This window comes from Peromyscus maniculatus, chromosome 6 (assembly GCF_049852395.1).
Source record: "Peromyscus maniculatus bairdii isolate BWxNUB_F1_BW_parent chromosome 6, HU_Pman_BW_mat_3.1, whole genome shotgun sequence".
In the NCBI taxonomy this organism is placed as follows: domain Eukaryota; kingdom Metazoa; phylum Chordata; class Mammalia; order Rodentia; family Cricetidae; genus Peromyscus; species Peromyscus maniculatus.
In genome coordinates this window covers 43,314,942-43,387,030 of record NC_134857.1, presented here as the reverse complement: position 1 = coordinate 43,387,030, position 72,089 = coordinate 43,314,942, and positions in this window count along the sequence as shown.

Below are 72,089 nucleotides of genomic sequence, written 5' to 3'. Positions count from 1 at the left end.
ATTCATTCTACTTCTCCTTTAATCCAGGGTTTTTAAAAGTGATCTGTTGTGGGTATCAATAAAAAAGAGGTTTGTTATGAGAGAAAATTCAAAATAAGATCCTTATTGTACACAGTAAACTTAGATTTTACCAGAAAATACATTAATTCATTCAACAAATATTTAATGAATAGAGTAATGCATAAAAAATTACATAGCTTATAGATGTTTATAGGAGAAAATGCAGGCATGACCTGGCTGTCTGCCTACCTGGCACACTGTGCTGCTAAGTAAGAATCACGGCATATCATGCTCCTGTGTGTCCCCAGAAGTCAGAACACTGAATTCTGAAGTAGTATGAGTAGCCTGTAGCCGGCCTGCTGATGAGTCTGTACTCCCCATGTCTCCTTTCACATGCTTCTTCCGCATAGCGACCCTGGTGGTGTGAAGGCTCACTGTCCAATCCCAGGCAATGTACTAACCAGTTGATAGGCTTCCTCTGTATAAGTATTGCTTCGCATGCAATGAAGCAGACTCTGTTCCCTGAAACCGACCCCGGAGTGGTTCATCTCCATGCCTTCTCAGCATTGTGGTCTTCTCAGGGGATGGCCTGGTAATGACTGCAACGGCAACATTGAACTCTAGCATATCATAATTAAAATTTCACTGAAATATTAATGTCAGGCCTTCCAGTTAAAATGGCATATTAGAAGTCATACCATTAGAGCTTGGTGAAAGAAAACAGTCAAAGTAATATGTAATGAGCTCTTTCTTTACCAGAGACAAGCTCTATAAATGACCTTATTAAGCAGCGGGAGGTCTCCACAGGGAAGCAGGAAAGAGTGCTGGCCTAGAATCTTCTAAAGCAGGTACAGTATGTGCCGTATCTAGCTGCACAGGGGAGAGCAACATGCTGTTACGAACACCGGACCTGAATGGTCAGGAGAGGGCAAGGGAGAGTAGGGGTCTGTAGGACCCCCCAGAAAGTGGTAACAACATCCCTCCTCAACAGAAGCATGAGGATTCATGAGGCTGCAGAGAACTACAGCTGCCACTTGCCCTTCCTCCACACAGCACCACACAGAAGCTGACAGAGCCAGGGGGTCTGAGGATTCCTCTTTTAAACTAGGGCAGCTGTACCAGATATTTGCTACAAAAGTATTATGTTTATTTTATATTTCCTATTTTAATGTCCTCTCTCTCATCTATCATCTATCTATATTTTGCTATTCTTTGTATATTCCTCAGTCGGGCTTTAAGATATTTCTGTTTTTCTCTACAAAATATCATTTCTTAACAAATACTCAAATAATACTGCTGTACTGACTTACATATACACATGAGAAAAAAAAAATGTACCTAGACATAGATCCTGCCTTTTTGATCCTAGAGGTCATGAACTTAATGTAATTCCAGAATGTAAAACTCAAAGTGTTTTTAGAGTCAATGCAAAAGAAAATCTATTTGGGTTTAGGAAGCTCTGTTAAGGCTCAACATTGGAAACACAAGCCATGAAAGAAATAGTTGATATAACAAATATCACTAAAATTAAGTTCAGAAGGAGTGGTGCACATTGTGGTCTCGGGGAGAGTGAAGTGGGCAGATCCCATGACTGGAGCCCAGGAGTTCTGAGCTGTAATGCCTATGCTGGAAGGGTCCCTGCACCGAAGCATCATTGGTGGATGGAACCTGTAATTACCCATTACAGCCTATCCTGGCCAACGTAATGAGGCCTTGTCACTTCTGTTTCAGCTCTGTGAAAGATACTGCCAAGAGAGTAAGTCAAACCAAGACAAGCATGTGAGAAAATACTTGCAAAGGGACATCTAATGAGATGGTTCTATGCAACATGCAAAGGACTAACCCTCAATACTAAGAAAGCCAACAAGCCAATTAAAATGTTTAAAATATGTGAGTAGATAGCTCACCAAAATAGATGGGTGGTTGCCAAATAAGCACATGAAAACATGTCCAGATCTTTGAGTCCAAGCATCACTTCATCCCTGCCAGAATGGATAGAGCATGAAACACACACACACACACACACACACACACACACACACACACACACACACAAATTAATACTGTTTCATAATTTAAAAAGCTGAGATGCTGAGTGATGGAAAGATATAGAAGATCCTCGGATGAAATTAATAAGTGAAACACACCACTAGAAAATGCTACATAGTATGAGAGCCCTAGTTGTATAACATTCCAAAACCAGAAAAACATCAGTGCTTATGGGTGCTTAAAAATATGGGGGAGATAAAAACTCCAAGTGCAGAGGATTTTTATCACAGTAAATCTATTTCATACAATGCTGTGCTGGTAAGATATATGTCATTGCAGATATTTTCCGATGCACTACACTAACAGAGAGCGAACTCTAATGTACACTAGAGACGTGGAGTGATAATGATGCTTCAACCATTGCGGGCTCATCAAATATAACAAGCATCCTATTTTTGAGCACGATGTTGATTGTGGATGACATTGTATGTGGGCTGAAAAGACATATGGAAACTCACTGCTTCAGGCTCAGTGTGGTTGTGAACATCAAATCACCCTGAAATACTGCTTTAAAAATTCAACAGTAGTTAACCTTAGCATTATTTCTGTGGATTCTCTTTCAGTGTTATGAATATCTCTCATATTAGCTACTTTCTGTTGCTGTGATAAAACATGATAGCCAAGGCAATTTACAGAAGAAACACTTACTTTTTTTTTTTTTTTTTTTTGGCTTATTATTCCAGGGAGATAAGAATCCATTGTGACAGGGAAGCAGAGCAGCATGAGGCCGGCATGGGACAGGAACAGGTGGCAGAGAGAATCAATCATATCTTCAGTCACAAGCAGGAAGAAGAGAGGGAGAACAGGAAGTGGAGCAAGGCCCTGATATCTCAAAGCCCTCTCCTGGTGACACACTTTTCTCAACAGAGCAGCACCTCTTGACTCTCCCAAACAGTGCTGCCAACTGCGAACCAAGTGTTCAAATACAGGCCACACCACTTCCTTTTGTTTCCAATGTATTTCCAAGGGGTAAAGCTGTAAAATGATAAAAACTCATGAGGGATAAAAAGAATGAGGGATGGAACACTAATAGGTGAGGGAATTAAATTTGGAGGAGAGGAGTTAGCTGCCTTAACAGAAAAAGAAAGTTAAATTTTGAAGCTCAGCACTTATACAAGAAGCGAATGGACTTTAGCAAAGTAGGAACTAGCAATTTGGAAACTAGATGTGAAAAAACTGGGGAGAATGGAGGGTTGATTGAAAGTTATGGTAAAGCAGGAGAACCCCAGGTTTGGAACTTTGTATCTCCACCCCATTCTATGCATCTAGAAAACATGCTTCCCCAGGCTCTCCTCAAACCCTAATCCTGGAGTATTTCTGGGTGAAATGGAGACTGTTGTGGTGTCAGGTCTCACATCGTGAAGGCGAGTTATAAGCTATAAAATGAACCTATGGAGCCTCTTGCCAGCACCCCAAAGGCCACATTAGACCTTCATCCGTTTTTCAGACCTCAATACCTTTTGCAAGTGGATGCTTAAGTGATTTTTCTCTACTGGTCCAAGAAAACCCTACCTCCAACTCAACTCTTAGACCCAGAAAATTTCCAGGTAGCTTCTATTGTTCCTCAGTTTCAAATGTGAGTGTATAGTCAGGGCTATGCATTGCTCAATGAAAGCTTTATTCTGAAAGAAATGGTAAGCAGGGTGAATACAGTGAATCAACACAAATGATTGCTAAAAAATAAAAGAAAAAGAACAAAGACAATGAAGGAAAAGTATCAGTGTAAAGTAAAATTGTGGTAGCATTATTGAGTAAAGGAAGATAGAAAGCTTACCACAGGAAATACAGGGAATGTCTTTGCTGTGCACATATAAGGACCTGAGTTAAAATCCCTAGCATCTATGTAAATGCAGGACGTTGTGGCACCTAGCTCTAGTGCTGGGGGTAGGCAGAGACAGATTTCAAAGCTCAATGCCCATGCAACCTAGCTAATTTGTGATCTCTGGGTTCCATGAAGTTATTTCTTAAGAAACTAGGTAGAAGAAATAGAGAACATACCTGACTTGTTTGACCTCTGGCTTTCATGCACACATGCATACACACACAAAAACACACATGCACAACACTTATATACAGATTTTATTTTTTTTAAAGAAATATAGCACCATGGAAAGAATAAAGATATCTTAGATATTCTAGATAAATGCACTCATAAAAAAAAAATCTGTCATTCTTTAGAATTATTATTCAAAGCATACCATCCAGACAAACACAAAATGACCTAGCTATGGAATGTGAAAGAGAAGACTAGAAAATTAATGTCTGTCCTGGTCCAGCAAGTGTCACGTGTTCAGGTTGGAGACAACAGAACAAAGGAGGGGAGGACCTGGAAATGATGGCAGCCTAGCACTAAAGAGTGTATGGAATGATCAGCACCAGGTAAAAAAAAAAACCTCATGTCCTAACCAAAGTTCTGAAAACAGGATATGAAGAAGAGTCCTTAAGAATCTCCAGCAGTGGGAAAACACCACTCACGCAGGGAAAATACAATTAAATGTCATTGACCTTAACAATAGCAACACTGATTAGAGAAAATGGCTTGGCACTTACAACACCATCTCCCCCGAAACTATGACTCATCCAAGGGGGGAAATGAACATGTTTCAGAAATGCAATGTCTTAAAACAATTCTCCCGGAATATTTTTTTCTAGATGCTACTGAAGATGTAGTAAAATAAAAGATTAAACCATGACAAAGGAAGAGAGAGTTTATGTCTCAAGAGAATGTGTGGTGGTATTGTGTTCCCCAAAATATTGTGCACCCTAATAAGCTTATCTGGGGTCAGAGAACAGGGCAGCCACTAGATACAGAGGCTAGAAAATGGTGGCACTCACGTCTTTAATCCTAGCATTCCAGAGGCAGAGATCCACCTAGATCTCTGTGAGTTTAAGGCCACACAGGAAACAGCTAGGCATGGTGACTCACACCTTTAATCCCAGGAAGTGAGCCTTTAATCCCAGGAAGTGATGGCAGAAAGCAAAAAGGTACATAAGGCATGAGGACCAGGAACTAGAGCCTGGTTAAGCTTTTAGGCTTTTAGCAGCAGTTCAGCTGAGATCCATTTGGATGAGAACTCAGAGGCTTCCAGTCTGAGGAAACAGGATCAGCTGAGGAACTGGCGAGGTGAGGAAGCTGTGGCTTGTTCTGCTTCTCTGATCTTCCAGCATTCATCCCAATACCTGGCTTCGGGTTTGATTTTATTAATAAGAACTTTTAAGATTAGTGCTATAAGAATGCAGAATAGAGTCCCAGGATTTTAAGTGTGTCTTCAACACAGAGAGATATCAGTTAATTTGCATCAAGAAGGCTAAGGAATGCAGAAGATCATCTAGAAGAAAGTCATTGGAACTACTTCATCGTTGAGTGAACATTTGGAAGAATTTCTGCATTTGGGTCTCAGCTTAGAGAAGTTACGGAAACAACTTAGCAGTAATTACCAGCAGGTATTACTTGATAATAACACTTGGCCAAGGAAGGATTTCACACACACAGGGGAGCTATAAGACCTTGTGGGTAATCACAGTGCAGCCATCTTAATGTAGGTACACTCTTTAAAAAATAAAAAGCAGTTGAAGATACGTTTTTTTCAGAAGATATCCCTGTTAGTAAATGATGGGTACATAAAAAGTTAGGCACATGTTTTAAAGTTGGTCCAGAAAGATGGTTGAGTAGGTAAAGATGTCTGCTGCCAAGCCTGATGGCCCTCCTGGTCTCCAGTGCCAGACTGGGACTGCTGAGGCACAGTCTCTGGACCTAACTACTACTGGCCTCTCTGCTTTTTGTGTTTGAGACAGCTATTGTTGAACTATTTCTGCCATATTGCTGAAGCTAATTCATTAAATCCCTCAAATACATATTTAATTACATATACACATATATTTTTCTAGAATTTGACTTATAAACCAAGTATTTGATAAATGTGAGAAACAGTGCATATTTTCCTCATTTTTATGAAAACAATAGAATATATCTAAGTAATAAGATAAGAGAAAGAGGTCACTTATGCATATGGAGGCAAAACCTAACCAGATTTGGTTTTTCTTTGTTGTTTTTGTTTTTTAGATTATAAAATGCTTTTGAGTTGAGAGGGGATTCTGAACTATATTCAGTCCCATCATCCCTGGCAGAGTGATTGTACATCAGTAAAATTTCTCTTATGCCTTTGCCAAGGGCCAGCACTTCTACAATCACTTAAATTCCTCTTTTAGATTTATTTAATTTCTGTGTGTGGTTGTTTTGCCTGTGTGTGTGTGTGTGTGTGTGTGTGTGTGTGTGTGTGTGTGTGTGTGTGTGATTCTATTACAGGAAATCCACAGAGTCTGCTTAAAGGATAAAGAAATTTATTAGGAAGGAAGACTCACTACAAGAGATTTATTGTAGGGTCCTAGAAGGCCAAGGTACAGTCCCATGCTGTTCTTCCACCTGAGTCTGTCCCAGCATCCAAGCCCGCAAGAGAGAGAAGAGAGCTGCTTACCTGCAATCTCAGATTTTAAGGGTAGCTCTGAGGCCACGCCCCAGGGGCAGGTACTTCAAAGTCATAGGTAGGTAGGACAGTTACCTGCTACATCTCTTGGGGCCGTGCTTCAAGGTCATAGATAGAACAGATGTCCACTACAGCATTCCTGTGCCTTCAGAGATCAGAAGAGGGTGTTGGATCCTCTCAAACTGCAGGTACAGATGGTTGTCAGCTATCATGTGGGTGCTGGGAACCAAATCTGGATCCTCCAGAAAAGCAGCAATTCCTTTTCAGCTACTGAGCCATCTCCAGCCCCAAGAACTTTTGACTGACCACTGATGTGCATTGAGCCTGTGCTCATCCAGTTCCTCTCTTCTTCAGATAATGGCTCCATGCAAATTACTCGACTCATTAGAAATTACATAAGATTCATACACGGTTTCATTTTTACAGTGTTTTGAGACATGATCTCACTATGTACCCTACCAGGTCTGATTGGCTATGTAGCCTAGCTCCAACCTGCCCCAATCTCCCTGTCTTGGCCTCCCAAGTGTTGGTGTTACAGGCATGTGGCATTGTGCCTATAGTCACATTTTGACAGGGAAGCAAATTGTCACATTGTTAATCTGTAGTTAAGAAGAACACCTTTTCCAAAAGAAAGTTGAATTATAATTTTGGGGGAGATAAAGGTATTGCCACTTGCTAATACCAGCTACCAGATACATTCTGCAAAGCAGTTATTGTATCAGAAAATTAAATTATCTGGGAAAATTTTGAGTTGACTGTGAGCAACTGGTTTATATAATACTCATTTTCAAGCAAACTTAAGACAATCATATTTGTATCTTAGACATTTCTGCCATTGCATTCCTACTGTTTCCACTTAGACTACTCATCTCTTGAAAATAATATGGAAATAATTCCCAAGGAGACTGACTGCCCTACAAAAAGAAGCCAATGTAATCTGTGAACTGTCTTTTCTGTCTCTAGGCTAATGTGGAATGAACGCAATACCTTTGCATTTGCTTCACTATAATAACCTTACAGATACCAAAGCCTGCACCACACTGGGGACTTAATTCTTTAATGCAATATCAGTTGGTCTTATAGAAGGCAGTTGATGTATGCTGGTGCTAAGTGACAGTGGAACTGGGTGCAAGGGTGGAGGTGGAGATGGGTAGGCTTATCTCTCTGCACTGGCATTTAAAGATAGTGATAACTGTCATATTATGTTTGTGTTACCATGACAATGCCTGAGAGAGACAACTTAAGGGACAATGGAATTCTTTTGATTCATGGAAAAGGGATGGTGAAGAAGCTCAGTGCCTACTGGCAGAGACCATTGCCATCACTATGGGCCAGAAAACAAAGAGAAAGACAGGAAGTGGGGGAACCTGACCACAGAGGATCTCACCCCAATGACTTACTGCGTTCCTCCAGCTAAGTATCACTTCCCAAATTCCCATAGCCTTCCAAAATAGTGCAACCAATAAGAACCAAGTGTTTAAATAGTAAACCTGTGAGGGATATTTCATATTAAAACAATAACAATGCAATTACACACACACACACACACACACACACACACACACACACACACACACACACACACATCTTCCAAAATACTGTTTAATATCAGAAAAAGACCAGCTAAAGCAATAGTTTAAGAAAAAAAAATAGCGTAGGAAGGAATAATGAATCGATAGGCATCGGTTGGTGGGAATCTCAAACAGAATATGATAATAGGACAACCCCTATGTAAACAGGGCTGGAATTTTGCTACTCTCTTCAAATTCGATTTCCCAGGACTTTTGACAAATGTGCATTCTCACTGCAACTTGGACTAGGCAATGCAAACCCTGACTGTAGACTATGGGATACTGTGGTTAGCTTAGAGCTGGTCTCCTTTACCCATGTCCCTCATCTGTGTTAGGTTTTTTGTTTTTTCCTTATTTTGTGTTTATTAGCTTTTAGTTTTACTGTGGCTCCTTTAAAAGACTTAACACAAACTTGGTGATTGAAAGGACAATCATTAATTTAATTCACTTGAAGTTTTGGAAGTCTGAAGTATGATGTTAGTTTTCTGTGGCTGTAGTCTAGGTGTCCACACTCTCTGTAAAGATTTAGTGGAGAGTCTATTTGCTTGTCCCTTTGGTTTCCATGGCTACCTTTCATGGTACCTGGCCAGCTGTGTGTAACTCTTCAGTTTACTAGCGCCACAGCTTCCTGATATTACAAAGTTTCTCCAAGCAAGGAGCCCAGTTCTACATTGAAGGTCTAGCAGAATGTGGCAGAATATTCTGTCATACCAAAATCTCTAGCCATATTTGAAAAAAAAAAATCTCCATATAACTGGCACTCACAGGTACTGGGGATTCGAATCTGCATATCTTGAGGGGATTACTGTTTAGTCTACCACACTTCATCCAATTGTAAAACTGAGGAAAAGGAGGTGCAAACAACATTTACAGCTACTGATGTGTTTGTCTTCTGTAGCCATATATCTAATTGATTTTAACTTTGATGACCAAATGATTCTATTTTATAGAATGTAGCAGGATATATGGAAGATGGAGACTCAATTTTGACTTGAGCTTGACCTGGCATAAAGCCATCAATTCTAAAGACAGTGTGGATGTCACATATCTCTTTGAATTATGATAGCAGTGTTCCTTGACTTCAAGTTAGAATTTGGCTTAGTACATCTCTTACAAAAGCAAATCAAATAAGGGTTTTATCCACGTATAAAAAATATGGCTGAAAAATAGGTGAATTGAAATTGAGCAATTTTTTTGTTCTGTCTCGTGTGTGTGTGTGTGTGTGTGTGTGTGTGTGTGAGAGAGAGAGAGAGAGAGAGAGAGAGAGAGAAAGAGAGAGAGAGAGAGAGAGAGAGAGAGAAAAGGAGAGAGAGAGAGGAGAGAGAGAGAGAGAGAGAGAGAGAGAGAGAGAGAGAGAGAGAGAGAGAGAGAGAGAGAGAGAGATTGTAATGGCTTGAAGTCTCATTACTAAAATGCAGTCATGTCCCATAGGAAAGTGGCACAGGTTTGGAATCATCGCTGTCTCTCTTTGTGCACCTGTGAACTCTGATTGCTCTGCTCCACCAGACCAAATGTACTAAATCTTGAGGGGGCAGAACTATACTGTGGATGGAAATTGAATAAAAAGATTTTGGGGTTAAATCTCAACTGGAACTAGAATCTGCTATGAGATTTAACACAATTTTCCTATGCACAAAACCCCAAATGCTAGTGTTTTATCATTATATTCATTCCATCACTTGGAAATTTAATGAATATTTAATTTTAGTCAGGTACTTTGAAGAAACTGACATTTTAATTGCTAGTATTTCCTGTGTGCATCTCCAAGAAAGCCTGTAATCTGCTTTTTGTAGTTTTTATATGGTAAAAGAGGTTACATTTAAAACTAACAGATTTTCTAACATAATACATGTAAATGTGTTGAGATAAATATAGGTGTAATTTTTACTAACTGAATTTACTTGGACATTTAAAATGAAATTTGATAATTTTCTGGGAATAGAATAAAGTCATATTGTTGGACATCACTAAAGAGTTTAAGACTAAGGAAATAGATGATAAAGTCTACCTTACTATATGGCCGGTGAATTCATCACATTATGAAAGATATTTGTATGGGTATCACTTTGAAGACTTCCACATCTTATAATATTTTTTATATATGTATGGGTGTGGTGTGCGTGTTTGCATGTGTGGGAATACATATGTGTATTGGGGAGTGTGGAACATGAGTGTCAAGATTGACATGACTGTCTTTCTGGATCACTCTCTACCTCATATACTGAAGCAGGGTCTCTTGCTGAGAGGTTTCCCTGTTTAGGCTCATCTACTAGTCAGTCTGCTGGAAGAATCGCCTGTCTCTACCTTCTCTGTGTCAGTATTATAGGCAGGAATCCCCTTATCCAGTAAGGCATCACCAGCCTGTTTTAAATCTTACATTTGTAAATATCTATTGGTGTTGAGTTCATTCAGAGACATGAGGAAATTAGGTGAAAACAACACCACAATGAGGCTATACAATGAGCGATGGCTTTGTTATCTTTGAAAAAATAGTTCAATCTGTGCACTCTGGCTTAGCATATATAATAATCATTGTATGATTAAGTTTATACTAGAAGCCGGGCGGTGGTGGCGCACGCCTTTAATCCCAGCACTCGGGAGGCAGAGCCAGGCGGATCTCTGTGAGTTCGAGGCCAGCCTGGGCTACCAAGTGAGCTCCAGGAAAGGCGCAAAGCTACACAGAGAAACCCTGTCTCGAAAAACCAAAAAAAAAAAAAGTTTATACTAGATCATGTTTTAAAAGTGATATTTCAAATTCATTTCTGATGATCTTTGCTTCTCTTTTCAAATTTTTATGCTATAAAAAAAACAGAGTGAGCCGGGCGTGGTGGCACACGCCTTTAATCCCAGCACTCGGGAGGCAGAGCCAGGCGGATCTCTGTGAGTTCGAGGCCAGCCTGGGCTACCAAGTGAGCTCCAGGAAAGGCGCAAAGCTACACAGAGAAACCCTGTCTCGAAAAAAACCAAAAAAAAAAAAAAAAAAAAAAAAACAGAGTGAAATGCAAATATTGCTAATCAAAATAATTTCAATTATCAAATAAATATTGAAATGCTTACCTTTTGTGAGACTAACATGTCAGAACAAAACCTCAAAAGGACAATGAGAGAAATCTGGGCTTAATATTTCAATCTCAATTTTTTTAGCCTTTCATGAAAAACTTGTGGAGAGGCCAATTTTTGTTAATAATCCTAAATTATACTAAAGTTAGTTGAATTTCTGAACCCAAAGCTTACAATAAGGTAACAAGGCATTCAGGGAACTGTGCATTGTAACCTCCAATAACATCTCTTCTAATACTGCATAACATGCCCTGAACCTTTAATGACTGAAAATGGGACTCTTTGAAATAACAGCTACTTCTAATTTAAACCTAAAAATGGAAACTTGCTGGCATTTTACCATAAGTACCATGTTCTGAATGACATAAAGAAAAAGAAGCTCCCATTAAATAATTAGTCCCTGATTGAAGTTGGTTGAAACATACATAAGGTAATACTTATTTTAGAAGCATAATTTTCTACTTAATAATTTGTTATTCCAGAGGTCTGTAATTATTTGAATGATTTTATTTTAAAAAGGCATTTCTATGGGAAAACAGAAACTTCGACAGAGGTGAATTCTTTTCATTGGTAGGGGTGATATTTTTGCTTTCCAAAAGGGAAGAAACACAGGTCTGATAAGCCCTTCATCTTCCTCAAGTGTCCTATTTATTAACAGCATGTGGGTTGGGACAGAGTCTGTTTTTCATCTTTAGTTTCTCCATGTTTATGGCCTAAGGAAGGTGAATTAGAAATCTTATTTGGTTAATTTTGGCCCATTAAATTTTTTAAAAGTCTCAACAACAGCTAAGCCACACAATTAGATATCGATTTTTCCTGACCCCAACCAGCGGTAAATATCTGACAGGCCAAAGTTCTTCCCGAAGACACCAATATTCTTCCTCTAAGTCCCTCTGTGGTTATATATCTCTTAGAACTAAGGAGGAAAAAGAGATGCTGGAGCAAAATGCAAAATGGTAAGAGGGATATGCACTTTGCCAGAGAAAATGTTACATCCAACAAATAGCTTCTTGTTTAACTGCTGGGTCAGGAAATCTGTCTTAGTCATATCCATTATGTCATCCACTACACAGCTGCGACCCCACCTCCAGAGATGAATGAACCCTGCATATGAATAAATGAATATTGCCATACCCTCCCCAGAAAAAAGAAAAAAAGGAAAAGAAGGACTTAATTAAAACAAAACACATTGGCAAATGCTTTGAAAAGTCTCTATTAATTCAATATAAATTAATCTGTATTACTCACAAAGCAACTATTCTATTATATTCTATGATTTCTGTTTAATAATTAAAATTCAAATCCTATCATGTCTTAACAGTTTTGATTCCCGGCCTTTGGTCAAACACAATCATGCATAGGATGCAGGGTCTAAGAAGACAGGTGAGATTCTCTTCAACTTGAAGAGAACTTAGCAACAACTAACTAATTCAGGCTGTGATCATTTATTTAGTAAAATTAGTTAAATTCCAATGTATATGAGGACTGGGAGGATTACTTTAGAAAGTATCTTAGCTAGGGTTTCTGTTGTTGTGGTAAACATCATGACCAAGAACAACCTAGGGAGGAAAGGATTTATTTCAACTAACACTTCTAAGTAGCAGTCTGTCATGGAGAGGAAGTCAGGGCGGGAACCTGGATGCAAGCACTGGAGCAGAGCACACAGAGGATGCGTACTGCTTACTAGCTTGCTCTCCAAGGTTTACACAACTTAGGACCACCAGCAGTGCATACACTTTGGCTTGTCGGCTCATGGTGGCTCCACCCACACCACAGGATGGCTATGGTACTTGGGTACTTGTTGGTCGATCCCATGATACTGGCATTTCCAATAGGCTGGGGTCTCTACTGCAAATGGGCTGCACCTTCAACAACAGGCTCTCTTCAAGTGCTCTTACCCTGCCACATGGCACAAAGTCTCAACATCTCTCCATAACCCCGTCAGTCCTGGGGATTCTACAACTACTGAGGCTGCATCTTCCTCAATGGCCTCTCCTGGTCTCTCACAGTGCTAAGCCTTGGCTGCTCTCTAGGACACCTTCATCCCTTCAAAACCAGCACTGCCTGGCAAACTCTTGCACAGTATGAATTTCTTCTGCCAGTAACAGGTACAGCCTTGGCACACTCTGAACCACAGATTCTGTGCTCTGACCCTGAGGAAATTTGCCCAGGAGATCTCATCTAAATGAAGCTGGCCTCTTCTGAATCACCATTAATTTCTCGGCTCCACTTAACCAGCCCTGACTGTCACAGCAAAGCAAAGATTTTGCTTTTGTGGTTATGTTCTCTTATTAATTGCAGCTGATTCTTCAGCCCCACCTGACCAGAACCCCATACAAAATACCTCACAAATGGCAGCCTGGGTCTTTGCTTCCTTCTGAAACTTCACAAGCCAGGGCCTTTGTACTAAAATACTCGCCTTTTCCTCCCTGTTTCTGGTTGGCTTCTCCCCAGCATTCCAGTTAAAATGAAAGTTTTGTTCTTTTATAAGACAGGTTGATTGTTCTTTATTTGTGGTTTAAATAACAATCAATGATATTTTAATCTTCTTTTTTAGAGTGTGTAAAAAAAAACCCTCAAAGTAAATAAGTAAAAAGGAAAATAAAAATATTGTTGATTGTTATTTAAACATGTATATATGAGCAATATTAAATGAACTCAGAAGATTATATTTATATACATATTAATACATATGTATATTTAAAATGATAAAGAAAGAGGCCATGAATTTGGGAGGGAGCAGGAGGACATGAGAAAATGAAGTAAATATAATACACATTTATGAAATTTTAGAAACATTGATTATATATGCATTAATAGTAACATATAATTTCTGAGAAAACAATTCATGAAAACTGTGAAGTTTCAGAGTCTGTAATTCTTCATCTAGGGGTGAGGTCCTGTGCAATTTCTCCCATCCATGTTTGCAGGTCAGGTGGTGTCACTGTTTTTCAGGTTTTGTTTAGGCGAGACAAGTGGATTTTTTTCTCATACCTTGACCTGGCTTGCCTCTGCCCTCTCTTTAGATCTCACTGTATGTGTTTTTAATTTCTAAGTGTGAGTTACACACACATCTTTTGAGTCATTCCCACTGCTCTGCATCTGTGTGCACTGGCTGTGCCGCTTAGGACAGGCATATGCAGACCATGGGCTGTTTGGACAGTGTTCCTGAGGTCTTGCTACTGGGCAATAAAGTCTCACTAAGTGGACAAGAACCTTCCTATAAAACAGCAGAAGCCAATGAAGAAGAGCACTGGATCTTCACCTCTGCCATAGAGACGGAGACATGTGTACTATTTACTTATATACTAAGAAAGCAAGCAGAGAAGGGAGATCACTTAAAACACAACTATTTTTATATGGGAACATTATCTTTTTTAAAGGGACAAGTGCCCTAATAACATAATGCAAGCACCCCAGCAGATGGCTGTTCTTGTGGTCCACTGAAACCTGCCTCCTCTACCCATAGCACTTCATGAAGAAGGATTTTGCTGACTGAATGAAAGATTCATTGTTTCACAATGACTCAATCAGACTACATTTCAAGCGTGTGGAGAGCCACAAGGAAGACAAGAACAAGGTTAGATACACGCTGGCATACTGGGTTAAATTAGTACTTCTTCCATATGCTGGCATATTCAGAAATTTCAATTGTTTGGTCTCAGGCAGCTTTGTAATATCCCTTCAGGGTCAAGGCAGGAGAGAGAAGCAGCGAAGGCATGCCAAGAGGTTCATGGGAACTAGAATCCTGGGAAAGCCGAACTCACTCTGAGGACTTGCTGGCCCCTTAACAATTGGCAGCTGTATTGCACTTAAGAGACCCACAAAGCATCACATGTTGCTTCTTCTTCTCCTTCTCCCTTTTCTCCTGCTATTCATCATGAGAGAGTAAAACAAGGCGGCCACTTCCTTCCTGTCCCATTAGGAATCTCTCTGCCAAACATCACTGCTGAAGTTCCTTGTGTATTTCAAGGGTTATAAAAGTTAATCATCACAAAGTGTTGTCTTGCGATGATGTTTTCTTTCAATGGGCATTTTTTTTTATTTCGAAGAAGAGAAAAATAAGGAAGAGAATAGGAAATTGGATTGCTAGCTTGAGGTTTCAAAAATGAATGTTCAACCCCGAAAACATATATACAAGTAATATGGATTCAACAAGTAATATTTAGTAATATATATGTATATAAAATATATACATACAGTACGTACATAAAAACATAAAATCAAATCAACAATGAAAAAAAGGGGGCATGACCGGGTGGAGCGCTGGGAGTCTAATTAGTGAGAAAGAGGAGGGTTTATATGAGCGAGAATTGTTGAAACCAAGGTTGGATAAAGCACAGGGACAAATAGCCAAATGAATGGAAACACATGAACTATGAACCAAAGGCTGAGGGGCCCCCAACTGGATCAGGCCCTCTGAATAGGTGAGACAGTCGATTGGCTTGATCTGTTTGGGAGGCATCTAGGCAGTGGTACCAGGTCCTGGGCTCGTTGCATGAGTTAGCTGTTTGAAACCTGGGACTTATGCAGGGACGCTTGGCTCAATCTGGGAGGAGGGGACTGGACCTGCCTGGACTGAGTCTATCAGGTCGATCCCAGTCCTCAGGGGAGACCTTGATCTGGAGGAGGTGGGAATGGGGGGTAGGCTGGGGGGAAGGGGAGGGGGGCAGGAAGGGAGAGAACAAGGGAATCTGTGGCTATTATGTAGAAGTGAATAGTATTGTAAAATAAAAAAAAAGAAAGAAAAAAGGGGGCATGAATTTGAAGGAGAGGGGGTAGAAGAATAGGAGAGTTTTGAGAGAGGAAAAGGAAGGGGAAAATGTTGTAGTTATATTATAATCTCAAAAATAAGTAAAAATTATTTTTCCCATACTCTAGGATTCAAAAAAAATGTATAGATATGTATCTTAACTGAAGAAGTAAGTTCTAGGCATTTTTAGTGAAAATTATAATTTTCTTTGTATTCCAAATTGAAAACAACATCACCAAGTCTAGTTTTTATGTTTCCCCCTGCTATATCCATATTGAGTCAAAAACTATTCTTGAGTACAAGAGAAGTACATGGCTAAGAAGGTAATGGAAGAGTGTAACTGCTTATCCAAATTTCTCTTTTCAAACAAATTTAAGTTTTATCATTTCAGAACCTTGGAAAATAGTTTAGCTGAGATTGCCTTTACTGCTATCCACACTGATGTGTGTCAGTTGCCATTAAATGGAGTTCACTTTAGTGAATTCTTTTTAAGGAATGTATTTTGCATTAGTGAAATGTATTAAATAGTTCAGTGATTGATTGCATGTTTGGGGAAATATGATTTTATTTGTTATGCCATTGATTTAATACATATTCAATAATATTTCCCTGAGTTTATTTGATTTTGGCATGACGTGCAGAGATAAGTGAGATGAATCCATGCTTCAATGCTAGTTTAAACAAATTCTATTGATATATATTTGCTCTTGCTAGTAAAACATAGCCACTGGCTGGATGATAGAATGTCACCCTGTCAGACTACTTTTTGTGGCCTTCAAATTTTGCTATCCCAGACCAGCTGGAGCCTCACATGAAGCATCATTTCTCAAAACACTGTTGTAGCCCATCCAGTCTTGGAGAGAGTTGGGAAACACAGGCATCCGCTGACTGATACAAGGAGAGAATTCTTCAATCTAGTCCAAAATTGTGACAGATGAAAACAGGTTTGTTTTCCTTAACTTTCATTTAAAATTTAATAAGATCCATGCTGCAAATGCCTGTTTCCTAGACTCATCTATTTATATGACACTTGAAGTGATTTCTACACCCACTTGTGAGGTAGAAATGCAACTATGTTTGCTGACAGACATTTTTACACAGAAGCTGGTATATAATCCCTGGTTTCTGTAGCATGCATCTTCCTTCAATGAATATTCTTATTAATAATTAACCTCAAATGAAATATTTCCTAAATGGATACTCTTTTTAGTTATTGAATATAGAGCAAGTTGGCATCAAACAGCAGCTGTTCTTGTTTATGTTTGTAAATATCCTTCTGGCCCCAAAAGTTCTTCATTCCAGAGCCCCCATTCCACCTGTCTTCCTGCATACACATCTCTGGAGAGAGTGAAACCCAGGATCCAGTTCCTGGTGTGGAGAATGAGAAGCTGTAGTGTGCTAGAGAGGGCCCAAGTGACTCCAACACTGAGAAACAGGCAGGGGAGAGTGGAGAGAATGCTGTGACTCTTCACAGGAGAAATTCTTCAGACTTCTAGTGTTAGTGTTGCCTGTTGATCATTTAATAAACAGTTCTAACTCTGCTGTTGAATCAAAAAAAAAAAAAAAAAGAACACCAGTAAGAATCTTGTTTGGCTTTTATTTGACTTCCATTTCAAAATCAGTTAAATTGAAAGATGATGTATATTCAACTAATTTCAGAGGGTAGAGTCAAAGATATGACTGACTTCATCTAATCCCCATGGTAACTACCAGGAATCTTTCCTACCATTGCAATGGCAGTGTTGGTTATCAGTGTGTTAGCATATAATGTAGAAAATCCCAGACATGTTTTGAAAAATAGTCTGAAACCCATTGTCAAGTTTATGCTAAACGATATGTGATTTCACAAAGTTATATATATGTATATGTATACATATATATATATATATAGTGTTTGGATGCTTAATGTTTTAAAAATGATTTCTTTTTAATTATGTATATATGTGTGGATAGATGGTGAGGATATGCACATGTGATTACAGGTGCATGTAGAGTCCAGAAGAGGGCATGAGATCCTCCGGAGCTAGTATGAGAGATGGTTGTGATCCACCTGATCTTACCCAGGTAGGAAACAATCTCGGGTTCTCTATAAGAGTAGTATGGTGCTCTTAACCACAGAACCATCTCTCCAGCCTGAATGTTTAATCTTTTACACAAGAACTTTAACATTTAGGGATGTAATTCCAAAGTAATGTATTTGTTGAGGTTAGAGTATCAAGTTGAAACAAAACCAAATGGAAGATAAATTGGCTGATTTGCATTTCCCTGATGACTAAGAATGTTTAGCAGTTCTTTAAATGTGTTTCAGCCATTTGAGATTCTTCTGTTGAAAATTCTCTGTTTAGCTCTGTAGCCCATTTTTAAATTAGATTGTTTGGTATTTTGATGTCGAGTTTCTTGAATTCTTTATATATTTTGGAGATCAACCCTCTGTCAGATGTGGGGTTGGTGAAGATCTTTTCCCATTCTGTAGGCTGTTGTTATATCTTATTTATCATTTCCTTTGCCTTCTCAGTTTCAGGAGATCCCATTTATTAATTGTTGCTCTTAGTGTCTGTGCTACTGATGTTATTTTTAGGAAGTGGTCTCCTGTGCCAATGCATTCAAGGCTACTTCCTACTTTCTCTTCTATCAGGTTCAATATAACTGAATTTATGTTGAGGTCTTTGATTCACTTGGACTTGAGTTTTGTGCACGGCTATCGGTACGACTCTGTTTGCAACCTTTTACATGTTGACATCCAGTTATTCCAGCACCATTTGTTGAAGATGCTTTCTTTTTTCCATTGTACAGTTTTGACGTCTTTGTCAAAAATGAAGTGTTCATAGGTGTATGGATTAATGTCAGGGTCTTCAATCAAAATGACTCTGAGATACCATCTTACACCTGTCAGAATAGCCAAGATAGAAAACACTGTTAACAACATATGTTGGAGAGGATGCAGAGCAAGGAGAACACTTCTCCACTGTTGGTGGGAGTGCAAACTTGTACAGTCACTTTGGAAATCAGTATGGGAATGCTCAGTCATACCACAAGGACACATGCCCAACTATGTTCATAGCAGCATTATTGTAATAGCCAGAACCTGGAAACAACCTAGATGCCCCTCAACCAAAGAATGGATAAAGAAAATGTGGTATATATACACAATGGAGTACTATTCAGCAGTAAAAAAAAAAATTGACATCATGAAATTTGCAGGTAAATGGATGGAACTAGAAAATATCCTGAGTAAGGTAACTCAGACTCAGAAAAACAAACATGGTATGTACTCACTCAAAGGTGGATACTAGATGTAAAGCAAAGGATAACCAGACTACAATCCATACCTCCAGAGAAGTTGTCTAATGAGGAGGACCGTAAGAAGGATACACGAATCGCCCTGGGAAGGGGAAATAGATGAGATCTCCATGAGTAAATAGGGAATGACAGGGTAGGCAATGGAGGGCAGGGGATAAGGGATGAGAACATAAAGGAATGGGGTGGTTGAGTTGGAACAGGGACATAATGGGAGAGCAATGAAAGAGATACCATGATAGAGGGAAACATCATGGGGATAGGGAGAAATCAAGTGCTAGGGAAGTTCCCAGGAATCCACAAAGATGACTCCAGCTTGGATTACTAGCAATAGTAGAGACAGTGCCTGAACTGGCTGGCCTACCCCAGTAATCAGATCTGCGACTATCCTAACTGTCATCATAGAGCCTTCATCCAGTAACTGATGGAAGCAGATGCAGAGATCCACAGCCAAGCACCAGGATTGAATTATCTGTTATCTGATGTTATATCAGGAACTTTGAAATGCTGTACATAAAGTCACAAATAAAAATATTACTGTAGTCAGATAAATCAGGAAGGTAGACATATAGGTCAACTTTACTGTGAAAAATTGACAAACTAGCCAAACAAGTAAATGGCTCCTTAGCAAGTGTGCAAAACTCATCTGCAAATTTTGTCTTAGGGTTTGTGGCAAGAATTGGATGTTGTATGAATAAAGACTGCAAAGGAAGTAGGGGTCAGATTATGTTTGACCTTTAACAGCATAGTACAAGCTATATCCTGTAACCCCACCCCTGTTTTTCAAGTTAGATTCCATAGATGATTTGCAGCTTTAGTGAGTGACTAAAGTGACTGGAAACAGTTGGAATTCTTTATTAAAGATATAATAAACAATCTAAGATTTTTTCCTAAAAATTTGAATATAAGATGTCTTTCACAAGTAGCATGGTCATGATGGCTATTACCCTTTTAAGCAGCATGTACACTTTAGAGGAATTTAAAATCAAGCTCCTGCAAGGATCTGGGGGATCATGTGTTTGAATGAAATGGCTTGCCCTCAACTTGGTTTTCATCATCAAAGAGAAAGAGAGACAGAAAAGCACAGGGACTAATGAGCATATTCTCTCTGAAGAGAGCAGATGCTAAGCATCCCAGCTAATTGTTACCACACAGAAATTTAATATGTATTACATCATCCAGAAAGTGAACACTAAATGCACATTATAAACATACATGATTATGTTATTACATGTATTATACATGTATATTTTTAAAGAATAACCATAAATTAGGATACTAAGGCAGTCTCACATATATATGTATGTGTGTGTATTTGTATGTATATGTGTGTATGTATATATGTATTGATAAGTGAGATCCAAATATGGGACAGGTTTTGCTCCATCTCAATATTACATGGAGAGATCAATTTATTATTATTTTCCAGAAGATGATTAATAAAAAAGGAAGAGAACTTCCATTAAATAATTATTGTTATATTTCTGATTATTATTGTTTAATGTTTTAAATATTGTGTTTGCATATATTTTTAATGTTCATTATATGCATAATATAGGTAATACATGTTACTGTGTATTTTATTATATTCCACAATACATGTTCTATTTGCTAAACGTTCAGCAGTTCAAAATTTTGGAAGAAGAAATACAAATATTTTAAAATAAATTTGAATGTATGTCTGCATGTTCTGGGAAAAACAAGTTGCTCAAAGTTCTATGTTGTGAAAAATTCAACAGTGTTTTAACTATATGATTTCCTAAAGCCATCATAAAATACCTAGCTCTGTGGATCTCAAAAGTATCTAATGCGTTAATAACATTAAGTTGCATTAAGGTTGAAACATTAAAGCTTGTTTTATTGACAAAATTACTAACTTCTTAATAACAAACTTGAAGGGAATAAGTAACAAAATTATTAACTTCTTAGTAACAAATTTATCAGTGATAGGTTCTTCCTATTATAAAATGTGTGTACATTAGAAGAAGGAGAAATTTGTAAAGATATCATTGTTAAAATGTCCCATAAACATTTCTTGATAATGTTGTAATATAATAAACATCGAACACCATGAATAATGCTATCCTTTTCAAATGTATCTGTGAGCCAGCACTTACAGACCTCCTTTAGGTTGTTTTTGTCTCCACTTTACTCCGATAAGGCTGACTCAGCTTCTCTTATCTCCTTACATGGTGGGAATGCTCACATTGTCTTACCATTACAGAGGATGCAATGTGGAACCTGTAGAGATAGGCTGCAGTCCTTACGCTATTTGCTTCCTGCCCCCAAACAGTTCTATTTTATGTGGTTTTTCTCCTTTCTTTTCTTGTTTTGCTTCAATCCATGAAGACCTGTGCCGACATCATATTAACTGATGCAGCTATCTAGCATAATTGGTTCTAACTTCATATTTTTAAAACGCACCAATGAAAGAGTTTTGAAAAATGATTCTGACATGTTGACTGTTTTGAGTCAAAGGCACTTGAAAAGCAGCCAGAACAAGAAGATAATTCTGACTTCCTTTCTGTTTTGTAAAAGCAGGAAGTATGAACAGTGTCATCCCTATACTAAAGGAAGCAATAATCTTCTCATCAAGGACAGGAAGTTCAAGCTAGTAGAATTCTGTACAGACCCAGTTAAAATTAGCTTATCTTCTCAACTTCCCCATGAAACGTAGCTGCTTCTTGTGGCTCAGTATTCTGGTCCATTTAATATGTATGTAACTGACCCAAATGCTTTTTTGATGGTCATCATTTCTTTATGAAAAGTATTTTGTCATGTAAACTTATTTAACTAAATATGTATGCTTTCCTCCCATTGGGCAGTCATGTTACTTTAATTGCCAGGCTCGGACAGAAAGAAACCCTAGTGTGAATGAGGTAAAAACCTACCTTATTTCTCTACACCAACTCTTATCAGTTATTTAATTTCATTCTTTCATTTCTTTTCTCTCATCTACTTTTTATCTAAAACATATTCTAACAAAGAATCTATTAAGTTTGAAATAACCATCAATTGAAAATATAAGGCATTATTTTTAAATTGTCAGACATAATATTATTATGTCTGCAGGGATACATTTTATAAATTATTTTCTTACTGACATTCTTATGGAAACAAAAAAGTGCACTTTAAATCAGTTTAGAATGTTTTCTGATAGGGAACTGTTTTTTTCTGTCTTCTTAGATTCCATTATTTGGGGCTTAAGAATGTAGCTGACAATGTGAACATTCATAAGATTAAGAAATGGAATTTCTGTACATATGGAAAACATGAAAGGAAAAGCTTACTGAGTGTTCACAGATGAGCACTCATACTTCTGAGATTGCACTGGAGAGGGGCAGGAGAAGATGCCTCTATGGGAGGAACAATGGCTGCCCCACCATCAGGAGACAGGAAGGTCTAGGACAACATGATGATATTTGTTTATGCAGCTGTGGATCACTGGCTCATTGTTGCTTTTCCTGCAGTCAGAAAACTCCCGTGGAGAAGGGCAGGTGTCCATGGCAGCCCCTCCAGAAGTTTCCCTGTTAAGGAGAAATGTGATAAGGCTGTTTTCCACTTCTGTTGAATCTCAAGTGCTGTCAGTTATTGTGACTTTTATGCCAGTTTTGGGGTCTCACGAGGTCCCCCAAATACCAAGTCTTAACAGAAAAACCCAACCAAACAAAAAAAACTCCTTTAGAGTTTGTTTTACCCATGAGATTTGCTTATTAAGTTCTTTTCTGGTCAGGCATTGTGCTGCACGCCTTTAATCCTAGCAGTTGGGATGCAGAGGCAGGTGGATATCTGTGAGTTTGAGGTCAGCCTGGTCTACAGAGTGGGTTCTAGATCAATCAGGGCTATAATATAAGACATTGTCTCAAAAAATAAACAAAAAAATATTTTTCTTTTTTTTTTGTTTTGGTTTTTCAAGACAGGGTTTCTCTGTGTAGCTTTGCGCCTTTCCTGGAACTCACTTGGTAGCCCAGGCTGGCCTTGAACTCACAGAGATCTGCCTGGCTCTGCCTCCCGAGTGCTGGGATTAAAGGTGTGCACCACCACCGCCCAGCTCAAAAAATTTTCTAGGGGAATGGAGCACTGACCTAGTGGTTAAGAGCAAGTACTGCTGTTGCAGAGGACCTGAGTTTGGTTTCGAGCACCCACATCAGGAAGATCACAGTCACCAGCAACTCCAACTCTAAGGTATTGGACACCCTCCTCAGGACTCTGCATGCAATTGCACCAATATTCTCTCTCTCTCTCTCTCTCTCTCTCTCTCTCTCTCTCTCTCTCTCTCTCTCTCTCTCTCTCTCTCTCACACACACACACACACACACTTAAATTTATGTATAAATCTTTGAAAACAACTTTTCTAGCAATTTCAAACATACTACTTGAATCTAATTAAGTTTGCTGTTTGAATAATGTTAATAAATTAGAGCTTAGAATCTCTTAACATCACACGATGAACCAAGCAGGATAACCTGAAAAAATAAACTCAGCTTCAATTAAGCAAATAGCAACTGGGAGCCAAGACTTGGAAGAGGAAACAGAGCAGAGATGGGACTCTAGAGTGCAGGCTAGGTGAATGTATCCATCTAGTGTCTTCAAAAGATAAAGACCAAGGCCGATGACCTGGCGAGTCAGGACACTGCTTCACTGTCACTACCACACCAAATACAATAGAAATATTAGTAATTAGTGTCACTATGAGATACAGAATAATATCCATTTTCATAGCAATAAATATTATAAATATTCATTATTTATTTTAAAATATAAAACATGTAAAATTCATTCATTGTACTTAGGAGAAACCAAATATATCTATAGAAGTAAAATGACCACTATTTTCAAGACTATATAGGCTTTGCAATTGATTTGAGTCCGTTCTCCTTCCACCTCCACTCATAGACAAAAAAGGAAAACAAATACTTGGCTGGGTTCTACTTTGTTGTTTTCAATGATATATCAAATCCAGATTTTGTAAGTTACACATTGAGTGTTTACTACATTTTACGTGCAATGCAAACCATTCATTTTGAAAAAAAATAGAATAAAATAATTAACTAGTCATTGAGTAGCAAAGGTTAGCCCTGTGCCCAAAAGAGTAAATAAACAAGTTGCATCTTATCTACAGGGCAACTTTTATCTTTGCTACAACAAATACTCTTTCTCATTCTCCAGTTTACCTCTAATCTTTTTATTGTGCATGTATTATATATATGATGGACCCTTCTTCATATTAATAATGCATTTCTCATCTTCCATTATGTGCTAACTTGAAAGAAACCAGTTCCAGTTTGCTCTTGTGTTGTTGGTACAGTTTGAATATTCAGTTGAAGCCTTCTGCTTTTTCACAGCTCTTAAAATTAAGCAAAACGTTCATGAAATCAACTACCTTCTGGAAGTGAGAGAATCTTAGGCTAACTCCTTTCCTTCTCAAGAAGATAAACTGAGTCCAGGGACCTGGTAAGGCCCCTGTGACACCGTGCCCAGTGAGGGGCAGAACTGGAGCTGGAGTTCACATTCCCTAAGACAGCACATCCTTTCCTCTAGGTTCCAGCTCTAATGGTGTCACAAGGGAGAATCATCTGAAGAGGAAGTCACTTCATTCTCTTAGCAAACTGTAACTCTGGATAAAATGAGGTTCCCTGAGAGGAAAAATAGGTGGATACACTCATACTTTGTTCTTGAATTATACTAATATAGGCATATCATGTTTGAGGAATTCCTTCTCTTTCTCCACATTTTTTTCTTCTATGTATATTAAGTTGCCATTGCTTTCCCAGGAGCACAAGAAGAGGCCTGGTGTTTCCTCTCTGCCCTTGTTCAGTTTCCAGCACGTAGGGGTCATTCCAAATTTGATACTAGATTGAAAGGTAAAAGCAATGAAGACTTTTTCCAGATGAAACTGTATTTAATTAGGCAGTCAAGCCAATCCAATTCTGGCATGTGGCAGCTTACATCTCTTACTGAGAGGCAATTTGTGAAATAAGACATTGACTAAAATAAATACAAAGCCAAACTAAGATGTTAACTTTGAAGGTGATGGACAGTAATATGGTGCTATTGTATCCTGAGAGCCTTGCAATTATCATTTAATTATGCCAATTTTATCACTGTAACATTTTCATGCTGGGAAAACAATGCTGGAAGAAAAGCTTCCTCAGGACTAATTTTTAAATAAAATAAACTCACATCAAATTTATCTTTCACAAATTTAACTAAAATCTGTACAAAAACTTTTAAAACACAAAGATGACTCACAATCAAAATTTAAAAGTATGTTTATAATATTAGAAATTATGCTTAAGATGTTTTAGTGTACACTTAATTTGACTTAGTAATTTGCTTTGCTATATCAGAATGTTCATTGCAAATTTCAGCCAAGTATAAAAAAATCAATATTAATTTGCATGGTATGGAATACTATTGGTTTTTCCCATCAATAGTGATGAAATAAATGGAAAACAAAGCAAGAAAATATCAGCTCACACCTATAACATTTCTTTTCAAAAAACTAGTCTTTTTGTTGTTGTTGTTGAGACCACAGTACATCAGAATTTGTGCCTTAATTGCAAAGCCATTTATCAATGGCTTAAATTGTAGAAATACTTAAAACCCTGTAGCTTTGTATAACAAACTCCCAGTATCCTGTAAAATATGTATGCGTTCAAAATTTTACTATATGTGCAACATAACAAATGGGTATGAAAGTATCATTGTGAAGATTTGGTAGTAACCTGATATGGTGGCCATTCATGCTATAAGATGTTGAAAAGATGAGTGAATTTTCTTGTTATAACTATGTTTACTTAAGTAGGTGGGAAGATCTGAAGGAAAAGCAGAAAATAAAAAATTGATGGATGCTATGTAGTATTTTATTGCTCTCATTACTTTTCTCAACTAAGTTTAAATGTGAGGTCTCTAGATTCACAAGCAAAATGTAAGATGAACAAAAGTTAAGATTTCTAGAAAAAAAATACAGAATTTCCCTAAGAAACAAGACTCATCACGTCATGGCAGACAAAACAAATCTCTATAGGAAGAATTACAACTCTGAAGCCGTAAATATAAAAACTAAGAGATGTGAAACTAATGAGACAACATTTTGAATTTCTCAGAAGGCAGCTGACATTTTTATAGGTGACAATGACATTGTTTTCATGATTTCCAAACAGTCCCTAACATATTGAACTTATGCTTGAAATTAATTTCTCAATCCTGAAGTCATTTAGAAATGTGTATTGAGATAAACCAACTGACTATTTCTTCAGTTATTGCCAGCAAGTATTTTAACATTTTGTTGTACTTAGAACATGGTGACTTAAAAAAAAATCATTTTAGTGAAGGTTTAGCGAATCTACTTAAGAAATTAGAAATTCAAATTAACATGGAAAGATGTATTTCACTATCTGTTTAGAGAAATGTTTGAAAATATATTTGTTGCAGTTAAGATTGGGATAAAATATATCCATCATACACTGCACATAAGTGTTTGTTGTGGCATGTCACATCTATACTTCAACCACAATATTTTTAAAACAGAGTTAACTGTGAAAGAGGGCTATTAATGTAGATCAGTTCATAGTGCTTGCCTGGAATGCACTAAGTCCTGGATTTGATGCCCAGTACCACATAACAAAGGTACGGTGGTCCATGCCTGTAGTTCCCACACTCAAGCTGTGGAGGTAGGAGACTCAGAAACTCAAAGTTATCCTTAGCTGTATAGTGAGTTTGAGGCCGGCCTAGGCTACCCGAGACCCTACCTTAAAAAAAAAAATAAGAATGAGTAAGTGAATAAAAACTAAGCAATGGGAAAGAAACAAGGAAAACTTGTGTCCTAACAACATTGTGAAAAATACAATAAAAATGAGAAGACCAATTGACAATCCACGCATTCCACAATAAAACAAAGAGACTGGAGAAGATTAGAATTAAAAAGTAAATTGATTTCATAATAGACATTAAAAATAACATAGATGTACTATTTGTACACTGGAAAGGGTCCAGGTGGTAGGGCTTTTTAAGGACAATGGGGATTATGTAAGGATTTCAAGTCAGGTCAGCATCAGGTAGTATCAGCCCAAGTTGAAACAGACGGGTGTAGGGCAGACATTCATGCTTAGCATTTGTTTTCAGGTAAGGTTGCAGTGTTACAGCCTGTGTGCATAATATCACCTGTTATGATATTGCACAGTCTTTTGTTGCACCACAAGCTATCCACAATGACTTCCCAGGTTTATCAGCATTATTACTATTAGTATTTATTGGTAGTATTAGCACTATTTTGTTAGACTGTAGTTGTATTGCTGTGACAAAATCACTAATGGGAAGGCTTCTGCTCATTGTTTCAGAAGGCTCTGTTTATAGCATTTTGCCCTCATGTAGTCAGTTAAAACATCATGGTGGTGAGACTGTGTGGCAGAGACAGGCCTTCACCTGTGGTACACAGGGAGCAAAAAGAAGGAGAACAGGAAGCTGAAGTTAGATAACATGACCCTAAGGATCTACTGTCAGTAATTGATTCCCTTTGACCAGGCCCTACCTCCTCACATTCCCAGATTCTTACAAACCATTGCCACTAGCGACCAACAAAACATTCAGCACATCAGCCCCTGGGAGAAAATCCCCATTCAAACTGTACCATACGATTTGATGAAAAGTGATTCTGTTTTAATTCTGAGAACTTTCCCACATAACAACTAACTTCTGAACACTCAGTATTATAAAATTATTTTACTATTTCAAAGAAAAAGCTAAATAGAATTATTTTTTAAATTATCTTGTGTGTATGCACATGTGTGCATGCATGTGCCTGGGGATGTAGGTGTGTAGGCCAGAGGGCATCTTTCATGCATTGATTCTTCCCACCTTACTTTTGAGACATGGTCTTCTTGCTGTTTCTGGTGCTGTGCTGAGTACTCAAGATTGCAGTCTCCTGTTTGTACCTCCCATCTCATTATCAGGGTGCTGAGATTATAGTGGGGTGTTACTGCTTCCAGTAACTTACTTTTTTAAAAAGTACTTCCTTTTAAAAATTAATTTAAAAAATAAAAAGGTAACTGCTTTTACTTACTGAGCAAGATCCTCAGTTTCCTCAATGTGATTTTCATTTTATTCTTTTCTTATTAAGAATTTTTTAATTCAGTTTACACATCAAAGATCCCCTGTGATTTTCATTTTACAACTATCATCTCTCCTGCTTTCCACCATCTCTACTCTGAACTCTACAGCCTTGGTGAAAGCAACTACTATAAAGGGTAGATTAGAAGGATCACAGACAGCCTGACTCCGAAGAGCAGGGCTGGTGAGGTCATCGATTTCCAAACTTTGAGGGGATGAAAATCACCTGGACATCCTGTCACATTTCACTTCCAGGCTTCACTTGACATCCGGATTCAGTAGAATTGAACTGAGTCTGAGAATATACCCTTTTGGAAAACACAAGCTCCACAAGTGAACTTTATCATTAGGAAATGTTGTGAAATCCGGAAACCATGAGCCCAGCTCCACTTCTTCTGCCAGGAGAAGATGTAGCCAAAGGCTATGTGTCCAGGGAGTTAGTCCAGATGTGAGGCTTCCACCACTGTGTCCTGGAACTTCTCTCTTGCCCCTAACTCTTTTTTTTTTTTTAATTCTAATCTCTGTAGGATTTCTAAATGGCTTCACCAGGCAGGCAAAATAAATCTGATGGAAATATATAGAACCTGTCATCGAAAAGTTATAAAATTTTCATTGACAATTTATATTAAAATGTGTTTTCCATTGTAATATACTACTTATTTAAAATACCAAGATGTGGTGGTTGCACAGGAATGCCTCACATAAGCTCATGTGTTTGAATACTTGGTCCCAGTTGGTGGAATTTTATGTGAAGGATTAGGAGGTGTGGCTTTGTTGGACAAGGTACGTTACTGGGGGCAGGTTTTGCAGTTTTGAAAGATGTACACTCTTCCCAGTGTGCCTGTGTCTTTCTGTTTTACAGATCAAGATGTGAGTTCTCAGCTGATCCTGCCAGCATGCCTTTGCTTCACCATCATGAACCCTAATCCTTAGAACCACAATCTCAATTAAACACTTTCTTTTATAAGTTGCCTTGGTCATTGTGTTTTGTCACAGCAATAGAGAAGTAATCAAGACACATGACATTTACATTAAGTGTAGATATATAAATCTCTCAGCTGCCCTAAATCCCATTAGAATTTCTTAGAGGTAGCCAGCCACATTGGAAGGGTGTGGAGTTTAAAAGACACAGGCTAAAAAAGGGCAAACTCGAAGCCCCTGAGATGTGGTGATATTTTATTTGTATGTTAATAAATAAAGTTTGCCTGGAAATCAGAGGTCATAGTCAGCCATAAACAGAAGTCAGGCGGTGGTAGTATACACCCTTAATCTGATCACATGGCAGGCAGAATCTCTGTGTGTTCAAGGACACAGCCAAGCATGGTGACACACGCCTTTAATCCCAGTACCAACCATAGAGACCTGGAGGTCAGTATAGACAGGCAGTGACAAGGAAGTGAGGTGGCTGGACTAAGAGCCAAAGAGAAGGCAGAACAGCAAGGCAATAAAGGCACAGGTTAGACAGGAAGAAGCTGGTTTGGTTCTCTTGGGAAGCGATGGCGGTGTAGTGAGCTAAGGTTAGTTGGCAGCTATCACTAGTGCTCTGTTCTCTACGGCTTTCACCCCCGTATTTGGCTCTGTGTTTCTTATTTAATAACACTGTTCAGAAATTTGTCTACACTGAGACCCAAATTTGCCACAAATTTTACATGTTTTAGATAAAATCCTTTAACATGAAATTCCATGTGAGTAGAGTTCTATAGCTCTAAGCAGCCAGTGACCACTGAATTCCTCCTAGATCATCCACACACAAAGAAAGGCTTTGATTATCAGTTAAATGAAAACCAAATCACCTTCCTTATAGGAAGAGGAGAGATATAACCATATCTTTCCAGACTAGAACATGTGAATAGAACATTTGTAGGTGAGTAGAATAAATACTAAAATCATAATATTCAATCAAATTATAATGGGTAATGTGCTCATTATTCTATTATACTGTGCATGCACAATGCTCATTTTTTTACTCCTGGAATAGATTTTAGTAAATATATCTAATGCAGAAAAGTACTTTAGTGGGTCATTGGAGTAAGGATGTCTCCTTTAATCTGCAAAGCAAAACCCTGCTCCAGCATTACCTTATGGTTAATTCTAAGAAGAAATCACTGCTTCACCTCTGAATGGCACAATTTAATGACCACCCTGGTGTGGGGCTCAGTTGCTGGCATGTATAGCTTATATGCAACACAAAATCAGAGCTCCATAGTTCAATCAAACAATATTTAATAGCAATAAAATTTTCTAAGAGTTTAGGCCTTTGAATCTTAGATCTGGACAAGGCTCTAAAACATTCTTGCTCTAATACTGCATACGTCTACCTATACATCTCTCTATATAGTTATGCAACTTATTCTTTGAGAATTTTCTACATGTATACCATTTATTTTATCATAGTCACCTCTGCTCCCTCCAACACTAGACCCCCCCAAAAAAATTATCTTCTGAATTCAATGTCTTTTGTGGTAACTTTTATGTAACCCACTGAGTCTAATTACTACTGCCCATTTAGCATGGGTCTGGGGCCATCCACTGGAGCATGGTTAACCTACCAGGGGGCATATCCTTAAAGATGACAGACCCCCCCATCCACAGCTAATATATGTCAATAGCAATGGGTGGGGACTCATATCCTCCCTCATCCTTATGGAATGTTGACCGGGTTATCCTGTGCAGGAGTTGTGCAGGGAACCACAGATGCTGTGAGCTCATAAGTGCAATAGTAGTGTCGTTTCTGGAAGACACTGTTTCACCCAAGTTCTCCCGAGTTTCTGGGTCTCACAATCTTTATGCCCCTTTTCCACAATGTTCCCTGAACCTAGGAGAGATTGTTGGCTATAGCTGTCTTATTTATGGCTGAGCGCCCCAGAGAAACTTGTTTTCTGTATTTGACCAGCTGTGAGTCCCTGCATTAAATGTCATCCACTACACAAAGCTTTTTTGACAAAGACTCAGAGTTGCACTAATATATCAGTATAAAGATCAATATTCTATTACTGGTTTTATATCATTTGCTTACTAATATTATCAGCATTCACATTTAGTAATCATAATAAAAGGAAAAACTAAAAAAAAAAAAAAAGGAAAAACTAGCAATCTTAATAATTAGAAAAAATATTGGACTTCTAGCTTTGTTACTTCTTAAGTAATTTCTCAGAAGTGTATAGTGATTTTAAAAATAAAACTGACTATGGTCGGTCCTTGATAAGGACCTGAAGTCAAACCCCAGGTCAGGGTTTCTGGTTGAAAACAACATAAAATGACTCTGGCTAAAAGTCTCATCTCCTTTGCTTTATTTTTCAACAAATCTTAGATACTTACTCTGATCTACATTTGACTATATGAAATGAAATCTTAGTATATTCATAACTTCTTTCCCAGGGTATAGTGTTTACCTACTATATATAAGGCCCCAAATGTGTTCACTAATGTCACAATAAAAAGAAAAATAATTGCATCCTTATTTTAAGCCTAGAAGATCAGGGAACAATATAAATTTGAATAAAGCACACTTTTTCATAAAGACTTAACTATTTCACCTGAAACAAATTGAAATATTCTTCTAAAATAAAGATGAACTCTAGAATCTGGGTCCATAGAGAAGCATTGATATGGTGGCATGGGTTCAAGTCAATGTCTATCTTCCTTTATGCTGTGTTGTCTTTCCATAACTGAAGGAAAGATGGCCTCATACAGATATAGCAGGGCTCATCTATGAACCTGAAAAATGGAGGACAGGTCAGGAGAACCTTAGCCAAAGAAAACAGTACTGAGTATTTGACATAGAATATTGTAGGATCATGGCAAGTAGTGACTGTAAGATGTTCTTTGCTGAGAAGTATAATTAGAGATCATTCTGCAAAGGTACATATAGACCAAATTCTAATGGGTCAGATTTAAGCTGCATAGAAATGTATTGGAAGGATACCATGAACTCAAAAATGAGTGAGCCAAAACACCAAGTCAAGCAATGTCATTAGGAAGACTGAGACACTAAGTAATTGCTTAGTACCTTAATCCATGCTTCTTACTATTCACTATTAAAATGTTCTCCTTAATTTATAATTTCTAAATGGCCTCTGATTCTTTATATCATTTGCTCATTACTCAAAGTGGTGAACACTAACATCTTGATAAGAGGTGATGTACCTGTTTCACATCTGGGATCAGAAAAGATATGAACTGTCTAAGAAGATATATTCAAACCTCTCTTTGACTCAGGTAATGTGAGACTTGTGCTCTACGAAAGGAATTCAAGTATAAGAAAATGTGAATGTGACTAAAAATCCATCAATAGGGAGAAGTTAACAGGAGTGTGAGAAAGCAGAAAGAAATCAGGGAAACAACACCTTTCATAATAGACTCAAATAATATAAAATAACTTGAGATAATTCTAACCAAGCAAGTGAAAGATTTGTATGATAAAAACTTCAAGTCATTGAGAAAGTAAATTGAAGAAGATATCAGAAGACAGAAAAATATTTCATGCTCAAGGATCAGTTGGATTAACATGATAAAAATGGCTGTCCCACCAAAATAAATCTACTGATTAAATGTAATCTCCATCAAAATCCCAGTGGAAATCTTCACAGATCTTAAAATGAAAATCCTCAGCTTCATTTAAAAAAACAAAAAATCCAGGATAGCTGAAACAATCCTGAATAACAAAAGAATTGTTTGAGGTCTTACTATTCCTGATTTGAAGTTGTAGTACAAAGCTATAGTAATAAAAATGGTATTGGCATAAAAACATACATCTTGATCAATGGAATCAAATTGAAGACCCAGGTATAAATGCACACACCTATGGACACATGATTTTTTATGAAGAATCCAGAAATACACACTGGAAAAAGATATCATCTTCAATAAATGGTGCTGGTCAAATTGCAGAAATCATAAAAGAATAAAAAGAGATCAATTATTATCACCCTGTAAAAATCTCAAGTCCAAATAGATTAAAGACCTCAGCATAAAACCACACACACTGAACATGATAGAGGAGGAAGTTGGAAATATCCTTGAATGTATTGGAACAGAAGAAGACTTTCTGAAGAGAACATAGACAGCACAGAAATAAGGTCAACAATTAATAAACAGGACTTCATGAAACTGAAAAGCTTCTGTAAGGCAAAGAACACCATCATTTGGACAAAGTGGCAGCTTACAGAATGGGAAAAGAGTCCTAGCAATTCCACATCTGATATAGGATGAATATCTAATGTACATAAGGGACTCAAGAAGCTAGATCTCAAAAAAACCAAATAGTCTTATTTAAAAATGTGGCGCACGCCTTTAATCCCAGCACTCGGGAGGCGGAGGCAGGCGGATCTCTGTGAGTTCGAGGCCAGCCTGGGCTACCAAGTGAGCTCCAGGAAAGGCGCAAAGCTACACAGAGAAACCCTGTCTCGAAAAACCAAAAAAAAAAAAAAAAAAAAAAAAAAAAATGAGGTACAGATCTAAACAGATAATTCTAAATAGAGGAAATGCAAATGGCTGAGAAACACTTAAAGAAATGTTCATCATCCATAGCCATCAGGGAAATGCAACTCCGAACTACTTTGAGATTTTGTTATACTCTTCAGAATGGCTAAGATCAATAACACAAGTGACAGCTCATGATGGTGAGAACGTGGAGCAATGGAAACACTGCTTCATTGCTACTGATAGTGAAAACTTGTACAGCCACTATGGAAATCAATATGGCAGAAACTCAGAAAGTTGGTAATTGATTTACCTTGAGACCCAGCTATACTACTCTTGGGCATATACCTAAAGGACACTCCATTCTACCACAAGGACACTTGTTCAACCATGTTCATCACTTTTTTATTCATAATAGCAATAGCCAGAAACTGGAAACAATCTAGATGTCCCTCAAAAGAAGAACAGATGGATAAAATGTGGTATATTTACACAATGGAGTATTATTAAGCTGTTAAAAAATTGACCTCATGAAGTTTGCAGGCAAATGAATGGAACTAGAAAAAAATCACCCTAATCAAAACCAGACCCATACCCAGAAAAACAAATCTGGTATATGTTCACTTTTATGTGGATATTAAATGTTAAATATATGGTAACCAGGCTACAATCTGTACACCCAGAGAGGTTAGGTATAGAGAAAGCATCTAGGATGGACACATAGATATACATGGGAGGGGAAAGTAGAATAGATTTTACTGATGGACTGGGAGTGGATAGGGACAGGTATAATGGGACCATCATGTGAGGAGAAGGAGGGAAGGTAGGGTAGAGGGGGAGAATGTTGGGAGAGACAGCTGTAAATGATGGACATTTGAGGGATGATATGAAAACTTAGTGTAGTAGAAATTTTCTAACATATATGAAGGTGATCCTAATGAGGTCGCCTAATAATGGGCATATGGAATCTCAACTGGACATGTCTTGTTACCAAAGGAGGCTTTCAGTAGCTGGACAGGTTTACTGAGTTGTTAGCCTAGGTAGTACCATGGAAATCCCCCAAACAACTCAAGCTGTTGCTAAGACAATGGTTTGCTCTTTGCAAACTGACAGCAGGCTCCCATGGCCAAGGACAACACCCACACAATTCATTGAACATGAAGAAGTCCAGCTGGTGCCTACATGGAGCCTTCACCACTCTGTTCTAGTGTCTTTGGTGTGGGATGATATTAAGCAAGCTACTAAAAGAGAAGCATGGACACCAATCTGACCACTGTTGAAGGATATTTGACCACACTGTGTGAAGATGTCTCCTAAGGCACCTTCTGATTGGCTTAATAAAGAGCTGAATGGCCAATAGCTAGGCAGAAGAGGATAGGCAAGACTTCTGGGCAGAGATAGGAACTCTGGGGAGAATGAGTCAGGGAGGAATTCATCAGCCAGACATGGAGGAAGTTGGACATAAGGTACTGAGAAGAGGTAAGAAGAATTGTGGCAAAATGTAGATTAATATAAACTGGTTAATTTAAGTTTTAAGAACAAGTTGGGAATGAGCCTAAGCTAAGACCAAGCTTTCATAATTAATAAAAAGTCTTCATGTCAATATTTAGGAGGTGGTAGTCCAAAGAAAGTCTGATTACAGGCCATACAACTTTTGAACTAGAGCCTGTCGTGCCTGCAAAATATGCTAGGGCAATGCTTCTATCTTAGTTAGAGATTTTATTACTGTGAAGAGACACCATGCCCATAGCAACTCTTATAAATGAAAGCATTTAATTGGGGTGGCTAGATTACAGTTTCAGAGGTTCAGTCCATTATCATCATGGCAGGGAGCATAGCAGCATGCAGGCAGATATGGTGCTGGAGAAGTAGCTGAGAGTCCTACATCTTGTAGGCAACAGGAAGTGGTCTGAGATACTGGGCAGTATCCTGAGCACAGGAAACCTCAAAGCCCACTCCCGCAGTGACACACATTCTCCAACAAGGCCATACACACTCCACAAAGCTACACCTCCTAATAGTGCCATTCTATGAGATTATGGGGGCCAAGTACATGCAAACTACCACAGGTTGCATAGAACTGTGGGAAGAGCCAACCAATGTCAAATTAGACTTAAGATGTACTCAGCAAGACAGAATCCATACCTGACTCTGCTTGGGTAACAAAGAACCAGAGACTAGATAGCCTAGAGTAAAACCAAACACTACTATTAATAATAGTATCAATAAAATGACTCCTAATGACTGCTATACTCATAGATTAGTATCTTATTCACTCATCATCTGATAAGCTTCCTCCAGCAGCAGATGGGAACAGACACAGAGACCCACAGCCAGATATTATGTGGAGAAAGAGTTTAATATGAGGGCTCTATCAAATCCCTCCTCTCAGAGCTCAGGGAATCCTATGGAGTTTCTAAGAGCCAGAGGGGGTGGGGGACACCAGGAGAAGAAGGCCCTCTAAGTCAAATAAACAACTCTCATGTGAACTCACAGAAGCTGAAACAGGAAGCACAGATCCTACATGGATCTGCACCAGGTCCTCTGTGTATATATTGCAGTTATTAGCTTAGTATTTTTATGGGACTCCTGAGTGTGAGAACAGGTGGCTCTCTGATTCTTGTGCCTGCTCTTAGGACCCTTTACTTTTTGGTTTGTCTTATCCAACTTTAATATGATGGTTTTCATTGTACCTTTTTATATTTTCTTTTACCATCTTTGGTTATCTCTTAGAAACATTTTCTTATTTAATAAGAGACATAAAGGGAGTAGATTTGAGGGGAGGCAGGAGTACCTGGGAGGAGTGAAACTATAATCAGATTATATTGTATGAGAGAAGAATCTATTTTCAATAAAAGGGAAAAATGAAAAAATTTCAGTGCAGATATCCTTGCTACTTAACAAATGTTTGAAGGTACTCTCATTAGCTTGGACAGTGTGGAAATTCTGAGATAGCAATCTAGTCTAGTTAACCTACTTCTAGAGCCCAAAGCATGTCATAGTTGTCTTTGGGGCTGCTGGTTAGTGGGAAATCACTCTCAGAATAATGATACTTGGGGTTTTTTGCTGTGATGAAAGAAATTAGTGGAAAATTCACCTGGGTGAAGACTTCAATGCTTTCATCAAACTAAATCTACCATTATATTCATTCTTGTCAGAAGAAAAATATATTTTTTTAAAAAATGTGGGAATTAAAAAAATGTGAGGTTGCCTAATTCTTTAAAAATCATTAAATGTTAAAAATTTTTCCAGTTTGTTGATCTTAGTTTTCTGAGCTTATTAAAAACTTTGGCAGACATCAGGAGAAACTTAGAATAACCCTGTCAATCAAAGTATCAGATCATCAGCTCAGGTTGTGAAGAATAAATGATGAAATGTATATAATGAATATATTACCTGACTAAAGTCCACGTTTGTCAAAGAGTGCTTGCCAAAGCTACCAACTGCATGCCACACTTAACACATTGTAGCTTAAACCCTTGATACAGAATTCTGAAATGTAAATAGTAAATCTCCATTTTGTGGAATATATTCTATATATTTTAAAACAATCACAAACATAGAATTTTTAAAAAATGAGATAAATCCATGGTAAATAAGTATTTATTTGAGCTTCAATTGAACCAAGGGGAAAATCCTATTCCCCAAACTTTTGGTTGTCATGAAAAATAGCTTCTGTATTCGCAGTTTAAAAATGTTTGCCAATTACTGTCTGCTGGACTCTAACTGATGCACAAGACAGTCTGTGTGCTTATGACCAGCAGCATTTTTGTTAATAATAGAGGTTTAAAAGTTCATTTCCGTAGGCTTCTTAGCAATTTCAAATGGCTTGCTGACACTTTGACACACATCATTAGGTTATTATAGTTAGTTTAGAATATGGTTAAGAAGGTTCTTTAACAATGGGTAGGATTGAAGAAACAGTCATTCTACCATTTTCCTGCATTTTGCTTTCATTTTTATTAACCAAGTTATCTTCTCCCTCTAGGATGGTTGCAGGAAGCTCCTGGCCACTTGTCATTTGGCAGACATTAGTTGAGCTTAAGCACCCTGTATTGTACAAGTTGCAAACCCATACTATCAAACACAACACATAATATAATTCATTAGTATTGGTCAAAGAGAACAGTTTCCAACCCTCATGATAATGTGATTGACTTATCTTAACATGCCTTGCATGCATATCTGTTAACATTTAAACAGAAAGGCCTTGGGCTGAGTGTATACAGTGGCAAAGCAGCTGTGCAGCATGTACGATGGCCTGAGTTAAAGCCCTGGCACAACACAAAGAGAAATACCTGTTGAGGGTCTCAGTACTTTTCTGTATTAAAAAGTTAAGATGGCAGGGTGTAGTGGTGCATGCTTTTAATCCCAGCACTCGGGAGGCAGAGGCAGGCGGATCTCTGTGAGTTTGAGTTCAGGCTGATTTACACAGCTAGTTCCAGGACAGCCAAGGCTACACAGAGAAACCATGTCTCAAAAAACACACAAACAAATAAACAAAAAGTTAAGATTGCTAAGTTAAACATTAATAAACTTTTGTTTTCTCATAGTTTCAAAGATTCTGCTGATTAAATTACTGACATTTTCTTCAAAGACCCCAAGTAGGACATTACACAAGAGGACAGAGATCTCTTGGCACAGTATGTGTGGACACCTAGGTCATGTTTTGGGGCTGAGAGTCAAGACTGAGAACAGGGAAGAACATGTACCCCTATACATGCTTTTCACCTTAAAAACAAATAAAAGCAAAAAAAAAATGTAGGGCAATTGAAAGGAGAGGAGGGTGTGAAAGGTGTAATGACAAAATTGTATAATATAATAAGACCTGTGAAGTTCTGGCCACATAGAGAGATTTTATTTTTCTTTTCCTCCATCCCTTCTTTCCTTCTTTCTCTCAAAACTTCCTCACTAGAAAAACATTTTACCAAGATATTAGTTGTACATAGCTAAAAATTAATAAATAAGAGTGAAATAAGACTTTTTATAGATATGGCCAGATTGTAGCAGGATCATGTTTATTGTAACTTTAAAAAACTGGGAACAGATTTATTTCTCCCAAAGCTAGGATGTTTCTCAGATTCAGGAAAATGTGAGGCCATGAAATTTGTCGGGGCTTTAATCAGTAAGTTCGGACACTTGGCCTTGGTAGTCTTATTCATCTCCAACCTGGTAGCCACCATGCTGTAGAAAACGTTTTGTATGTCAATTATAGCATTACAATAACTGACATTTGTATGTAATGTACCTAGCACAGTGCTTGGCTAATGGTAAATCATCTTCACACTGACCATTTTCTCCTGGAAGAAGGGCAAGACAGCAGGTTTTTGTTGTCATATGGGTCTGTCTTTGGAGCTAGCTACACTGTTTCCCACGGCCTGACAGATTAACAGATTGCTTACCCAGGTTCTCTCTCTCTCTTTTTTTTTTTTTTTTTTTTTTTTTTGAGACAGGGTTTCTCTGTGTAGCTTTGTGCCTTTCCTGTAACTTGCTTTGTAAAGCAGGCTGGCCTTGAACTTATAGAGATCCACCTGCCTCTGCCTCCCAAGTGCTGGGATTAAAGGCGTGAGCCACCACCACCACCTGGCTCTTACACAGGTTCATATATATATATATATATATATATATATATATATATATATATATATATATTTACAATACCATTCAGTTCTACATATCAGCCATGGGTTCCCCTATTCTCCCCCCTCCCACCCCCTCCCCTTACCCCCAGCCTGCCCTCCATTCCCACCTCTTCCAGGACAAGTCCTCCCCCGAGGACTGCGATCAACCTGGTAGACTCAGTCCAGGGAGGTCCAGGCCCCTCCTCCCAGACTGAGCCATGTGTCCCTGCATAAGCCCCAGGTTTCAAACAGTCAACTCATGCAATGAGCACAGGACTCGGTCCCACTGCCTAGTTGCCTCCCAACCTGATCAAGCCAATCAACTGTCTCACCTATTCAGAGGGCCTGATCCAGCTGGGGGCCCCTCAGCCTTTGGTTCATAGTTCATATGTTTCCATTCATTTGGCTATTTTTTTCAATAATTGAGTAAAACTGAAATTTATTATAAGCCACAGTTGTCCTAGGGACCTCCATGCTATATATATAGCCTCTATGGTTCTATGGGTTGTGGTCTGATTGTTCTTTATTTTATATCTAGAATCCACCTATGAGTGAGTACATACCATAACTGTCTTTCTGGGTTTGGGTTACCTCACTCAGGATGATTTTTTCTAGTTCCATCCATTTGCCTGCAAATTTCATGCTTTCATTGTTTTTCTCTGCTGAGTAGTACTCCATTGTGTATATGTACCACATTTTTTTCATCCATTCTTCTGTTGGTGGGCATCTAGGTTGTTTCCAGGTTCTGGCTATTACAAATAGTGCTGCTATGAACATAGCTGAGCATGTATCTTTATTTACCCAGGTTCTTAATGCACCCTATGTGAGGAAAGTTTATGATGAGATAAAATACAAACAATGCTTCATAAGCATAAAATTGACAAATTATTACTACTACTATTTAAAGCTAGCATACCTCAAGTACATTAGATTTTGAAAGTTTTTTACTCTCTTTCTGTGTGTGTGTGTGTGTGTGTGTGTGTGTGTGTGTGTGTGTACTATGTGGTACCTATGCCACTGCTTGCTTGTGCAGGTTACATAACAGTATTGTGCAGTTTGTTTTCTCTTTTCCCTTTTATGCAGGTTCCCAGGATCAAATCCAGAACATCATACTCTCGTAGTTCTGCAGCAAGTACCTTTATCCACTGAGCCTTAATGTCAGAGATTTATTTTTCAAAATAATTCAATAATCTCCTTGAATGGTCAGAAATTTGTTCAGTTAATGTATGTCCTGCATGATATAACTGTGTTTCTAAAGCCATCTTTTAGGTACTGGAAAATCGCAAAGTCAAATTCCAAAACTGGAAGGTAGGAGATATATGTGATGCCCGTTTAGTGCGGAGTATCGAAGTGTGGCACGAGGCTCTTAGTGCACAGCATTAAACAGACAATAAACAGAAATGCTCTCATAGAACTTAAGACAGGGTAGGTGGGGATAGCTTACAGCTGAAATTAGACAATTATAAGAAACTGTGAGGGCAATCAAAGATGGAAGAACACTGTGAAGCATGCAGACTAGCAGGACCCATTCCTTTCTTTTTTCCTCTTTAATTATTTAAATCAGTACAAGAATGAATGTTTCATTGTAACATTTTCATCCACACTTAAACTTTGCTCTGATTCGTCCTCTCCCACTGTGCTCCTCTGGGTCTCCTATTTCCTCTGGCTGGTTCCCTTTCTTTCTCCAGATGTTCCCACTTACGTTTTCATGTCTCGTGTGTTCCATTACACTCTCTTTCTCCTCTCTCATCCATTTTTATCTCCTCTTGTGACCCCCTTAAAAATTGTATGTCCTATACATACACATACCTACATACATAATTTTAAATTCAAGTTCAGTATAAAAGAGAAAAATATGCAGTGTTTGTATTTCTGAGTCTGTTTTATTATGCTCAGCACAATGAGTTCCAGTTACATCTGTGTTCTTTAAAAATGTCATAATTTCAATTTTCTTTATGGCTTACTAAATCCCATTGCATACATGTGCCACATTTTCTTCCTTGTTCATCAGTCAGTGGACATCTAAGCTGATTCCATTTCTGGGTTATTGTAAGTAGTGTAACAATAAACACGAATATGCAAGTATCTCTGTTGTATATTGACTTAGAGTTCTTTGCAAATATGCCCACAAGTGGTGTAGCTGAAGTTCATGAAAGCTTTTGAGAAACCTACACGAGATTTCCACAGTGGCTACACAAGCTTATATCCCCATCACACTGTATAACAGTCTTCTGCTCCAAATGCTCATCAGTATTTCATGCTATTTGTTTTCTTGATGTTAGCCATTTTGACTGTGGTACAAGACTCTCAAGGCAATTTTAAATTGCATTTCCCTGGTGGCTCAGGATGCTAGACAGTTTTTCAAATTCATATTGGCATTTGTATCTATCCTCCTGAGAATATCTATCCAGTATGCTGGCTCATTTGTTAACTGGATGATTTGTTTAGGAGGTGTTTAATTTTTACAGATCTTTTTGTACTCTAGATATTAATCTCTTTTCTGTGGTATAGTTGACAAAGACTTCCTTCCATTCTTCCATCTGCTTCTCCACTCTAAATTGCTTCTTTTTTGCTGCAAAAGCTTTCCAATTTCTTAAAATTTCATTTGTCAAGTCTTGGGATTATTTAAAGAGAGCTGCCAGTCAACATTTCCATCAAGAAATGCTCAAATGATGATCTGAAGGACAGGTTACCAGAACTGTGACTAGAGAAAGGGACAAAGTTTAGGTGTTGGGACAGACTTTACATAGAACTCCAAGGGCCCAAAACAGACTGAGCAACAGAACAGAGTCAGAGTAACAAACAGATTCACATGGTTAAGTTAGGGCCGTGGTGCAACATTCTAAGATTTTTCCTAATGATGTTTTTTAATTAAATGAAAAGGGATGCCACTTGAAAATTGTAACATATCCTAACTTTGGTGAAAGTCCTTGTAGTAACTATAACAAAACTGAAAGAGGAAAGCTGTGTAGAAAGAGTGCAAACATCCAAAAGGTAGATGTTGGAGTTTTAGTCCCACTTGTTAGCAATGGATCATGAAAAGCTGTGTGGAGGGGTGCATTTTGAAGGCAGAATGAACAAAAGTAACAAGTAGATTGAAATATGTACTATAAGAACAGAAAACATAAGATAGCAGGTATGGGGAAGATCAAAAACTACTAGAGTGCCAACACATTAGCCCTGAAAGCATGCATACAAGTAACATTATATGGAGTGAGCAGGTTATAGTTAGGAATATATGTGTATGTACATATATACATGCAATAACAGTGGGGAAAGGCCGTTGATTTTAAGGAGACTGGGAAGGGTTATGTGGGAGGGGTTGCAGAGAGGAAAGGAAAAGTAAAACTGTTGTAATTATATTATGATCTCAAAAAAATCTAGTTTGATATATGGTTAGTTTGCTAGTTTTGCAGTTAGTATAGGTGTTTGGAGAGACCCCCCCCCATAGAGATATGAGTACGCTAAATAAAAACACTGTGGTTGGTTTTATTTTAATCTATACAAGTTGTTCACCAGGTATCATTAACATATGGCCCAGGAAAGGCGCAAAGCTACACAGAGAAACCCTGTCTCGAAAAACCAAAAAAAAAAAAAAAAAAAAAAAAAAACATATGGCATAGCATGTTTCTTTAAACAGATCAACAAATTAAACAAATCATTTAACCCCCTCCATGAATTTGGGTAATTATAAGACTTAAAACAGAAAACACACACACACAAAAAAAAATCTGGTCATCACCATTTCTGTATTAAATTAAGCCAGCATTTGAGAATAAAATTATGTTTCCTTGTGCTTGCTTGTTGCTTAGAATAAGTCAAAGCAGAGCTAGGAATCCAACTCCAAAACAAACAAACAACTGATGAGGCTATCAGATATCAAAGAAGACATCTAAAATCAAATCGATTATATTAAAAAAATGCCACTATTCAGGTAACTATGTCATTGAAATTTAGCAGAATAATAATATCTAACTAATGCACCAAATTGAAAGAATGCTTTGTTGTACCCACATGAATACATGTGGACATGCAGATTAACATTTTAACAACACACACAAGGCCAGTCTCAAAACAAAGCCTTCATGGTTCAGTTGTAATGTTTTTATTATGAGTAATTCAATTTGATTCAGTGAGTATTTGTTAATACAGATAGATATCATCTGTAATCACATATTTCTAATAACTAGACTATCCATTTTTTCAACAATAACTCTGCTCAGTTTTACAGACATTTCCTTTTCACCAGTTCTTTCCAAATACATTCCAAGTCTAGAAGATATTCTCTGACTATTCACTAGCCTTGGTCATTTTGAAATTTTTAGTCCAGAGTACCTAGATAAATAATTAGCAGGGAAGTACAATATTGATCAAATAGGTTAATAAATGATTGAATTTTTTAGAACATATTGCATTTTTTCTTCTGTGACTGTCACTGAGAATATTTATGTTAAATGCTCTGTCTGATTAATCAACAGCAGGGTTTTGCCTTTCTTGAGTTTATTTCCCTTCCCAATTCCTCTCTCTTACTTCACTCACACAGAACAGCTTCTGAGAAGCATGCTTTGTTTTATGAAGAACAGAGACAGGCTATCAATACACTAGGAAAATTATATTTTGAAAACAGTGGCTCTTTGTAATTTTAAAGTTCAATATACATAGAGATTACGCAGTGTTTTTGTTATGTACTATGCCATCCTGAAAATATTTGGAATCTCTAAAAATTCATGCTCTCTTTTTGTACATATGATGTATCAGTGCTGTAAGTTGAGAAGAGAATAGACATTTGTCAGGACTGTATTTAACTTTAGTTTCCAGCATGATAAGTCAGCAGTCATTAGAAGTAATTACAAGTGAATTGAATAGGAATTGATTTGGAATTATGTAACCAAAGTAAGAGACTCACTATCTATTCCATTCAATTTTTATCTATAATGTAAAGGCAGCAGAAATGGAAACTGCCTTGAGATAACCATTATGTATTGCTTTTAGTATTTGAATTGAGAATTTCTAAGTAGCCAAAACAAAAGTTTGAATAGCTCCCTTGTACAGCTGAACATGAAAGAAGATGAGAAGAAAAAGGGGGAAATGAAAAGAAAAGGAATAGAGAGAAAATGAAAGAGTTGCCACACTTTTTGGTTTCCTTACTCCTATGGAGCAGAAGTTAGCAAATGTTTCCACAAAGCGCTAGCCAGCAAATATCTCAGGCTCTGAGGACCACATGTTGTCTGCTGCAGCTGCTCAGCTCTGCTACGGCAGCAGGAAAACAGTCATTGTACCCAAGACTGCACTTGACTGTGTTCCTGCAAAATGTCATCTAGGAAAGCAGGCAGCTGGAAGGCTAGCTCCAGCATTAGTAGCATGCTGACCCCTGCTGTAGAGGACAAAAGCCTCTAAAAGTGCTAACCCTGTGTGGAGGAGAGTGGGGCCTTACTCCTGTGGGATCTAAGAGGCTTCCCAAGTCAAGCTTTACTTTACTTTTGGTCAACTTAATGCTACAAGGCCTCGTTACCGATTGTTATTTTTAGCCGTTTTTTTGGTTTAACACAGTTCCACAAAGATTCTGCTTAAATGTAGTAATGGATTAATAAGCAACAACTTGCTCATTTGTTCAATCCTGACATACCGGTAAGAAATGGTCTATAGATGAGTTCTGTGAGGAGGATTTTTGGAAAGGTGAAGCAGAGAAAGATACATCTGACAAATATTATGATCCTTCTGGAAACTAAACTGCCTTTCAAGGATCCAACTGAGGCAAAGAAGAAGAGGACAGAAGTAACTCGCCAAACTCACCCTTGTTGGCTCAGATTCTCTAAGATACTCTGGTTTTCTAGTAGTATTTGATTTGGACTTAGTTCTAGGCTTTTACATAGGGCTTAGACTACTGCTTGTAAGGTGTCCACTGGAGAAGGGAGGAGAAAGATGGGAAGTTGGGTGAATACTGCAGTTCACCATTTGGAGTTTTTTTTCTTATCCCCTTATATGTGTAGGACACAAAACAAAAGCTCAGTCCACCGAACTGTCTCACCTCCACTTCTGAACAGAGGGAAATTGATACAGATTTTGTCTAGCCTTTCCCCTCTCAATCTGTTCCTGTCATTGCTTTCTGTTTTGACTCACGTTTCTTCATCCCAATAACAAAAGTGGAAAAAAGATGGAACTATAAAGGAATGCCGTGGAAGTGGGCTACCGCATTAGTTACTTTTTTCTGGAAGTTTTGAAAGAGTGGTAGCCATAAGCAACTGAGAGCAGACAGGTTAGTTTGGCTCAGAGTGGCAGAGGTTTTAGTCAACGTGTGTTCCGCTCAATGGACTGGGACAATCATGGTGACAAGAGCCTGCGTTCAAGTTCTACACCTCAGAGTGCCTGAGAAGCAGAGACTGTGTGTACACTTTGAAGGTACACCCTTGGTAACCTCTTTTTCCCAGGTAGAACCAACTCTCAGCATCTCCACAATTTCCCAAAATAGTACAACAAGCTTAGAAGATTCAGCACATGATCTGAGTGTGTGGAGAGGCAGGTCATATTCAAGTAATAACACTTAGGCTTTGAAGACTCACAGACTAAAAAACAGAGGGCCAATGTTGATTATGTCTCTTTTAATCTCTACTTCTCTCAACATCAAAAAAGACTGTAATCTACAGAAATTAAAAAAGTAAAAGATTAGAATGCATCAGAAATAAATATTATTCACTTAATTTGAAGACAAAAATGATGTAATGATGTTTAAAGTTCATTTTAAATAAAATTTAGAATGCAAAAAAAAATACATGTGAAAATCAGCCTGATCTTCTCCACAGTTTTTAACCTGAACAACTTTTTATGTTATCAACATGCAACTGAATTTGCAAAATGTCTGGTAAAAGCCACTGCAGTGTCTTGATCAAAGGAAACTGAAGACAGATCTTTATGAGTCGTGTAAATCAATATGCACCAGTTTGGAGTATGAAACTGATTTTGTAGCAATGCACATCTTACCTCATAAGTGAAAATATAAAGATGCTCAGTTAATAAAACAACTTAAGAAAATATACTATTTTCAAGAATAACCCAATTTCATGGGTTATAATCACATATTTATAAAGACTTGGAAGATGAAGTTTGTTCAGCACCTAATTCAGAAAGCATATTACAGTGAGTACAAATGTATTTATAACAGAAACAAATTAATCTAGAGCAGCAATAGCATTTTGCTGTGTCTGGTGTCACACGTTGTGATCTCTGAGCTAAGGTGCTCAGAACCTGAAATACCACGGTGTAATTCTACCAATAAACACATTCAGATTTTCATGGTTAGTGACAAGCCCTCTGCAGATGTTTATGTATGTTTCCAGTTCATTTTTAATATTTTTCTCAGATTGAATTTCAGATCCTCCCACTCACATTTCCATATAGTACAACACTTAGTAAGAGCTAAAGTAATTTATGTACTAAATACAAGTGCAGATTAATTATGTTGCAATGGTTTAACTTGGCTGATGTGACTTAGAGACCTGCATTTTGACTTCTTGTCCATCTTTGCCCCAGAGGAATGGCTGGACTTTCAAGATGAGGCATTTCATCTTTTCAATTAACAGAGAATGTGTACTGGGGAAATAAGACTTCTGTGAGTCCGTTTACTCTCCTTTTGCATGACTCACAAAGTCAATTATCAGATGGATCCCAAACCATCTTCTTCTCAAAAACAAACAAAATCTAAAGGTCCTTTTCGTGTGTGTATCTTTAAAGTCAAAAGCAGAGAGCAAAGGAGATGACCTTGAGCCTGTTGTGTCTTCTGATCTCATCTCACTAGCCGGACCCCAAGAGCTTCAACAAACAGGCCATGAACACGCTCCTCTAATGACCTGATTCCCCACTGTCGCAAAGGTGACATTGAACCAGACAGTATTTTCACATCCTAATACTGGTGATGGGAGCAGTGACCTTGTCAGCTGCAGAGATGTCTGTGGGTATGGAGTGTGCCTCAGCGCAATCATTGTGAGGAAAGTTTACTAACCATGTCCCTTACGTGGCACATGGTGCTCACCTCATTTTTGTTGTTTTGTTTTGTTTTTCTCATTTTTCCAGTTGCTCTATCCTTTCTATATGTGAAATCTGTCCCAAACCCATATGATTGCATGAGACAACTCACCAAGAGGCAGATTTCAATTATTTGATCTTCTAAAGCATCTATTGTACTATTATTGTATACATATTATATATTCCACTTAAATACTTTACCAGGGTAAATCTTTTTTCTTTTAAACTAACAGGAATTGCCTTTGATTTGAAGCTCTGTCTTGAAGTTGATTGTTTAAGTGATGACACTATGTTTTAAGTAAGCCTTTGAAAGAGAAAGAGGAAAAAGGATTGTTTATATGAATGCTATTCTAGCCTTTTTGTTTGTATTGACAACAGGCAAACAACAGTTAACTGGTGGGCTGGAGTATCACTGTGTTTAAAGGCAGGTATCATGATGGGGAAACCTATAGAGAAAACCAAACAAAACTAGTGGGAACTCATGAAATTTACACAAACACCTGTGGAACCTCCATTGGACAGGACTAGGCCCTCTGCATAAGTGAGACAATTGTGTAGTTTGATCTGCTTAATGGGCCCTCTGGCAGTAGGATCAGGATACATCCCTGGTGCATGAGCAGCCTTTTGGAGCCCACTACTTATAGTGGGACACTTCATACATCCTAGAGGCAGGGGGAGGGGCTTAGACCTGCCTCTTCTGAATGTACCAGGCTCTGCTGACTCCCCATGGGAGGCCTTACCTTCTTGCAGGAGGGAATAAGGGGAGGGATTAAAGGCATGCGCCATCACTGCCCGGCTTTGTTTTTCCTTCTTGATGTCCGCATTTACTCTGCATAAAATTTTCAATTTTGTTGTTTAACTTAGAACTGTTTTGAACATTGTTTATTTTAATAACTTTGCATAGTGAGGTGTATCCTTCCTTTAAAGAAAACTTCAATTTCTTATTTCTTAGTTTCTGCTCTAAAATTCAACTGATTAAAAACTGGCTATAAATTCTTAATGGTGTACCCATCTATCTCTATTATGGAATAAAGCAGTTTCAAGATCAATTTTCTCATGGAGCCCCCATTAAAAAGCTGAACAATCGATGGCCTGACTTCTCGGGTTTCCATTTACAGATTCTGGGAATGAGTCTTCCTAGGATTGTTTACATTTAATGCATATTCTTAAGATTGTTTAAAGTTAAGCTCTAGATTTACAAAGACCATAATAGACATTATGAAGAACTGACCTCACAAGGCTTACCACTCCTGATAACCACAAACAAGATCTTTCTGAAAATGATCATGGAAGCTTTGTGAATTTGCAGAAAGGAGCATTCATTTTGATAACATTTTCTAGCATTTGTGGAACATTCTTTTGGTTTTGGCCTAAGGGACGGAGTGTACTTACACCTACTATATTGTTACTGTGATGTGCCTGATATTAAAGGATGGGAGTCGTTTTTTCAAGCACTTTTGTGACTCCTCAATTTAACATTATTTCAGATGTGTTGAGGATTCATTGGTATGGAAGAGAAACTCAATCTTGCCTTCACTGCATCTAAACTTTATTGTAGAGGGTACATACTAAGGCCAGAACAACCAAAAGCAACAGATCATGCAAAGCTTTTGGGATAAGACATTGCTGGTACAAGAAGAGCCAAAGCCCAGATCTAAGATAAGAGTCCTTCCTCTCCATGCATTTGTTTGATCATAAACAAGATGTGCATGACCTGAGTCCAGAGAACAATGTGTTCATGTTGTCCTAAGATGGGTGGTAGAGCGGGTGTTGGTGACAGAGAACTTTTCATTGAAGATAATTTCGTTAAGTAAAACCTCATGAAATGAAACATTAAAATTTCATTCAATGAAAAGTAAGTAAAAACTCATAGGGAAGGAGAGGACATTCAGACCAATTTTATTTAATGGATCTATGCAGAGAGGCATAACCAAAGAGGTCTATCTTGAGAAGTTCGAGTTTACATATATGACTGGAGTACAGAATGGAGGCAAGGCTATTGGAGAAAGATAACAGGAGGCGGGTAAATAAAGTAGACTTGATACTGGCTGCAAATAGCAAGAACACAAACAACAATGGCTTAAATAATCAGTCATTTAGTTTTCTAAAAAGAAGCTTTATTATTTCAGAGATGAACCTGAAATTCTAGGCCTTTCCCTCATGGGATAAATGGGACTGCAGAAGCACAATTATGTTTTCCAGCCCTATTTTTAATGAAGAAAGCAAGGTGTCAAGTGGCCCAGGGAGTAATCTTTTCCCCCAGAGCACTTCTTTCTCAACAGGGAGAAGTACTCATTCCAGAAGCTTTCTAGAGACTCTCCCTTCAACCTGGGTAACATATAGCCATAAGCGAGCAATCTGGGATTTGCTTTTCATATCACAGCTGTAGACATGGTGTCTGTCAGAGCAGATTTAATCACATGGACAACTTCAGACATTCTCTACTTGACAGAGAACTGTCTTATGGGCATGGGCCACTGGCTGGAACATCAGTTTACACTAGTTTAATTTTCATCACTGTTCTTATTTGTATATTTAAAATGTGTGTGGAATCATTTAGAAGTGACTTTGAGTCTTCATGCTTTTTCCTACCAATTTTTTAAGTTTTGTGGATGAAATATGTATTACATTAATTCTTTTATTGTTTTGCAACCTAACATGCAAATCCTTTTAATAAAATTCAGCAGAACCAAACTGCTTCTGAGCAGTTTTACAGTATAGCCTTAACAGACTTTTCTGCTGGGTCACAAATGTGATCTCTGATGCCTTGTTAGTCATCAGGTGAGTAATTAGTTAGTCATGTACATTACTTTTCATCTTAGAGGAAGTGAAAATGTCACAGGTAGAACATAGAAAATTGAAGATTCAGATTTATTTTGCTTTCTAAGAAAACTAGCCAATGACTTATGTTTATTAGTCAATTAAAGGAAAAGATACAAAGCTGGCAGATTTATTGATGATGATTTCTTGGGTTCCATTGGTTTGCCTTTTTTATGCTACATTAAATAAAGGAGTCTAAATAAATTCCTGCCTGCTTAAAATGTTTCCTTCACTTATGCTACAGGCCATTTATCTTGCTGTTTGCTTTTTCTGCCATAAGTGGGGGGAACAGAGGTGATTGATTTTTTGTTACAAAGAACTGACTTTAATTCAGTGCAGTTTCACTTGGGATTATTGGCAGTAAAAATAGTGTTTCTTGAAGTGTGAACTATAAAAGATTAAAATGACACCTTTCTTAATCATTGAGAACAATTACAAAATTTGCAGAGGAAGCACTGGACAGTGCACGATGTAAAGTTGTAGCTTGTTGTAGATATCAGGTAAGTGGTCCAACAATAGTGCAGTGATGATCCACGAGGCCCCTTCATGCTCATCACCTTACTTCTGGACTCCCTCCCCTCTAATGATACCCTGCTCAGAACTACTCATGGTTAGGGATTTCCTAACCTCTCAGGATGAGAACTGGGCCATCAGACATCTACTATGATATTCATTTTACAACAATGCTCATTTAATACACACAGAAAAAGGTGAAGAATGACAAGAAGTTAATATATATCCTGTAAGCTTAAAACATTGTGCCTTTTAACTGGGCATTAAATGCAAATCCTTGATCACAGTAATTATCTCCTTTCCTTCCCCCAAACAATCACTTTTTAAATAAAAACATAAGCACTAGTGAATGTAAACAGAATAATGGGAAATATTACATTAGAAAAAGCAGTACAATAAATTCATAGGCAACAGAATAAGGTGCAGAGGGAGTAGAGGAAGTCAAAGCCTAGCAGACTGATAGCTATCGGTTCTGCGGGATTATGAACTCACCTTATAAATCCCCGAGAACTTCCAGTTGGAAGAAGGTAGAGACACGTAAGACAGAGCCCTCAGCAGTTTATTGAAAATCTCTTTCTCACTCTACAAATATATACACTAGAGGAAGAAATGTTTAGTCTCTGAGGAAGCTGATTAACGAAAAACTGAGCATCAGCAAACATGGAGTTAGGTTGAAACTGGTGAGGAAATTGTAAAATACACATTCCCTCCACATTTCTCTGCTGTATTTTCTGAACAGTTGTTGCCATGTTCATTTCATTTTGGAAGAAAATTAAAGGATAATCCATGAAAGGCTGTTGAAAGTCCCCATACCAGAAATCTAGATACTGAAGAGCAGCCCTACACATGCGGGTGTTTTCTCTAAGTAGTTTCTCTTGTCATCCAGGCCACTAATTTGCCATCTTCTCACAGTAAAATAATAACAAGAAACTATCTTTTCAAAGTAAAGACAAAACCTACAAAGTAATCAAGACATTGTCGATGGAAACAAGCCCAGAAACACTATAAATCCCATCCCTTTGTTTGATCTGACTTTTACTTAGAAGAAACTTTACAGAAGGAAGTTGGAGAAAAGAGACAAATGATTTACCAAAGATGAACTAATAGCTCCTAACTGAAGGACTTATGTTTTTAAATTGAAAGAACTCACTGAATATCCAGCAAAATTAATGAATTCAAATGGCTACATGAAAAAATATTATTATACAATTTCTACAGGTGGATATTAAGGGGCAGATTTTTTTCAATTCCCAAATGTCAGTCCAGTTAGCAACACTAGAACCCAAGAGAAAGATGGAACAATATTGCTAAAATTTCTAATGAAGAATCACTTTCATTCTATAAATTGATACATAGATTTAGCATCATTAATCTTTGAAAATTGAATAAAGACATTTTAATTGTAAAATAATTAATTAAAAGGATGGACCTCTCATTTGCCCTTCCTTAGAAATTGCTGTGTCATATTATTCATGGAAAAAAAATGATGCAGGAAAGAGAAAGAGAGTGGTGTTCAAGAAACCCTGTCTTCCCTAGAAGGAAGAGAATCAGCATAATTAAAACAATATAATTCTATTAACCTATTCATCTTTTTTTCTAGTGAAGAAACAGGTATAAGATCATTACTTAAACAAGCAATCTCACCTCAGTGAGAAGTCTCTCGCTGAATAAAGGACCTTTCCACTAAGCCTGAGAGTGTTCCGTGCTCATAACCTACATGATGGAAAGAGAGAAAGGAGTTCTCTGACCTGCTGTGGCAGGGACCCCCACCCCCATCTACACACACACACACACACACATACACACACACACATCTACACACAGACACAGGAAAAATGAACTAAGTTAATTTAAATGAAACATGAGAGTACTGGCTGATGATTAGAAGTTTCTGGCCTTTGGAATATTATTGTCTGGTATTTGACAGATCTGTGAGAGCATATACAAAAAATAGATATGGAGATTTTAAGATAATGTAATTATTAACTTTACTTGGAAAAAGTCATATAATAATGGAAATCTAATAAATTCACACTATTGTTTCATCAATGCACGTATGTATAAAATAAAACTTGTAGACCATCTGTCTCTTTGCCACTCACCAGGCAGTGTTGGACCCCAAGTGTCCATCAATATGGATATCCTGTTTTTCTTTTGTTTCATATGCATTCGGAACCCTATAAAGATATCATTTCTCAGAAACTGATCTTATGTTTTCTTCTAGGAGTCTTAAGGTCTTACATTTACATCTGTATTCTTTCTGTAACAGGAGCAAAATGTCTACTGTTGGAGGGCCCTGATGCTTGGGGGCTGCTGTCCACCATGTGTGGGCAGCTCTCTCAAGCTCCCCAGGAAATGAAGGACTTTCTTCCCCCAGCAGGGGCTTCCTGCTCTCTACCTGTGCTTATCTGGAAGCTGGGAGGGTGGGAGTGGTGTCACAAAGGCTTAGTATGAAGCCCTGGTCACAGGCAAAAGGAAAGCATAAAGTTCAGTAGAAGCAAATGCTTAGAGCTTTTGAAGAGTCCCAAATATTTGGGAGTATGCTGGGTTTCCTGTCATACAATGAGAAGGAACAAATAGGCTCAAATTTTCTGGTATTTATTTATTTTAATAGGTATGTGTGTTTCTGAGTTTAGGTATATACACCACACGTATGCAGAGGCTTGCAAAGGTCAGAAGACACATCAGATTCTCTGGAGGTGGAGTTACAGATGGTTGTGAGAAGCCATGTGGGTACTGGGAACCAATCCCGAGCCTCTGTGAGAGCTCTTAACTTCTAAGCCATCTCTCCAGGCCTTACTTAAAATGTCTAGCAAATTTGTTAAAATATTGTAGCTCTGGGACCTTAGAAACTTCAGTATGCTAGCAGCAAATTTTACAGGATATTAGTAAAAAAAACTTCTTAGTCTAGGTAACAGTCTAATAATAATAACAGACTATTACTAAGAGTAATAGTTTGGCTGGAAAAAATACACTGCTTCTTTACTGAGAAGTTCTTGGAGTGGGCAGGGCTTAGCATTGCTTGAAAAGTACCGAGGTACCATCTAGGGTCTTACCAATACCAGGACACTAGGAGGTCATCCTAACAGGTCAGACATTGAAGTAACTTTCTTCCTCTTTTGTCCCTCTCTTCACCTTTCTTCACTCAGAAAGTGAAACACTATTCTGCTCAGTGGATGAAAAGCAAAAGCAAACATAAAACGATTGCTCTGAAACAGACATCTCAGCCTCTGCACTGAACGTATCCACTTGTTGGAAAGGGTTCTCAAACTAGAAAAAGGAGGGGGAACTTCACTTCGCAGCTCCCTGGGGTTTTGCATGGCCTTGATCTTGCCTGCACTCTTCCTTGCGGGCTCCTTTTGTGTCTAACAGGGCACCAACTCTCCAACTGCCGTTTTTTGCTTTTGCCTTTGTCCTCCTATCACTGGCCTCTCTGCAGGACGGAGCCCCAGATCTCTCCTAGAAAGGCCCACATGCCTGAAGAGAGCTCTTCAGCAGAGCTGCCCAGGAGAGCCAAGAGCAACAAACAAAACAAACAAGCTAAACACAACAGAATCTGGAAGATTCATTTGTCACTTTAGCAAGCCTTAGTTAAACAAGTTTCTTTCATTTAAATGTTAATTCTTATTTGCATAAAAACTGGGCCTCTATCTTTTTTGTTGTTGTTGAAGTTTGAATTCTGTCCATAATAATAAGAAAAAAAATGCTGTTATTGTGAAGGGCTTATTTAATTAAGTGAAGTTGAAAGACTGATTCAATTGATTACAGCTAAAGCATATTTTGGTGAAGAACAGCAGCACTCAGTATTACTAAAGCACACACAAAAGAGAGCTCCTCCAGAACACAATTAAGGAGTCAGCCTGCAGGGCCCTTGCTCAGGTACCAATCTGTAAAGGCACAGAACAATGGCTGCACCCTGCTGGAGAGCAGTGTATTTATAGAACTCATCTGTGTGTGAATACAATGTGAGGCTGAAAAGACCATTTTGTTAAGCCACTTCAGATAGCGTGGACACAAACCCAAGGGCTGCTGCTAAGAAGCTTGGCAAAAAGTAAATACAAAGCTTTTCTCTTTCCCACTGTGGGGCGGTAGGAGGTATGCATTGGGAGTCTGGGTAGAAGTGTCGTGTGACAATAAACAAGAGACTTAACTTCCCATCAGCTGCCTTTTCTTAGTTACCCATCCTACAATGTACCCAGGCTGGCCTTTAACTCTTGCTACTACTGTTCAAAGAAAATCAGTTATGGAGAGCAAATCATTTTACCTGCTTTCTACACAAGGTTATTCAATCTTTGTATATTTTAGCCTTGCCCTAGGCTTCCAGATTTTCAGCCTGTGTATCCAGTCTTGTGTAACCAAGAGAGAGTAGTACAGATCATAGCATATAGCCAGTAGCTCAGAAACGAATCATAATATATAATACAAAACCAAAAGTGCTTTCCTCCTGTCCTAATATACCTTCTCATCCAACTAATGAGAGGTCTTGTATGCTATCTTCATATTTTACCATATTGATTAACTTGGTTAGCAATTTATTCTGATTGATGGATGGCAGGTATCCTTTGGGAAGGCTCATAGAGTCAACAGACTTGCTGGGCTCAGGAATTCACTATCGGGACTTGAAACTTAGAAGACTCACAGAACCCCTCCCCAAAGTTATATAAATATAACAACTGTTGGGAAGAGAGACAGACCTGCTGAGCTGCTTGCATGGCATGTCATAGAAAGAACTCCCTGGATGTAGATTTTCTGAATTGTCAGACATGCTGGGTGAGCTTTGCAACGATGCAGCTGCCTTTGAGACACCCATACTCCTCTAACTAACTCCTCACTTACATGGCTGTAAGTAATCCCAACAAACTCATCATCCACAGCTTCTTCACAGTGATGACTTCAGGTAAAGGGAGAAGTAAGCACAAAATGGAGACCAGTGCCTGCGGCCATCTGAACTCATCCAAGTATGAATGAGTATGTGATGGAAGATGGGATAGGAAGTGGAAAATCATGGAAGGCTTTTGGCAGATGAGGGACATGATCTGGAAGATGATTTTGAAGGGTTGTTTTTTGCTGCATTAAGCTTAGATCATAGAAAAAAGGCAGGAGATGCTACACAGTCAGTTGAGGGGTGACTGATAACATACTAAGCAAAGATGGGGGCACAGAGAAGCATGTCAAGAAGCATCCATGCTCTCCAGATGTGGTGAAGGAAGGGACTACATACTAGTCTAGTGCTAACTCAGGTATGTAGGACTATGTGGGGAGAAAATTACTCTAACAGCAAGAGAGGGTGCTTTTATTTATTTAAGATAGGTCCAAATGTGGTCATTACCAGTCTATTTAAAGGCTCTTGAAGAAGCGTGCATGTTTCTGAGACAGGTCCTCCTTCACAAATCTGTGTGGCAGTCAAAGAAAATTAATTTGAAGTGAGACTCCCATTATCCTAAGAGTCAAATTTAAAACAACAGATTAGATCCCATGGAGCCTTAGAGACCCTCAGAGGGTATTCCTCAGGGGTCTGTGATCATTTAGGGTACCTGAGATCGCATCAGAGGGCATTCCTCACAGGACTGAGGTACTATACCTTGGATCCTGTCAGATGGTGTTCCTCATGGGATTGAGGTCCTCTACTATCAGAAGCTGAATTTCACAGAATGCTAAGTCAACCAGACACAACAGGAAAGAAACGCAATGCTCAGAAGAGCTTTGTTTCAAACCGCCATGAATGCTTCTTGAAACAATACCATGAAAACAAAATTGTTATGAAGTTAGCATATATTCTAACAGTATTTTAATATTAAAATGTATGTTTTAAATATTTATTTTAAGATTATTTGAATATAGTGACATGGCCACAGGTACCGACACAAACTAAAAAGATTGTGGACTTAGTCTTAAATTCCAAGATAAGAAAAATTCCATTTTCTTTTCTTTTCTTTTTTTTTTGTTTTGCTTTGTGGTTTCATTTCTTTATTCTTTATATGATTTTAATGCTTCATTTATTTATTCATTCATTTACTTATTGTTATGTCTATTTATGTGCTGTGGGATGGTGGGTGCATGCACACATTTGTGTCATGATACTCCTACGGAGGTCAGAGAAAAACGTGTGGCAGTTGATTCTGGTTCTTTTCTTCCACCACATGGGTTCTGGGGATCAAATTCAGATTATCAGACTTAGCAGCAAGGAGGCAAGCACCTTTACCTGCTGAGCCATCTCGATAGACCCATGTTCAATTTTTTTTATTAATTTACAAACAATTTCAGTGTTACCAGAAAAGACTAAAATTTCAAGAAAATTTTGAAATGTTATCTACATAGAAGGTATTTTGTTTCTGAATAATTGGTCCCCATCTGGTAGTGCTGTCTTGGATTATTGTGAGATCTATAAAATTTGAGGCCTCATGGATATAACACACACACACACACACACACACACACACACACACACACACACACATGCCACTATGGCTTTGGAGGTTACATCCTCACCACTTCCATTCTAATTCTCTCCTTTTTTGTCAGCGACAGTGTGAAGACAGCCTCCTACTGCCCCCATGGGCACAGACTCAACTCCACCTTCATCCATGCAGCTCCTGCCGTGATGGATTAAAATCTGAAACTGTGTACAGAATAGATATCTCTTCCTTGTGCAAAGTATTTTGTCACAATGATGAGAAAAATAACTCATACAGATCCCCCCACCAAAAGACATGATCTGAGCTGGCTTGGTGAAGAAAAGCCTGGTCAGTTGAAAGATGAATTGACCATCATTCGTCTTTTGTCAGGAAAACAACGTGAGTTCACCAGTGTTGAATCTGTGGCAGGCCAGGTAAAGCACAGCCGCTCCTCCACATATGCAAAGGGTGTTTACTGCCTTTATGCCATAAGACATTAGTTTGGAAAGCAAAGTGGTTGGCACAATGCAAGCAATGGCCTGTGTGGAGAAGCTTCAGACCAAATGCACAGATTTCATTGAATGAAATCTTGAATATTAATAGGAAAGAGTGCTGAAATGTCCTGTCTACTTTATCTACCAAAGTAACTCTACAGCCTAACACTCAAAATAATAAACAAGGGCAGATTTTTTGTGGATGCTAAAATGTGACTGGTTTGTTGGTACATGGTGTGAGCACTAAGCTCTCTATTCATCTAATAAATGACCAACCTCCACTGACCATTGCACGTTAAAAAACATGGTAACATTTTGTTTTTGAGCAAATACACAGAAATTTTATTACATTTCAAGTTAACAGAATATCAGAAAACCCAAATATTTGCTCCTACCAAGCAGATAGCTCACGTGACTCATCTAGTATGCATGTCTCTCCTCACACCTTGGGGTTTCATTATTATCTATCTGTTGAGGCCAACAGCTTTTAAAAGGGAATTATTCCAGAGCTTCTCTGCCTCTCTCTCTCTCTCTCTCTCTCTCTCTCTCTCTCTCTCTCTCTCTCTCCTCTCATTCTTGACCCCCTGCTTTATCCCTCCCTACTTCCAGATGATTCAAAAATCCTGGAGAAGTAAAGAAACCGAAACAAATTCTGGTTGGACTGCCTTCATAGTCTCTGCTGGTTGAAAAGCTTTTGTTGTTGTTTTGCTGCTTTGCCGTTATTGATTTTTGTTTTCTTCATAGAGTGGCTCTATCTATGAATAGTGATATTTTATAGAGTGTATCACACTGAGTAGATGCTTCTTACATCAGCAATGAAAACTTTAAGCAACATAAATTTTCCTGTCCTCTGTAATGGAAGTTAGCGGTGCCATTGCCCTACCTGCTCCATTTTGTTAGGACTTCTTCTTCTCAGCATTGCTACTTCTCCCAGCCCCCCTTCAGCAGCCCTAGCTTCCCCCCACTCCACACCACGCCTTCATTCCCACAAATAGTGTCTGCTCTCTCCCCAGTCTGCATACTTCAAGTATCGTTTCTTCTCTCTCCGTAAGTGTTTAAAAGTAGCCAAGCTTCCTCTTTCTGTTTCCATCCTTTTTATCACAACATTGAGACATGTCCTTCTCTCTCCAACACATAATTTTCAAACAGCAATCCGGCCGAGCTCCAGCTAGAATTTCGTTTTGGTTTCTGCCACCGTAAAGGTCACACTGCTCTTTGGGAGCCCTCTGCCTCTTCAACCCTTTTCTTACGAAGACTTTTACAATTTTCATTCTTTAGGATTTTGTGGCAAGAACCCACCTCTGACTCATGGGCCATTGGTTCCATCTTTGTCTCCTTTTGCTATTTTGTCCCCTAAGCATAGGTATTTCCAACACTCTGTCATAAATTTCTCTTCTGTATTGAAATTCTCCCCTTTATAACACCACCCATACTCATGATGGCAACACTTACTTTACAGTGTTCTAAAACTAATGACTACTGGGAGAAAGAGAATTAGCCTCTCTCAGGGATGAGCGCCCTTATTAGTTGTCCAATGTAGACCATATATACACCACCACCAAAAAAAAAAAAATTGGCTGGGCAGGTTGTTTGTGCATACACACACACACACACACACACACACACACACACACATATGTAATGATAATATCAAGGAAAAAGAGCTTATTCACTTGAGAATGGGGAACATGGGAAGGGTGTAAGGGAGGGGAACTGGGAGGTAAAATGGAAAAGGAGAAAACAGTATAACTATTTCAATTAAAAACATTTTTAAAGTTTCTAAATATTTGTTTTAACTGATCTATTTTCACATTTTGATATCAAATATGTTTGTTTACGTCACATTTACCTGTTATTTATTTAATGATGTATTAAGTAGTAATTAAATGCTGGACAATAACCTTTGCTGTTATCTGACTTCAATTTTAGTACACCTCGAAGTTAAATAAGTCTGATGCTGTAAGTAAAATTCTAATTTCAAAGTAATAAAAGAGAAAAGAAGTGTCAAATGACTATATACTAATCAAGGATCAAAGGAACATAAAATTAAATACAAAAATAATTGTTACATATAATCAGAGGGGGAACACAGAGTTGTGCATGTCTAATAATTTGATGTAAAATTTAGTAACTTGAGTAGAATTAATAGCATAAAGAAAAAAATGTTGTGGCACTACCAGGAAAATATTCAGTAAGAATAACAATGATATACAAATGATGGTGTGTTTCCAAGCATGCACTTTGAGTTAGTTAAGCATGAGCAGAGTGCTCAGTTGGGCTCAAGGTACAAAAGTCATCACTTAGAAGGAAGGTGCTGGGTACCAGTTTGTTGGCTTTCAGTACAGTGCATCCTGAGAATTATTAGTGCAGATTTAGAGCTGATGTTTTGTAAGTAACTACTGTTGACCTTCAATTAAATTATCTTTAGCCATAAAACTAATGAGTTTACACATGGAAGTCTTCATGATGTATTTTGTATTGAGATAAATTAGCAGCAACTAAATTCCAGTATTTGGTACTTTCAGATACATTGGATAAATGTAGTAAAGATTAGAATAATTATAGAATTGGGGAAAACTTGTAAAAAATCATTTGTAAAATACATACCAGGCTATTTAATTTACTTATGTCAATGTAGAACAAAAACTTAGGGCTGAAGCATGTGTTATATTTTTGAAGTGGGGTGGTAGCAGATATCACTGCACCCTTTTTTTTTGTCCTCAGCCTAAGATCTCTGAGGACTGCTAATGACTCAGATTTTAGACGGTTTTATATGAAATTATAGCATGCTTTGCAGTCATTTAAAAATTGTTTTCATTTTTATTTGTGTGTAGGGGGTCACAGGAATACAAGTACCCACAAAGGCCAGTAAAGAACACTGAATTCCCTGGAGCTGGAGTTCCAGGTATTGTGAGTCACCCAACATCAGTGCTAGGAACCAATCCTGCATCAAAGAGTTGCAATCTTGGTAGGGCGGTGGTGGCGCATGCCTTTAATCCCAGCACTCGGGAGGCAGAGCCAGGCAGATCTCTGTGAGTTCAAGGCCAGCCTGGGCTACCAAGTGAGTTCCAGGGAAGACGCAAGCTACACAGAGAAACCCTGTCTTGAAAAATAAATAAATTAAAAAAAAAAAGAGTTGCAATCTCCCTTAACTGCCCTGCCACTTCTCCGGTTCTCCTTGGATCCATGAACCTTAAAACGTTTTTGCTCTCAGTGACTACAAACTGCAAAGAGCCCAAGCTGAAGTGAAACCCACAGAATTGAGGCTTTTGTTAGTCCCCTTGAATGCAAAAGCTGAAATTTTATATTGTTCTGCTAGAAAGCAAGAATTTGTTCAGTTCATTGTTATTCCTTTTTCTCAAAATTACTACCACACTGAAGAGCTCAAATGGATCTCAATGGATTGCAATACTCTAAGTAAACACAGTCTTCATTTTGAACACCTAGAATCTTTATTGGAGCAGAGAAATATGTTTCTTCCACAACATTGGACACCCACCCTCAACACAGTTCATTATGGAAATCATGCATTTGTTTACTATTCTTTGAGAAAAAGGAAACTAACCATTCCTGTCATGAGAAAAATAAACAACATGGGGGAAGAAAATAAACAATTTTGCCAGCAGCAGAGCAGTCATAACCAAACTCAGGCAGTTGTACCCCTGTATTTAAAACGCCCATGGTCTCAACAAAACTCCCTTTGATTACTAGCTAGCAGAACAAAGAGAAAAGTATGATTCAGTTGCTTCCTTTGAATTTTAGAAGCTTTTAGGGACAAATAAAGCTTGGTTCTGAGTTTTTATGTTAAATGAGGAGTGTTTGTATAAATGGTACTCCTCATGTGAAAAGGGTTATTGTTTCTTTTGAAGACTTTTATTATACTATGAGATAGAATGAATACACAGAAACACACAGCTATTCAGCATCATGTACACACAGTAACTCAGGGTGTGAGGTGGAGAATGAACACATCTGTAGCAACTGATAAATCTGAGACAAAAGTCACTGTGTTAAAGATTTGGTCCTTGGGAAGTGATGGCCCCATTAAAATGTGGGGCCAAAGAGGGAGGAGGTCTCTTGGAAGGCATGGTCTTAAGGACATTCTAGGCGTCCAGCTCCTCACTCTTCTTGCCAGCTCTGAGTTGAATAGCTTTGGTCTATGTGCGCTCTCTTTATGCTATATCACCAACAAAAGTAATGGAACCAATGAGACCTGAAACTGGGCCCCCAAATGAACCTTCTTTTAAAGTCAATAATGTCAGATATTTGTTACAGGAGTTGACTGTTAACACACTTCCCCTGTCCTTATCACAGGGAATGATGACTAAAACTTATTGCATGTCAGATGGAAACCACTGAATAGAAAGCAGGAAACAGAGATGAGCTCCTGACAGGAAGTGTGCAGCCTTAGCAGGTAACTTCTGTGTCTGGCTGAATGTGAAGCCATACACATTAAGGCAAGAACATCAAGAGACAACCTTCGTGTTTCACAATGCCCCCAGCAAAAAACAAGGGTGAGCCAGGCATTTTGTGAGCAGTCTAATAAATGAGATAAAATAATATCAGAAAAGGGACAGCGAAATTTTGGTGTGTACCAGAATGCTGTTCAAGAAAGCACCAGTTAGAGTCTAGGGATTTGCCTCAGTTTTGGCAAGACACAAATACCTAAATATATCTAGTTATCTGTGTCTTTTTTTTTCTTTCTAGAAATTGCGCAGATGCATATCAGTTCAACATAAGCAAGGGGTGGTGGTCCACACTTTAAAAAGCAGCATGTGGAAGGCTGAGGAAGAAACAGCATAATTTCTCAGCCAGCCTTGGCTAAATAACAAGACTTTCTCAAAAAATAAAATCAGTGACCCTCCAAGACTGCAGCTGCTCCCTGAAACAGAGCCCACCAGTGCCAATTGGACTAAGAGGTGAGTCTTTGTTTTTATAGCCAAACACCCCAACCTCTAGGTTTTGGGCACAGAAGCACAACCCTGTGCCCCCACATCACCACCCATTACAGTCCCAGTTTCAAGCCAGCAGGCAGGTTGGACTACCACCATCCCTCACCAGACCCTGTAACCTACAAGCCCCACCCCTCTCAAGCCCACCCACCCTCCAACACTGCAGCTCCTCCCTAAGACAGAGCCTGCCAGTGCCAATTGGACTAAGAGCTGCTCCCTGTGACACAGGGTCCATCAACACCGATTGGACCAAGAGCCTCAATAAGACCAAGAGCTCCCACTGGACCAAGAGTATTGGTTGGACCAAGATAGGCTCCCTCAGACACAGACAACACTTACACAGAGTGGAAGAAGAGATGGGTAGATGCCAGTACAAAAATACAGTCAACAGCATAAAGACCAATATGGCACCATCAGAACCTAGTGGTTCCCCATCAACAAGACCTAAATATCCCAAGGCAAAAGAAGCAGAAGAAATCAATCACAAAAATGATTTTAAGGAAATGATAGAGCCCTTTAAAGAGGAAATGAAAAATTCCCTTAAAGAAATCAAGGAAATGACAAACAAAAAATTGGAAGAAATCAATAAATCCCTTAAAGAAATCCAAGAAAAAACAATCAAATAGGTGAAAGAAACAGTTCAAGATTTGAAAACTGAAATAGAGACAGTAAAGAAGAGACAGACTGAGGGAATGCTGGAAATGGAAAATCTGAGTAAACGAACAGTAACTACAGATGCCAGCGTAACCAACAGAATGCAAGAGATGGAAGAGAGAATCTCTGGCATTGAAGATACAATTTAGGAAATAGATTCATCAGTCAAAGAAAACACTAGAGCCAACAATGTCATAACACAAAACATCCAGGAAATTTGGGACACCATGAAAAGACCAAACCTAAGAATAATAGGCATAAAAAAAAAAAGAGAAGAATACCGACTCAAAGGCACAGAAAATATATTCAACAGAATCATAGAAGAAAACTTTCCCAACCTAAAGAAGGAAATGCCTATGAAGATACAAGAAGCTTACAGAACACCAAATAGACTAGATTAAAAAAAAAAGTCCCTCACCACATAGCAATCAAACCGCTAAACATACAGAATAAAGAAAAAAAATTAAGAGCTGCAAATGCAAAAGGCCAAGTAACATATAAAGGCAGACCCATCAGAACAACACCTGACTTCTCAGTGGAGACTCTGAAAGCAAGAAGGTTCTGGACAGATGTTACACAGACACTAAGAGAACAGGGATGCCAACCCAGACTATTATACCCAGCAAAACTCTCAATCACCATAGATGGAGTAAACAAAATATTCCATGAAATAACCAGATTTAAATAATATATATCCACAAATTCAGAAAGCACTAGAAGGAAAAAATCCAACCTAAGGAAGTTCGATACACCCATGAAAACACAGGCAATAGATAATCCCACACCAACAAATACCAAAGAAGGGAAACACACAACACTACCACCAAAAAATAACAGTAATTAACAATCACTGGTCATTAATATCCATTAATATCAATGGTCTCAATTCACCTATAAAAAGACACAGGGTAACAGAATAGATATGAAAAGAGGATCCATCTGCTGCATGCAAGAAACATACCTCAACTTCAAAGACAGACACTACATCAGAGTAAAAGGCTGGGAAAAGATTTTCCAATCAATGGACTTAAGAATATAACACCAGTAACACAGACCTGGAGAGCAACAATTAATAAGTGGGATCTCCTGAAACTGAGAAGTTTTGAAGGGCAAAGAACACAGTCAATAAAGACAAAACAACAGCCTACTGTATGTGAAAAGATTGTCACCAACCCCACATCTGACAGAGGGCTGATCTTCAAAATATATAAAGAATTCAAGAAACTAGACATTAAAATACCAAACAATCCAATTTAAAAAATGGACTACAGAGCTAAACAGAGAATTCTCAACAGAAGAGTCTCAAATGGCTGAAAGACATCTAAGGAATTGCTCAACATCCTTAGTCATCAGGGAAATGCAAATCAAAATGACTCTGAGATACCATCTCACACCTGTCAGAATGGCTTTAATCAAAAACCCTGATGACAGCTTATATTGGAGAGGATTATGAGCAAGGGGAACACTCCTCCACTGTGGGTGGGAGTGCAAACTTGTACAGCCAATTAGGAAATCAGTATGGTAGTTTCTCAGAAAATTGGGTATCAGTCTACCTCAAGACCCAGCTATACCAGTCTTGGGCATGTAACCAAGAAATGCTCAATTATACCACAAGGGCACATGCTCAACTATGTTCATAGCAGCATTATTCATAATAGCCAGAACCTGGAAACAACCTACATGCCCCTCAATCAAAGAATGGATAAAGAAAATGTGGCACATATACACAATGGAATACTACTCAACAGTAAAAAACAATATTATGAAATTTTCAGGCAAATGGATAGAACTAGAAAACATCATTCTGAGTGAGGTAACCCAGACTCAGAAAGACAAACATGGTATGTACTCACTCACAAATGGATACTAGATGTAAGGCAAAGGACAACCAGATTACAACCCATAGTTCCAGAGAAGCTATCTAACAAAGAGGACCCTAAAAGGGATGCATAGATCCTCCAGTGAAGGGGAAATAGATGAGATCTACATGAGCAAACTGGGGGTGGGGGATAATGGAGGGCAAGGGATGGGGGATGAGAACATAAGGGCAACGGAGGTTCGTTCTGGAAAAGGGACAGAATGGGAGAGCAAGGAAAGAAATACCATGATAAATGAAGACATCATGGGAATAGGGAGAAACAGGGTGCTAGGCAAGTTCCCAGGAATCCACAAGGATGACCCCACCTTAGACTACTAGCAATAGTTGAGAGGGTGCCTGAACTGGCCTTCTAGGGTAATCAGATTAGTGAATATCCTAACTGTCATCACAGAGCTTTCATCCAGTAACTGATGGAAGCAGATGCAGAAATTCACAGCCAGGAGTCAGGCCAAGCACCAGGAGCCAAATTAATGAGAGAGAGGAGGGATTCTATAAGCAAGAGACATTGAGATCATGATGGGAAAACATACAGAGACAGCCAGTCAAACTTAGTGGAAACTCATGAACTGTGGACCAATAGCTGTGGAGCCCCATGTACTGGACTAGGCTCTCCAGATAGGGGAGACAGTTGTTTAGCTTGAACTGGTTTGGGAGCCCCCAGGCAATGGGATTGGGATCCATCTCTGGTGCATGAGTGGGCTTTTTGGAGCCCAGTACCTATGGTGGGACACCTTGTGCAGCCTTGGTGCAGGGAGGAGGGGCCTGGACCTGCCTCAACTGAATGCATCAGGCTCTGCTGACTCCCCAGGGGAGACCTTGCCTTGGATGAGGTGGGAATGGGGGGTGGTTGGGGGGCAAGGCTGGGGGTGGGAGGAGGGAGGAAAGAAGGATCAGTGATTGGTATGTAAAATGAATAGAAAATTTCTTAACAATAAAAATAAAATGTAAATAATAAAACCAGTATCAAATTATCATAAGTAAATGCCATCTGCATTTTTATTAAGCTGGAGTCTAGTCATTCTATGGAGATAGTTATTGGGCCACTTGAATCACTAATTAGATATTTTTATTTTTATTATGAATTGCTAAAAGTGCTTTAAGAAACATTTTTTTCTGAACCTCTTTTTTCCTTTTCTTTTTGAGATTATAATTACATTTCTCACTTACTTTTCCTTCCTTTAAAACCTCCTACAGACACTTTTTTACTCTCTTTCAAATTCATAACTTTTTAAAAAATTAATGTTATTACATGTATAAGTGTAGGTATATATATATATGTTTCTAAATATAACTTGCTTAGTCTGTATAAAATGGCTTGTATGTATATTTGTAGGGCTGACCATTTGGTATTGGATAACCAATTGGTGTCTCTTCTCTGGAGAAGACTATTTTTCCCCCTCTCAGCATTCATTAGTTGCCTGTAGTTCTATGCATTTCTAACATTTCACTAAGTATTTTATGTAGTGAAGACTGTCTATTCAATATGACTGTTCATATTCTAGCCATTGCTTTCTTTTCTTTCTTATGCTGCTTTGGTTAGTTGTTGTGTTAAAACACATCTCATAGTTCACAGGGTCTCCTAGATGTTCTAGTCAATGAGGTCATGTAGGCATTGGATGCTTCAGCCTTTTCTTTCCAACTCTATATGTTTTGTTTCACTTTTTTTTTCATGGCAATTGTAACTTACTACTATGTCTGAATTCCATTCCCAAGGCTTGGAAGAGTATAAATTCTTTTTTCCTGATATAACTGCTTATTATAATTTCCAGTTGATATCTCCCTTAACCCTTCAGTTCTTGGCAAGACTGTGGATTTTTTTTTCATCTTTTAAGAACAAATTTCGTTTATTTTACTTTTTTAAAGTTATAATACAATTACAGCATTTCTCCCTTCCTATTCCTTCCTCCAAACTCTCCTGTATATTCTCTCCTTGATCTCTTTGAAATTTAAAATTAAAACTGGTTTCCTCAATTCTTGCTTCTTCCATTGTCATGAAAAAGAAGAGATTGTGTGATTACATTTTTTGAGCCCAATCCACATGCAATCCAATATGAAAACTGACAGGTGGGTGTAGTTCCCTATATTTGCAACTTGCATATATACCTCAGTAGGATGTAGTTTTTCTCTGTTTTCCTGGTACTGGGACTTGGCCTAGGATGAGAAATTTGAGTATAATTTACATGATTCACTTGTACAGAGGAGTTCCTAATCTGAAATAAAAACAACACATAATGTTAATATTCACATTGGCTCTTGATTGAAAGTATCTAACATCAAGACATATAGCTCTACTTTAGTTAGATTTCACACATATCCTCCTGTCATTGATGTTTAATAGTTTGTCTTAACATTCATGTTCATTGTTAAACTACTATACTTTGATAATTGAAACTGTGACACATCTTTGAAAATATCCCAGATTTGGTGTTTTGTATATGTATCAAAAATACTTTAAGTTATCCATGAAGACCAGAAGTTAGAATTGGCCAGCTATGTGCCTACTGACAATTAAAAAACAGCAAACAAACAAACAAACAAATGAAAAAGCAACACTTGTCTTCTTTGAAAATAAGCTCTCATCGGTTTATTGCCTAGAAACTAGATAGAATCAAGAATTATTAACACATCTTAGGATCTTGCTATGAGAGGGATATAGCATGCCAGATGATAGGATAAAGGAAGTGACTAATCCATAGTCTAGTGGGAACTAGACTGCTGGTTTTGATCTGAATACATTAACTTTTATCCCAATCTTAAATACCTCTTTACAATGACTGATTTTGGATTTGGCTTGGTTATTTGATATTAAATATATTACATATAGAAGATATAACTGTGACAGGGAGACAGCTAATGGGGAGTATATAAATACAGTCTGGCCTAAAGTCCCTGGGCATTCCTTCCTGATAACAGCAATGGGTGCTTCTGTCCAAAGTCAGATACAGATGTCTGTCATACCCCTGGCCAGTCCACTGGGGGGGTCTTACTACAAATGTGGCATACTGCTGGGCCTTTCTTTAGTAGACCAGATTACAGATGTGGATCCTGTTTCTCAGTCTTATTTCACAGACCTAGTTTCACAAGTGATTTTACCTTTGGGCACTCTAGTAGTATAGATAGAAAGCAAGCCCCATCATTGTGCAATCATTCCTGATATTCAGGGAACTGCTTGGAAGCTGTGTCTAAGTCTCCTATAGAATCTGATCCAGCCTTATTTGTGCCTCACCAAATAGCATGCCGTTCTGGTTCAAATGGTCTTCCCTTCATTCTAACAATATTGAGTTAGCTTGGTTTCAGCATTAATTCCCATGACACCTGCTCTGAATTTCCTTATACTGTCGTTCACAGGTCTCAGGCCACCGAAGGAATGGTCTTTTAAAATGTCACCCCATGGCTGTTCCATCCAGTAGATTGCTGAGGGACAAGGGTCCAGAGAAAGGGTTTCCTTCAGGACCTCTACCCCCTATATCAGTGCTGGTTTATGGATTTTTTGTTATTGTAGTTGTTGTTTTTTATTTTGTTTTTGTTTTGGTATGGCTCCCTCTTTTTAATTTATATTCAATACCTAACCCCTCCAAAACCTGTCCCATTCACTACCACACAATTTGTTTCGGTATTTTTTTCATAAACACATCAAGTGTAATTTGTGCTGCCCACATGTGCCACCCACTAGACTGTGGTCAACCTTCTAGAGTCCACATCCTTAAAAAATGGTCCCTTTCTCAGCAGCTATCAATTGCCAAAGCTCCTCAGCTAAGATGTGGACTTTGGACCTATTTTCTGCAACAGCTCTTTGTCTTAGTGGCACTGAGAGCCATGGTGTGTCACACAGTATACTTTTTTGTCCAATCAGCTCTACTTGCAATGAGTCAATGTCTGGTTCAAGGACTCTAGTTTCTGGTACACCATCATCACTGGGCCCATGTTGCCACCAAAGGCCACATGGAAGCCGAGAGTCAGGCCAAAACCTGTGGCCTCGTTGGAGTCCAAAGGCTGTGCTGTAGCTGGGGCCATACAGATCTGAGTGGCCTGTGCTATCACCTGGTGCCATTGTAATATCCGGGCCAGAGCTGCAGCTGAAGTCCATGTCTGGGTCCATGACCCTACTTCGGCCAAGGTCTGTGTTGATGTCTGTGGTTCCTGTTGTCATCAAGGATGGCCAAGGTCTCCGCTGCTGCCTGGGGCTATGTTGGTATCCGAGGAGGGCCACACTGATGCTGGGGCCATGCTGATCTGGGTGGCTTGTGCTGCCACCTGAGGCAATGGCAATGTCTGGGTCCAAGCTGCTCCATGGGGCCATGTCTGGGTCCATGGTCCTGCTGCTGCTGGGGTCTGTGTTGATGTCTGTGGCGTGTGTTACCACACTGGTCTATAGGAACCATGTGTGATGAAAGCTAAGGGCCATGCTAAGCCGGTCCTGCCCTTCTCTGGCCCAGGGAAAGCTGACCCTGCCCCTTGTTGGACACTGAACCAAGAGAGCTAGCCTCAGCCCTCCTGGGTGAGCGGGTCCTAATGTCCAGGGCATGGGAAAACTGGCCCCCACACTCAGGAGATATGGCCCCACCCCTCACCACAGGCTTGGGAGAATTGGCCCTCATGGCATGGGCATAGGAGAGCTGACTCTGCCCTCTCCAGAATGGGGTGGCCCTAGCTGCCTGGAATGACCAGCTTAGCTGCCACCCAGATCCACACCCAGGGCCTTGTGTTGGCCCATCCTAACATCTACCCCATCTAAAACCTGCTGCAGTACATAAAGGGACTGGTCCTGAGAAAAGATACCCACGGGCTCTCCATGACCGCGGGGGGGGGGGGGGCAACAGCAGGATGGTCCAGTCATTGTATTTTCTTAAAAAGAAAAAAAAATCAGCCGGGCGTTGGTGGGAGACAGAGGGAGGTGGAGCTCTGTAAGTTCGAGGCCAGCCTGGTCTACAAAGTGAGTTTCAGGATAGGCTCCAAAGCTACGCAGAGAAAGCCTGTCTCGGAAAAACCAAAAAACGGAAAAAAGAAATCAAAGAACTATAGTGGTTCTGATCAAAAAGAATGCTAAAGGCACACACAAATATAATCTGAAAGAGTGAGAATCCATGAAATATCCATAGAAGTCCCTTAGAGGCACTCAGTCAAACCTCTCCTTTTACAAATTGGCCAACTGAGGTCATACTCAAGGTCACAGGTGGTGTAGCCAGAGCAGGGTCAGGCTCTAAGCATCTTCTTGGTGAGTCTAGTATCCATGTCATTTCTTCCTACCACAATAAAGGAAACAAGTTTCCCTTTCTTCCTTAAACACATTTTTTTTTATGTTTAAACTGGTTTTGTAATATGAGCAGAGAAAGACAAATACTACTTTAATGAAAGAGGGAATGCTCTCACAGTCAATGACAACTTGAAAATCATTTGTGTTATTCATATTCTACTTACAATATCATGTTTATTTTAATATTATTTTGACTAATCAAATAATTGTCAAATGTCTGATGCATATAATTGACCTATGCTAAGCCATGAGACTTTGTAGTCCCTTTCCTGAAAGGAAAATAAGCGGTGTGACCAGGAATCAAGACAATAAAAGTTATTAGCATGGCTGAGAGCTCTACCCAGATAAATGAGCTCCATTCAGTTTGCCAGAATGAGATGCTAAACATGCTGAATAGCACAGAGCGGTGAGTAGGGGTGCAAAGAAGTGCTGAACACACACTAAAAGCACTGTACGTCAGAGGAGCCTGGGGTTTATTTACACCCATTTGGAATAGAAGAAGGGACCTCAGGTTGAGTGCACTGCACTGTCCTCATCAATTCCAAATCAACTCAGTCAGACTTTCAGAGCTAAGAGCATGCTGCATCTCCTCATAGTGTCCCTTCTCTATGCTGAAATGCCTATTACAGACAAGTGCTCACTTAATACAATGCCAACTGCAGAACAAGATGGCTATGCATTTTAGGTTAAAACTGTAATGAATGTCTAAATGTTTTGAACACTGAGATGTGCTGTGGGATGTTCTGTATGTCCTGTGGGAGCCCGTTCTCAGGTTCCTCGTGGCTTTACCCAGCAGGTCCGCATAGAGGATGATTAGGACCAAGGGCCTCTGAGTGCAGGTGTCTGAGATGGTCTGCACTTGGCTGTGCTGGGGGATGGTCTGTATAGCAAATGTGTTGCTCTGATTGGTCAATAAATAAAACCTGATTGGCCGTGGCTAGGCAGGAAATATAGGCGGGACTAACAGAGAGGAGAAATAAAAGAACAGGAAGGCAGAAGGAGTCACTGCCAGCCGCCTGCCAGGACAAGCAGCATGTGAAAATGCTGGTAAGCCATGAGCCACGTGGCAAGGTATAGATTTGTAGAAATGGATTAATTTAAGCTAAAAGAACAGTTAGTAAGAAGCCTGCCACGGCCATACAGTTTGAAGCAATATAAGTCTCTGTGTTTACTTGGTTGGGTCTGAGTGGCTATGGGACTGGCGGGTGACAAAGATTTGTCCTGACTGTGGGCCAGGCAGGAAAACTCTAGCTACAGAGATGCATTGTAACATTTATATTTTAATATTTATTTTATTTTTATTTGTGTGTGAGTGTGCATGTATACATGTATGTGTGTGTGTGTGTGTGTGTGTGTGTGTGTGTGTGTGTGCTGTTTGTGTGCAAATGCCTGTGGGGATCAGAAGAGCTGCTCACATGGAGCTGAAATTACAAGGAGTTCTGAGTCACCTTTCCTGGTGCTGGGAACTGAACTAGGGACTCCTGGATATTGCTGTTAACTGGTGATCCATCTTTCCAGTCAGTAAAACCATTGTTTTCTTCACTGTGTGGCTTAAAATTACTTCAGTGAAAGCAATGATGTATTCTACTTGACACTTAAAGGTCATCTTCCTCATAGGACAAGTGACCTGTAACTGCGGAAATTGATGTCCAGTTCTCTTTAGGTGAGAGGCTTGATTTCATGGCAACAATATCCATTTTCATTTGTTTTTGAATTAACCAAGTTAAATAACAGTAAACCGA